The sequence below is a fragment of the Camellia sinensis genome, chromosome 8 (genome assembly GCF_055761805.1).
Source record: "Camellia sinensis isolate YWXY chromosome 8, ASM5576180v1, whole genome shotgun sequence".
Taxonomy (NCBI): Eukaryota; Viridiplantae; Streptophyta; class Magnoliopsida; order Ericales; family Theaceae; genus Camellia; species Camellia sinensis.
Window position 1 is genome coordinate 134841342 of NC_138968.1, and position 72089 is coordinate 134913430.

Consider the following 72089-nt stretch of genomic DNA (forward strand, 5'->3'; position numbering starts at 1 on the left):
CTGAAGAGATTTCATAGTTCCTGACTTCCGATTCACAAAAATGGGGAAAAAAAGTAACATCTCTCTTCACCTATTCATTATTTTTCATTCACATTTGTACATCATTCTTTCATATTTCTTATATACACATTTTACATACTTCCAAATGTATAAACCCTCTTTTAATATATATATATATAGTCCCCTGTTTTTCAACATTCTAAACACTGTTTTTACACATAAATCCCTGTTTTTACACATTCAACATCTTATTCTTATTCTTGTTGTTCAATATTGGCTTCTCTTATTCTTATTTTTGAATTTTTAATCTTCTTGTTGTTATTGTTGCTTTTTACAAAATACAATGGGCTGTTCCTATTGTTCATACTGTTTCCTTATAAAAACTGCAACATCATAGTGTTTCATTTCATCACTATACAAGTAACATATCTAAATTTATTCAAACTGCAAATGAAACTGCAAAATTACACAGTTTAACCACTACTCAAAACAAATAGCTAACTTATTATAAAGTGCAAATCAAACTGTCAAATTATACAGTTTCGTAACTGTTACCAACAAAATACATATAACTTCATATTAAACTGCATATAAAACTTCAAAATTATACAGTTTTGTCACTATATTACTCATACCCTGCTGTCACTTTCATTTTTTCAGAAATAGCTGTTGGAAGATATTGGAAGAAACAAACCCGTATGCCCACAAATCCAATCAGGGATTTAACCATCTCCCCTTTTGAAAGTCCATCTCCTGTATCCACTAAAATGCCACCACCATCTCCCCATCCACAAAAAACCAAGCCACCACACCCAAAAACAACCAAACCCAACAGACCCCACCAAAAAACCCACAAAACAACCACACCACCTACAAGAAAAAGCCCAAGAACTATACCACAGACCCCACCCACCCAACAAACACCAACCACACCTCCAACCACAACAAAAACAAACAAAAGAAAGCCAACAAAAACCAAGAAGCTCCTCCAACCAAAAAAAGAAAGCTCCAAGAAAGCCAATCAACTCCCAAAACAAAAACTAAGGCATCAAAAGAAAAAAAAGCAGCAGTCCCTGCAAAGAGAGTCCAACAATTTAATTATCGTTCCAACATCGGAACGGTAATCAAACTGTTGAAGGGGGTCAAATTCACAAAAGCCCAACAGACAGAGCTGCAAAAAACCCCATTTTGGCCCCTTATAAATGCTCTCTCCTCAACACAACTGAAGGCCTCTTGGTGCAGATGCTACAATTCCATTGTAGCAGAAATGACAACACTCTACAACAAAAGAAAAAGATCATTTGTACTTGGCAAAAAGGAAATGAAACTCAGAAGCAGTGATGTCAAGCTCATTTTTGGTATCGACTGTGGAGAAGACAGCATCACCACCAAATCCTATGCAAGACCAAAGGATTTTGAGCTTCCATTTTACAAACGAAGATGCAAATCAGTCAAGAGATTGGATGGCAAGTCTTTGACCAAAATGTTTCAACAAACAAAAAAAGGAAAATCAACCAATGATCGTCAAGATCTTGCAAGGGTAATCACCCTTTACTTGTGCTTGAAACTTCTCATGCCCACAACAGGCCATACACTCAGTTGGAGTTTCCTCAACTATGTTGACAATCTCAACAACATCAAGAAATATAATTGGGTTGAGGCAATAAAAGACACACTGATGAATTCAATAGCAAATGCAAACAACAACCCAAGGCATGTCACTGGATGCGTCATGTTACTCTTGGTAAACACATTACTCAACTACTTCCCACAAAAATATCAGACATCCACCTTGGCAAAATGTACTCCAAGTGGAAACACATCAGCCTTGCTCACTTTGAAAATGTATTCAAACTCTTCTATACTATCCTAGCACAAATCTATTCAACACTCCTTTCATATCCATTGTAGTACAAATCATATTATGAAACTGTGAAAATTTTCAGTTTCAAAGCACACACTTCTTTAACATCACTCATGTTATGAAACTGTAACATTTTTCAGTTTCATAAAACATATTTCGACACTTAACCCACATTACTCACAGTACAACTCATCTTATGTAACTGACCAAATTTACAGTATTATTGATATATGCCACATTGTTCCAATGCAGGTTAACCAAAGTGCTTTAACCCCAACTGAACAAGAAATACAGTTATTGCATATCAATCAAAGCACATCAACAGACTCTTCAGCAAAGAAACAAGACCACAAAAAGGACAATAAGCAAAAAAAGAAAACAAAAGCAACAAAAAAAAAGAACACTTCTAGACAGTGATGAGGATGACTTTCTCGAAGAAGAACATCATTCAGAATCAGAATCACAATCAGAACAAGAAGAACAACAAAAAAAAAAGAAAAGAAAGCAAAAAACACAAGAAGAACCAGAAAGTGATGAACAAGAAGAAAAGAGTGATGATGAAAAAAATCAAGTGACTGATGAAGAAAAAACTGATGAAGAAGAAACTCAAGAAGAAGAAGAAACTGAAACTGAAGAAGAAACTGAAGAAGAAGAAGAAGAAGAAGAAGAACAAGAAGAAGAAGAAGAAGACTTGATGAAGAACAAGACCAACAAGACCAACAAGAAGAACAAGAAGAACAACAAACAAACCAACACGAAGAAGTCAATGAACAAGAACTGACAAACCAACAAGAAGAACTGCAAGAGAAATCTGGCATATTTCATGCACAAGGTAAACTATTGTCTAATACTAAAGCATACTGCAAAATTTCATTAAACTAACCAAAACACAATCCAACATTTTTATAGGTCATGACCAACCACAAACACCAACCAAAGAGGACGACAAGGACAAGCTCATATCAGCCCTGAGAGCACAAATGCAAGAAATGGAACAAAAATTCATGGCTGAATTGCATAAAAAAGAAGATCAATTGAAGGAAATGTCCACCAAAAAAACTGGCAGTCCCCAACAAAGATCCATGGTCAAGAGAATCAAACAAAAATCAAGAAAAAAAGCACATGACCCAGATTTTGAATACCAACCAATGACCAAACCCAAAGAAGATGCAAGAAACAAAACACAAACTGCTGCTGATGTACCCAAACCAACACAGGGTACCGATGACGAAAAAGAGAAGAAAAATGACAACAAAAAAGAGGGTGCTCATGAAGCAGTTGCTGCTGAAACAAACCCAACAGAGCATGCCAATCAAAAGAAGACAAAACTTCAGGTATTGGAAACTGATGATGATTTCCAGGAAGAATCAATCCCAAACAAGCCACTCGCCATTTCATGTCGCAAAACAAACAAGGTTTGGCATAGCCTATCCAAAAAAGACCAAGACCAAATTCAACTCATCAACAACACACAATCAAGTGCTTGTGTCTGGTCTGGCAGCGAAGATGAAAACTGCGTATACTTTTCAGATATATGCAGATTGACCAACAGGGAACCCTTATATGGGAATGTAGGTCTCCAACTGCACAATTTTACAGTTTCTGTACATATTCAATAACCTATTCCACAAACCTAACACATTCTCATATATAACATGTTTCAGGTCATTGATACCTTCTCAGAAAAGCAATTGGCACTCCAACCAACCATTGAAGAATTTGAGAAAAACGATCTAGTCTTTGCAAGCAATCCATACGCAGGAAGATCTTACGTTTTCTCAACACTCATCAATGTAAACAAAACTTAAACATACCTTACAACTGCAAAATTTTCTACTTTCTCAACATGTATTACTACATAGTTTTATAACATATTTCAAACATATATATAACTTACAGACTCCACTACAAAACCAAGATCAAGCACTGAGAGAAAAACTGATGGACAACCATTTTCCAGAAGCAATGAAAAACAGATATATCCATTTCCCAATCAACCACGACAACCATTGGACAATTGTGGTCTTTGACAATGCTGATGGAATATGGAGACACTATGACTCTTTGAGACCAGCAAAAGATTGCCACAACAAGCACTTTGAAATTGCAAAGCAAATTGTAAGTTAAAATAAAATTTCATACTTAGTTCCATTCCTTTACAAACATCTCAACTCATCACTATAACTAACAAAAACACCCACTAACTATTTTGTAGCAACAACATCAACTGAGATGGAATAAAGCATTACTCAGCAAACAGGGAAACATGTTTTCATCTCAAGAGTGCGAGACAGAAATTGCATCAATTGAGGAATGCCCACAACAAACCCCACACTCGTAAGATACAAAATCCATAAATTAATCTTCCAATATGCTAAATTTTGCAGTTTCACCTAACTAATTAACTTCATCTCAAACACTGCAGGAATGATTGTGCAATTGCCGTCTGCAATGTTATCAACCAATATCTCAACTGGCAACCTGTGCAGAAAAAACTTCGTCCAACTGAGTGGGTCAAATTTTGAGCACAAATCATCAATCAATTCCTCAATGATGAGAACCGATCATGGAAACTCAAGCACTACCAAATGTTGACAAAACATACCAAACCATAGAAACAATGAACAAACTTCTTGACAATACAAATATTCAAGGGAACATATCTTTAAACCTTTTTTTTTATTTTTTCTTTTTTAACACATGTGACAAGTACTTTATATACTTTTGGGAATGATCTTTTTCTGGTTATTATGGTTATGGTGAAAATGATTGATGTTGTTGCTCTTCTTCTTCTTATTATTATTGTGGTTCTTCTTCTGATTGTTTGTCTACTTGTTTGTGGTTGCATATATTTTCATATAGTAAAGGTTGTTTCTAATAATTCTTCAAACTGTAAAATTTTGCAGTTTCATCAGCTTGTTTCTAATAATTTTTAAAACTGCAAAATTATGCGGTTTCATAAGGTTGTTTCTAATAATTCTTAAAACTGCAAAATTATACAGTTTTCTCGCTATGAAACTGCATTTCCATATTATACTGTTTCAATAAGAAATTTTCAACAACCTTCTCTGCATTCCATAAAAATAAAAAAGAAAACCAGACTGTTACAAAACAACTTCAATAAGTAAAAAACACATCAACAAACAAAAAACAATTCAACCAACTTTATTCATTACTTCCATAATACCAAGTATCACATTTTTTATTATCATAATTCCTCAAATTCAAATACAAATCCAAAAGAATAGATTGTGGCCTCAAATAGCAGCCTTGCACGTCTTCTTATTGTGATTCCCATATTTCAAGCACCTCCCACACTTGATTTGCTTCACATTCTCACCCCTAGAAGGTATCCTCTTCTTCTTGTTCCGCCCGGGCTGCTTCTTCGTTATAGGAGGTTTGATAACCGAACTACTGGCACCATCAAAGTCAAATCTCTCACTTGAAGGCACTAGATAAACAGATTCCTTGTATGACTCTCTAAAACAATCTACATGAAAAAAAGGATCAATGAAACCATACACATCTCTACCACTACTACGCAAAGCATGCACAGCATGACAACAAGGAAAACCATTCAATTGCCATTCATGGCAAGAACAAGTCTGTCTACCAATATCAACATAAAAAGAAATAGAAGAATGAACCTCAAGCACAATATCACTAGCAACAATCGCATCCCAAGACTTAGCTAGCTCCAAAGAGTCCACCAACTTCTTTTCCATAACTGGACACAATTTCGTAGTCCATCTTCTAGATTCAGCTCTTCTATCCGACAATTGAGTCATGATTTGAACCTTAATCATATCAACCATACAAGTAATAGGCAACTCACGGGCCCCACCAATCCAATTATTGTAAGACTCGGCAGCATTAGATGACATCTCACCATATCGTTTCCCTCTAAAAAATGCATTGGCCCACTTATCATTTTGCAAACCATCCAACATACTATCAACTCTACCATTCCCAGCAATATGCCTCAATTTCTCCATATAATGTTGGAAAGAAGCAACCGTTGGCGCATAAGCACATTTAACTAATATTTTCATCAAACACAGCTTATAGTTAGTATGAAGTCCCACCAATTTGTCAATCAAATTTCTCTTTAAATGATTCAAGCAATAAGCATGATGTGCATTGGGGAAAACCATTGAAAGAGCGTCTAGCAATCCATGTTGACGGTCCGACACAAAAGTCAATCTCCGGCCTGAACCAACAGCCTTCAACAACTGACTTAAGAACCACATCCAATTATCTTGATTTTCAGCGTCAACAATCGCAAAAGCCAAAGGAAGCAAACCTGCAAACAAAACCACATGAAACTGCAAAAATTAGCAGACTCACAATACAATAACACACTGACAAACTAAACCAATACTAACTGCAAATAAATACATACCTTGATTACCATCCTTTGATGTTGCTGCAAGCAAATGCCCCTTGTAACGCCCCTTCAAAAATGTACCATCAACAAACAACAACGGACGACAAAATTGAAAGCCATACAAACATCCATGAAATGCCACAAACAACCTCCGAAAACACCCACTACTTTCATCCACATCTAATTCAAACACACTTCCCAGATTCGTTCTCATAGTCGTCTCAAGGTACCATCGAAGCTGGTCAAAAGAAGTTGCAAAATCACCAAACAACCCACCTCTTGCCTTATCAACTCCTAACCATGCAACCCGATAAGAAACATCTATACCATATTGCTTCTTCAACTTTTTTTTAACTTCAATAGGACGAGGCAACGGATTATCACTAATATCATTTTGCACAATATCAGACACAAGTCTAGAACCAACCATTTTGCTACAAGATCTACGAGCAACAACCCCACAAGTATGCACATTATCCAACTTCATTATAAAAAAAACACCAGAATCCATCAACACCCTTCCATGCACAAACCATTTACAACCCGTAGACGACTTCATCACACATTCAGCGGTTACTCTTGTTGCATCGTTCTTCAAATAATTCACTGCAAAACCACACTGAACTGCATACTTAGCCAATGCAATGCGGAACCCCGGCACTCCACCTTCAAATTCTTGACCAACACTATGTATAATCCCCTTCCAACTAGCAGACAACAAAACTCTCTCTGGTTCTGGATAAAAACTACGCAACAAACCACCAACATCATCACAATCATTCACAAAAGAACTCTCACAAGTTACAGAATCAATCCTACAAGAATTACCATCATCAACCTCCACAACTCTCTTATCCCCCACAATAACATCAACAACATGACAACCACTACCACCTACCATTGACAGCATATTCCCCAAATCATCATCACATTCAAAAATACAATTAGAATATCCAGGAACAGAGAAAAACAAACAAAAGTTACCAACACTCAACTCCTTGAACTTCGTACATATTTTCTCTACAACTTCATCATAACTACATCCGTCACTAATCTTAATAGCAGCACAACAATTACTGTATTTGCACATTAACATGAAACACCGCTCCATACTACAAAATCACAAACGAACAAACAATTGTTCACAGATTCTAAACTGCAAAATTATGCAGTTACAACATATCCATACCAACAGTGCACAATTGACAATTCCAAACTGCAAAATTATACACTTACAACATATCAGTATCAAAACACCAGAATTCACAATTCCAAAATACAACTTCAAAACACATTACACTATATGACAAACAAAATCAACAAAATCAAAATCAAACAAACAAAATTCGCCAAACACAAACCACATATCACGCAAATTTGTTTATCTATATATACATACATATATATCGACAAATACAAACCACATACACACACAGACATATATATATATATATATACATATATATGTATATCTATGTATCGACAGATACATACATACACATACATATATCTATCACCAGAGAGAGAGAGACAACGTACGCAGATATCGCCTGTACACAGAGATTCAAATCGCACAACCAGATCCACCTCACAGCACAATGAGATCGACCACACATCACAATGAGATCGCCACAACGAAGAGAAATCAAGATCGCGAAGACAAAGATTTGATTTCCTTTTTTTCAACGGAGCAAAAATTTGATTTTTCACGTACATATAGATCTCAAAAGAAAGGGTAATACAGTCATTTAAAAATACGAAAATAAAAAACGGGACCTCTAGGTACAAAACTTAAAAAACTGTGGACCTGTAACAAGCCCGCGGGGGTTGGGGTCACTACAGCTCAGGACTCTCAAATTTGTCACGGTTCTAAATCTGAACCAAAGAGTCCAAATCCGGCAAATCGTTTTGAGAAAACAGATTTTGAAAGAAGTGCCAAACATGGACTGCTTTGCCAATACAGAGTCGCCACCTAAATGTTTTTTTAATGGGAAATTTAGGAAACCCTGACTCGGTGCCAAAGGCCACGTGTCCGTCATCACCAAAGTTGCCTCGGCTCGGGAACTTGGGTACGATTGGGGAAGGTCACTTCGTGAGCACCCCCGCTCGCCCGATCAAAGATCGGCCTCTACTAACCATGATATCTATTTTTAAAAACTTTGTATGTCCTTATTCCGGTTATTAGCCTAGGTTACTATGTGATGCGCACAGCATACAAGTATAGACTGAGTCGATTGAATTGGAGCAAAACATTTCGTGTTTGTTTTTGAAAGATGGTTTGCTACTCGCAAGTAGGCTTAAAATGCAGATTTTGCCACCCGCAGGTGGGCTTAAGAAAAGGGGGTTTTGCCACTATCTAGTGGGCTTAAAACAAACAATTGATGATTTATTCCAATCCAAGTAACCCAACCTTCACCCACAGGCATTCAGGCAGTTATATCACATAAGCATATTGCCTCATGGTAAGCATGCTATTCATGGTAGTCACTCACACGCATGCAAGGATGCTAAAGCATAGAACTTACCGAGTACTCCAAGCCAAAATAGAAACTACATTAGAAATCATGCATGATCCTAAGTATACAAAAATGCCTAATGCAACACATGCAAAATGCAAACTATAGCAGGCTCGGCTATTCTAAACATGGCATATGAAATGCTACAACTAACATGTATTCAATTTGGAATTGAAATACAAATGCAGTTAGTATGATGCGCCGAGCCCGGTGCATGCAAAACAAATGAATGAATGCAAACATGCTGTCATACTGTATGCTAATTGAAATATGCCCTAATCTAAACACCATAAGCGGATAAATAAAAGGGACAAAGACGTGGGGTTGGAAGACATACAACACACACACGCACACTTATTACAATCATGCCCTCGCACAGAGGGTCCGAATAAATAATACAGTCCCGAATAAAAGAATATTACAGTCCAAATATCACAGTCCAAATAATATACAAATTCCTAATTAATTAATGAATTAACTAAGAAAGCTGTAAAACTGGTCATGCAAGCCAGGGACTGCCTTGCTTCTGATGAATGATGCATGTCTGGGCTGCCTTGCGCGGAAATCCACCGGGATGCCCCAATTAGCCTCTGTTTAGCAGTTATTCTTGAAACGCGTGCCAAGTCCCGAAAAGTTGCTGATTCTTCATTTTGTTGCAACAGAGAGCAAGAAAGGGGCATAGCAATGTATTTTCACAAATATATGCATGCCTCGATCCTCGTGCCACCAATCACGCATACCAAGGCATGATGGCCGAGGAGTCGAATTGCACAATTAAATATAGGATGAATGCACATGAAAACACAATAAAACCTAAATCCATCATGGATGATCCGGAGTGTCGGTGACTGGGGAATTGAGACACATTCCGTCACTCGGAGTACAGAATGTACCTCGTTTCCCGTGCCCGGGCTAACTCCTATCCCGAACACGATGCAATATGCATGACATGCATGAAATGCGACTAAGATACAATCCTAACATACACAATGCTATGAAAATGAGATGTCTCGAAATGCGTACACACGGGCACGCAAACCGAGGCAATGGCATATGCAATGCAATGGCATGGAAAATGACATATAGAATGGAAAATGGACTTATACTAACATGAGAGAGCCTCAGCCGCACTCACATAAGAGGTCGATGGATGAAAATGAAGTGCCTTGAAATGCGTGCACACGGGCACGCAAACCGAGGCAACGGCATAAGCAATGCAAATGACATGGAAAATGCAATATGGACTTATACTAACATGAGAGAGCCTCAGCCACACTCACATGAGAGGCCGATGGATGAAAATGAAGTGCCTCGAAATGCGTGCACACGGGCACGCAAACCGAGGCAATGGCATAAGCAATGCAAATGACATGGAAAATGCAACATGGACTTATACTAACATGAGAGAGCCTCAGCCACACTCACATTAGAGGCCGCTGGATGAAAATGAAGTGCCTCGAAATGCGTGCACACGGGCACGCAAACCGAGACAATGGCATAAGCAATGCAAATGACATGGAAAATGCAACATGGACTTATACTAACATGAGAGAGCCTCAGCCACACTCACATGAGAGGCCAATGGATGAAAATGAAGTGCCTCGAAATGCGTGCACACGGGCACGCAAATCGAGGCAATGGCATAAGCAATGCAAATGACATGGAAAATGCAACATGGACTTATACTAACATGAGAGAGCCTCAGCCACACTCACATGAGAGGCCGCTGGATGAAAATGAAGTGCCTCGAAGTGCGTGCACACGGGCACGCAAACCGAGGCAATGGCATAAGCAATGCAAATGACATGGAAAATGCAACATGGACTTATACTAACATGAGAGAGCCTCAGCCACACTCACATTAGAGGCCGCTGGATGAAAATGAAGTGCCTCGAAATGCGTGCACACGGGCACGCAAACCGAGGCAATGGTATATGCAATGCAAATGTGGCAAAAATGGTATGCAAGCATGCTAATGGATTTTCAGAAATGAAATATGGGGTAAAACAGCCCCGAAACGAGGCGAAAGTATACCCGATGCATGGAATAGTCCCGAAATATGAATTTTGGCACCCGAAATGGCCTATAGCTATACCAAACATGCACAATATGGACATGGAATGTAAAGACAGAAGCAAGGCAGCCCCAAAATTAGCATTTTACCAGTACAAAACATGGCCAAACAGAAAACCAAGATAGGGAAAAACTAGCATGCAAGAAATGGCCCTAAACATGAGATTAAAAAGAAACTCATAGCTTCTGGCCCAGAACAGGTTAGGGTCCTTCAACAATGTTGAAGAGGGACCCAAAATAGGACTATTTACAGTTTATGGAAGCCCCAAAAACAGTATACAAATATGCTAGAAATGCAATGCAAAAATGAGGCTCAAAAGTGGCTATAACATGAGGTATACAAAACATTCATCAAACAAGAAAAGACCCTTAATAAAACATGTTCAGGAAGTCAAAATAAAGCACTTTTAGTTCGGACCAAGGTCCAAAAACAGCAACATCAGGGGCTGCCAAGGCATACAAAAATGGGACCAAAAAGAGGATATAAAGGAAAGTACTACATGGAAGACTCAAACAGTGTTGAGCCCTTCTTCAATGTTGAAGAGGGGCTCAAAATAAGCCTACTTACAGTTTATAACATGCTCCAAAATAAATCACACACAAGCTAAAAATATCATGCAAGAAAATGACACTTTAGAAGGATAATGAAGCAAGTGCAAGATGGGGGGATCAAACAGGGTTGAGACCTTCATGAGACATGAAAATGAGCTCAAAAAAAGGGTACTTTCATTTTTGGTCGGAGCTCAAATGTATAAGAAGGAGAGGCTAAGAAATGTTGCAAGAAATAAGCTAAAAAAGAGGGAAATGGACTCACCCTTGAAGATCAATACTTTTGTTGCTTCTTGGACCAATTTTGATGACTCTAAGCTGCTGGAATTCTTCCCCTTGCTGCTGAAATGGAGTGGTGGTGGTAGAGCTTGGTGGTGATGAAGAAAACAAGGTGTAGGACTTAAGGATTTTTAGGAAAATGAGAAAGATGGAGGGAGATATGTGTATTGAGGCTTGAAGACAATTTTTTCTAACCCCTAAATGTGATATGGAATGCTGGTTATATGGACCAAAAAGGGGGTGTAAAGGTGGGGGAAAAGGAGGCCAACTTTCCCCCACAAAATATCCCCCGGATAAAGATATTTTCTGGGGGATAAAGCTATACAGCTGTAAAGTGAACAGAGTGAGGATCACGGCCGGCCAGGTATTTTTGCTGCAGGTGGCCGGCCGGCCACATCCCCTAGCCGGCCGGCTAGGGGTCAAAAGGGCCAAGCTGGTTTAGTGGCCGGCCACCACATGATGGTGTCCGCCCATGTGTGTACAACACAACCCTGTGGTTAAAAGTCCAAGAAAATGGCTCAAGGGTGTTCAACATTAGCTCGGAAAGAGGGGTTCAAAAGGGTCAAGAAACATTAGTGGCCGGCCACCAACTTTTAGGATCCTCCCAAGTGTGTACATCACAAATATGTGGTTCAAAGTTCAAGAAAGTGGGCCCAAGGTGTTCAACATTAGCCCGGAAGGAGGGGTTCAAAAGGGTCAGACAACATTAGTGGCCGGCCACTAACTTTTAGGATCCTCCCATGTGTGTACATCACAAGTATGTGGTTCAAAGTTCAAGAAAGTGGGCCCAAGGTGTTCAACATTAGCCCGGAAGTGCGAAAAATGGGCGTCGGAGGGCCTCGGAGGATATATAACTGGTTGCTGAGATAATTGCTGGCCTCCCACCCTCCAGTGACCTTCCCGGTGATAAAACAGAGGTACCTGCCAAAAATGAACGAAAACCGTTGCAAAACGAATGTTCGGGGGCCAAAACGAGCAGTTCGGGGTCCCGAAAATGGGCTGTTAAGCACCGAAAGTGGCATTCGGCCACGAAGTGGGTTTCTCAGACCCCAGTGTCCCTCAAAAGGGAGAAAATAATATGTATGCCAAAAATCAGAACAAATGGAGATGGTTAAGCGGTCCCGAACTGAGGCACATGGCCAACGGTCCCGAAAAACCGGAAACCGGACTCCGAAATGGGCAAAATGGCCTACGGCCACCAAATGTAGCCCACGGCCACTGAGAGATGGTCTACGGGGCTCTCCCTCCCCTCAGGAAAAGAAATAAAGAAAACCGAGCCTGGTTCGCAAACCGAGGCAAAGCACAAAAGAGGGTTCGGAAGTCCGGAGGCAGGGCTCACGGCCGCAACTCTGAAACTTCTGAACGAGCACATTATGCAACATCACCAAGCGCTCAATAGGTGACGTCTGAGTCTTAAGGTCGGTCAAAAATGGGGTGTCTACAGTTGCCCCTCTTTGACAGAACTCAGAAGTCACAAGTGACGGGAGTGAATGTGAAAGCCCAGAGACGACCCATTTTTGACAAGGCCGAAGACTTAGACAAACGTACAAGATAAACAGAGATGTGCCCGCAGGCAGGCCCGCAGGCAAGGGGGCAAAATGCAAAGCGATATGCAAGAAGCCGAACATAACTCAATGATTATGCAAAGAAAGCTGTAATGAAGCATACCATGCAACAATTTTAAGCAAGTGAATACAAATCTAACTACATTTCATGCAGAAGGATGTAAGAAAATCGTGCAATTCTCACTGCGTCTCACGCGGAGAAGGCTAAAATCGACTACCGAGAATACCCGGAGTCTTACACACAACATCTCTCTGCGTATCACACATAGGAGAGGAAGAAGGTAAACCTCTCAGCGTATCACACGCAAAAGAGGGAAGGTAAACTTCTCAGCGTATCACACGCAAGAGAAGAAAGGCAAATTCCTCAGCGTATCACACGCAAGAGAAAACCTCTCAGCATATCACATGCAAGAGAGAAAAGGGAGATTTCTCAGCGTATCACACGCAAGAGAAAACCTCTCAGCATATCACATGCAAGGGAGGAAAGATAAATTTCTCAGCGTATCACACGCAAGAGAAAACCTCTCAGCATATCACATGCAAGGGAGGAAAGATAAATTTCTCAACGTATCACACGTAAGAGAAAACCTCTCAGCATATCACATGCAAGGGAGAAAAGATAAATTTCTCAGCGTATCACACGCAAGAGAAAACCTCTCAGCATATCACATGCAAGGGAGGAAAGATAAATTTCTCAGCGTATCACACGTAAGAGAAAAGCTCTCAGCATATCACATGCAAGGGAGAAAAGATAAATTTCTCAGCGTATCACACGCAAGAGAAAACCTCTCAGCATATCACATGCAAGAGAGAAAAGATAAATTTCTCAGCGTATCACACGCAAGAGAGAAAAGGGATGAATGAACACCGGAACTCATCCGAATGTTTGAAACCAAAGATGCCCTAACGCATCGCATGCGAGAGGAGAAAAGACGACAATTGTAAGTGAAAAGGTGCATAACGATGCAGGTGAAGTGTAGATAACAATGCAAGTAATGAGCATAACAATGCTAGATAGACGTGCATAACAATGCAAGTAATGAGCATAACAATGCTAGATAAATGTGCATAACAATGCAACGAATGAGCATAACAATGCTAGATAAATGTGCATAACAATGCAACGAATGAGCATAACAATGCTAGATAGATGTGCATAACAATGCAACGAATGAGCATAACAATGCTAGATAAATGTGCATAACAATGCAACGGATGAGCATAACAATGCTAGATAGATGTGCATAACAATGCAACGAATGAGCATAACAATGCGGGTGGAAGGATGCATAACAATGCAAGTGGAGTGTGCGTGACAACGCATATTTGAAACAAAATGCCGAACAAGGGAATACAAGCCTTAAGTAGACCAATTTCCAAACGCAACCTCCGATTTACCTCTCGGAGGGGTCATGATACATTCCAAAAAGGATACACCTCGTGCATACCGACCGACGATGAGCTACACATCGAAGTCATGAGTTGAAAATTCTGCAGAAACCTTTTGAGTTGAAAAGAGTAGGTTCTTCTTGCACTTTCTTGATTTGTACTTCCAAACCACAGTTACTACCTTTCCTTCCTGGTCATGTTCACAACTTTCCCGATTCTCCAACGGGGTGACAGACTAGGTTGATTCAGTATCCAGAATTGAGGCGCATTCACATGCTATCTCAATCTATGGGGCTGCCATACAGATTTCAAGCCGAGGATAGACCCCTGGGTATTTAAACCAGACTTTAGTCTCGGAAATTCCGAACCTTTGCGTTCTAGGCAATAGCCGTCTGAACTCTAGTTTCCACCGTCGCAGTTGGTCTCCTAGGAACTCATTGCAAACACAGCCAAGATGCATCTGGCAGGGGCTGGTTTTCTGAGGGAGTACTTCGATTGCCATTTTGGCTTGAAGCAGACTTGATCTTGAGCTTGGGAGTAGAAGCACACTCATACGTCGGAGCATTGACAAGGCCTGAAGAGGTACATCTGGAGTATAAAATCGGAGAGTATAATCACGGAAACTGAAACAAACTCAAATGTTCCAATTTTCCCTCTTTTCTTTTGCTTCGCAGCCCGGAACCTATATAGCTTCAGATAGATCCTGATTTTACTGTTCTCACATGACTTGGGTTGAATCCTGCGATTTTATGAAAGAACAAACTCTGTTTTGTATAAATATGGAGAATGGCACGGCACTCGGAGCACAAAACGATTTTATTTTTGAAATTCAGAGATGAGCTTTCGACCAAGTATTGAGCCTATGACTGAACACAGCAAAACGACTCAACAAGGAAATAAAAGGCACACAACCTAGACACATCGAGTAACACTCGAAACGACTCAAAACAAGAATCGAGATAAAACAAAAAGACACGACACTCAGACGTGCACAGGGAGCCTGTTTCACCGGGTAGTGTTTCCCACCCTCTTCTCATTTGTGATTCTCACATCACTCGGCCCTCAGGCTCTGTTTTTCTGGAAAAGCCCTTTTCTCACTTTTTCTCTCAGCGCACATCTCTCTATTCTTCAATCTCTCATTTTTATATCCCTCCCCTGGGTGGTTGATAGGTAAACAGCAAGTTGTGGGCTCGTGCCCCTAGCATTCTGCTAGATTCTTCTTCTTCTGCACGCAGCTAGTAAGTTTCTCCCACGGAAAGGTTGCGCTACAACTGGGTGTGTAGCAAATCTGCAGCTAACATTAGTTAATGATGCTTTGTTAGGGAGTTTGGACGTGATAAGATCTGTCCAGATGATGGAGTGGAATATCTTGCCCCATTCTAGTTCGTGCTTCGCACTTTGCTTGATACCTCGTTGCTTGGAGGATGTGAGAGCTTTCTGCCCTTAGTTGTGCCCTTTTCTGGCAGGTAGAGTGCCCTCCTTGGCAAGTATGTTGACAATGGGAAAGACAGGAAGCCTGACTCAACTGTGCCCTTATTTCATCATTTTGACCATTTTTTATTTTGGTTTTAAAACAATTTTGACCAACATGAAAGTTAGATTAACATGCTTGTTCAATTTTCTGATTTGAAAATCATGCAAGTCAGGCTATGAGCACTGAAAATTTTCCTTTTTTGGTCCAAAAAATGGTCCAGTTTTTGGAAAAGATGAAACAATTTTCGAGAAAATTAGTCAACCTTAGTAAAAATTCTCAAAGACTATTTTCGCAAACGGCCGATGCTTAACAAGCGCGGAACTTACTCTTGAGACGTACAACCTCGGATCTGGATGAAAATTGCCCCCTTGCTCGAAGAGAGCTGCATGGCAACGGAAAGTTGCCCCTTGTTTGAACGGCACCGTGACGCGTTGAATGGCAACGAAAAGTTGCCCCTTGTTTGAACGGCACCGTGACGCGTTGAATGGCAACGGAAAGTTGCCCCTTGTTTGGATGGCACCGTGACGCGTTGAATGGCAACGGAAAGTTGCCCCTTGTTTGGATGGCACCGCAGCGCTTTGTGGACAGTCCTCAGAGCGACGAACGCAACCAGAGTCTCAAATACAAAGAAGACAAAGATGACCAAAACCAATGCATGGACACAATCGAATTGTTTTACGGCTGGACTTCAGAATGAAGTTGCCTACGTATCCCAAAGATAGGAATCAAGCCTTACGTAGTTCGGGGTTAAGGTACACTCGGGTATTAACCTCTCTTTTTTAGGCTCTAACTTTTGCCAAGGCACCCGTTGCGGGTTTTCGACCTTGCGAGCTTTGTTTTTCTTTTCTTTTCAATTTTTGTGTTCTTTTCTTTTCTTTTCTTTTGTTCTTTTCTTTGCATCTTTTTTTTTTTGTTCTCTTTTTTTCTTTTCGCATTTTTTGCTTCTTTTTTTTGTATTTTTCTCTTGTTCTAACTTTTGCCTGGGTCGCCCTTCCGGGTTTTCGACCCAGCGAGCCTCTCAAAGGGTAAAAGTGTGACAAGTCCATGCCAAATGGTTTTAGGATCTCGAAGCCATCCGTATCCAAGAGAGTGGCTGTTGATTTGCAAGATGACTCATCTTCAGCTCTTCGAGCACATCGGACATTTTCGCCCCTAGTTCAAGGGGTGTTTCTGTTCTAGCTTCGCAAGCTTCTTCTGATGAGGTCTGATCTTCTTGATATGACTTTGGTGCCTCTCGTTCGAGGGCTGCTTTGAATCTGGCCATACAGGCCTCACATTGTAGTTAACCGTTGAACGTTCTGAATGGGTCCAAGGTTTGAAAGCAAGGGCTCGAGTCTCGAGGCTGAGAGCAATCCTAAGCTGCACAATCTCAAGAGCGATTCCACACAAGTCTTCGCAGGACTGCGCAAAACATTTTGTTTTTGAAAATTTTTAAGAGAGCGACAAATCGCTCGCGCTGAAGATAGTGTAGAACCAATCTGGATCAAGCCAAGATCCTTCCCAGTACTCACGCTAACAAGCATGATCTCAATCATTAAGGGCTTAGCATGCCTCTCTTTCTCTCTATTGATCAAAGTTTTGCAAATCCTGAGGAATTCCTTCCTCCTCATTTTCATCGCAGTGTTTAAAAAAAGTTTTGAAAAACTTAGGTCAATGCAATGATTTTGGGGTGCAGAAGAGTAGGCGAAAAGTACTGCCGTTTCATTCAAACTTTCTAGCACAACTGGCACAAAGCAGAAGCAAGCACAAAGCATGAAAAACCACTGCTGTTTCATTCAAATCTTTTGGTACAACTGGCTCCCTGGCAGAAACAGACTCAAAACAAAACGAAAAGACAAACATAAAACAAAGTGGTGACGCCCGAGGTAACACCCCCCGGAATCACCCGACTCCTATACAACAGGACTGACTCGATACAACGGGGCAGACCCCAAAATAAAAAAAAGAGACTGACTCAAAACAAAAAGACAGACTCAAAACAAAACAACCAGACTGACCCAATACCCGAGTCAGAAACCGGCATTCGCAAATGCTCAAAACAGTGCATGCCATCCACCATATCTGGAGTAAATTGAGCGCTGCCCGCAGGTGGTTCATCCCTCCAATCACATCACATTATCCCCCAAGTTCACTGATCAAGTGCCGATAGACTTTGCAGGACTTGGTGCGGGGATGACCCCATTGTCAAATAGATCCTGCACTTCGTGGCGAAGACGGAAGCAAGCATTGGTAGTATGGCCAGTTTGTTGATGGTACGCGCAGTACTGGGTAGTATCATGTGTAGCCGGAAGAGGGTTCGGGAGAGGCCGAGGCTCAAGGGGTTTGAGATGGCCTTGTCCAGCAAGGATTTGAAGAGCTTTGGACAAAGGCATATAGAGGGCACGGAAGACCCTCCGACCTCGGGGTTGGTACCTCAAGGCTTGTGGATTTTTATTGGGCGCACCAGCAAAGGGATTGGCAGGTACTGGCCTAGTTTGCTGATCTCTTCCGAGTGGAGGATTAGAGATAATAGGATCGTCTCTGGCACAACGGCCCTTCTCCCGGCTGGCCCCTTGATTCGAACTACCCCCAACTTGAGTGGCGAAAGTGTCATCCACAGTTTTTGCAACCACTGTAAGCACTTGCTGTTTGTTTAATCCTTCGGCCCTCAAAGCCTCAACGGCCAACATAAGATGTTCGTGGGGACCAATGCCTGCCCCTACCTTGTTCTTACCGTCTGCCTCCACTTTGCCAAGGGATTGGCATTCCTCAAATGCAGCCCGTTCCAAGACTGGGGAGCCTTTTGACATGAACTTCCTGGTATGTGATGCGGTTGATGACGGAGCCAATGTCCCAGAGGCCAAATCTGTCACAGTTCTTTGAAGATCATCGATCATTCTCTTTAGCTCAAAAGTAGTGGGCTCAAGGGTTTGAGGTGATTGGGGTTCAGATGTACCCATCATGCATAAGTCCATGCTTTCTAGGATAAACACCTCAGGCTTGGGTAGATGGGCTGGGGTGATGTATATGCTGGGGTCATAGGTGGATGGCAGTATGTGGATGAGATTGAGGTAGGTAGGAGATGTTTGGTCATTGGGGTCTGAAGGTGGAGTTATCGTCCGGTTGTCGATGAGATTTTGGACCTCATGACGAAGGCGGTAGCAACGGTCGGTGCCATGTCCGCGCTGCTGATGGTACACACAGTACTTGGAGGGGTTATGTCTGGCTGGGAGTGGGTTGGGAAGAGGTTGAGGATCGAGGGGTTTGAGATGCCCTTTTTCCATCAAGGCTTTTAGTGTGCTAGTCAGGCTCATATAGAGGGGGGTGAAAGTTCTACCCTGAGCTCGGACCGGGCCGGTTGTTTCTATGCTTGGTTTGGCAAAAGGGTTGGCTGTGGTGACTGTATTGATTTCAGTGGGTTCGGGAATAGTGCTACTTCTGGCATTGGTACTCCCTGCAATCGCCCTCCTTGTCGGTTCACTTGTTCTGGGAATGATCCCGCTGTTGAACGCATTCTCGACCTGAACCCCCAGTTCATGCAAACTTTTGAAAGTGAATAGTGGAGCGACTATCAACTTTTGCAACATATCATGCTCGAGGTTTCGTACTATCATCTGCACTTGATCCCTCTCAGAAGGGCGACGATCTGTCATTTGTGCTGCCTTTGCTCTCCACCTCGCAACGAATTCCACAAAAGGCTCTGTTGGGTTCTGACGAGTTGCTTCAAGCTCTTGGATGGTCATTTCAACTCAGGTATTGTAGGAATACTGATCGACAAAGGCCTCAGCCAGTTCTTCCCAATTTTGCTTCACTGTATCCTCCAATTTGGTATACCAAGTGGCTGCTATACCCGACAGGGTTCTTCCATACAGAGAGAGTTTCTGTGGCTTAGTCAGACCCATCGGCTTCAGGACATCTAAGAAAAGTCGGATATGCACCATTGGATCTCCAGACCCGTCGAAACGGTCGATATATGGCATTTTGAATCTGTCCGGGAGCCGCACGGCAGACTCGGTGTACCCGTCCTCAATGTCGGGAATAGAATTAAGGCCCTGTGCCTTTTTGAACTGCTTCTCAAGGTTTGCAATTTTCACTGTAGTCAGATTGAACTCATCAACATGAAAGGGTTGAGTTCTCTCATTAGGCTGCACTAGGGATCTGAGCATTTGAGCTTGAGCCAACCCTTCTCGAGGATTTGGATCCTGCAAATCTTCAACTGGAGGAATTGGGTCAAAGTTCGGCTGGGGTCCCAAAGCTGGATGTGAGGCAGATGCCCCAGATGGGCGCTGCGTTTCAATACTGGTCTCAGCCTGCATGGCAATTCCCTGATTTAGCGCTGCTGTCACGGTCGCAAATTCTTCCGAACCTTTTGCCATCACGGTCTGCTGAGTCTGAACAAAGGTGATGTGACTGGCGACTGACGGACTAGATGAACAGATGAGCCCTGACCGGCTTTTCTTTACCTTGCCTCAGCGAAAGAACACTGGTTGCCCTTGAATTGAATTTCTGACCTAACAAAGTCTATCAGCACTAGTCCAATGTACCCGGGGGATATCGAAGCCTTCTGAAGCTATGGTTCCCAGACTACCCCTAACAAAAGAGAAAACAGACAGCATCTCAGCCTGATTCCATCTGAACAGATACGAGCATAATTGAATGAGTGTGCCCTCTACTGAATTCTGCCCCAAAATTTGGCCTGTAAACCGTTACCCTCAGGTAAACTAAATCCCAAAATACTGCACTGGGGCCCGCAGGCCTGATGCCCAAATTTGCAAACTGGTGCCCGCAGGCCTGATGCCCAAACTCATTCACTGATACATGCATTCCTGTAGAGACGCACTCTGAAGCACATAACAGATAAGTGAGAGCCAAAACACCCCTATGAAGGGGTAGGGTTTCCCTGTCCTATTTTGTCAGGAGCTAGGGTTTCACTACGCACGCAGCGGTTTCAAACAACCTATAAACGGGTAAGCAACCTGTCCTAGTTTGGAATGGTCACTATGGATCCGAATATGCACTAGGTCGAATGGTCAAAGAGGGTGCCCCGGTAAAACCGGGGTTTGCGTTCCCATACTGGCAGAGCCCACAACCGGTCAGCCTTATGGTCATGCCTTGACAAGACAAGCCTCCGGCAAACCGTTCAGGAATAGCAGATGGCAAACACGGTGTCCTAGGCGCACCAATGCAAATGCAGTGCAAAGAATCACACAAATGTAGTCAAAAACAGATATCATGAGTTCGAGTCAAGTTCTCTAAATCCCCAGCAGAGTCGCCAGAAACTGTAACAAGCCCGCGGGGGTTGGGGTCACTACAGCTCAAGACTCTCAAATTTGTCACGGTTCTAAATCTGAACCAAAGAGTCCAAATCCGGCAAATCGTTTTGAGAAAACAGATTTTGAAAGAAGTGCCAAACATGGACTGCTTTGCCAGATACAGAGTCGCCACCTAAATGTTTTTTTAATGGGAAATTTAGGAAACCCTGACTCGGTGCCAAAGGCCACGTGTCCGTCATCACCAAAGTTGCCTCGGCTCGGGAACTTGGGTACGATTGGGGAAGGTCACTTCGTGAGCACCCCCGCTCGCCCGATCAAAGATCGGCCTCTACTAACCATGATATCTATTTTTGAAAACTTTGTATGTCCTTATTCCGGTTATTAGCCTAGGTTACTATGTGATGCGCACAACATACAAGTATAGACTGAGTCGATTGAATTGGAGCAAAACATTTCGTGTTTGTTTTTGAAAGATGGTTTGCTACTCGCAAGTAGGCTTAAAATGCAGATTTTGCCACCCGCAGGTGGGCTTAAGAAAAGGGGGTTTTGCCACTATCTAGTGGGCTTAAAACAAACAATTGATGATTTATTCCAATCCAACTAACCCAACCTTCACCCACAGGCATTCAGGCAGTTATATCACATAAGCATATTGCCTCATGGTAAGCATGCTATTCATGGTAGTCACTCACACGCATGCAAGGATGCTAAAGCATAGAACTTACCGAGTACTCCAAGCCAAAATAGAAACTACATTAGAAATCATGCATGATCCTAAGTATACAAAAATGCCTAATGCAACACATGCAAAATGCAAACTATAGCAGGCTCGGCTATTCTAAACATGGCATATGAAATGCTACAACTAATATGTATTCAATTTGGAATTGAAATACAAATGCAGTTAGTATGATGCGCCGAGCCCGGTGCATGCATAACAAATGAATGAATGCAAACATGCTGTCATACTGTATGCTAATTGAAATATGCCCTAATCTAAACACCATAAGCGGATAAATAAAAGGGACAAAGACGTGGGGTTGGAAGACATACAACACACACACGCACACTTATTACAATCATGCCCTCGCACAGAGGGTCCGAATAAATAATACAGTCCCGAATAAAAGAATATTACAGTCCAAATATCACAGTCCAAATAATATACAAATTCCTAATTAATTAATGAATTAACTAAGAAAGCTGTAAAACTGGTCATGCAAGCCAGGGACTGCCTTGCTTCTGATGAATGATGCATGTCTGGGCTGCCTTGCGCGGAAATCCACCGGGATGCCCCAATTAGCCTCTGTTTAGCAGTTATTCTTGAAACGCGTGCCAAGTCCCGAAAAGTTGCTGATTCTTCATTTTGTTGCAACAGAGAGCAGGAAAGGGGCATAGCAATGTATTTTTACAAATATATGCATGCCTCGATCCTCGTGCCACCAATCACGCATACCGAGGCATGATGGCCGAGGAGTCGAATTGCACAATTCAATATAGGATGAATGCACATGAAAACACAATAACACCTAACTCTATCATGGATGATCCGGAGTGTCGGTGGCTGGGGAATTGAGACACATTCCGTCACTCGGAGTACGGAATGTACCTCGTTTCCCGTGCCCGGGCTAACTCCTATCCCGAACACGATGCAATATGCATGACATGCATGAAATGCGACTAAGATACAATCCTAACATACACAATGCTATGAAAATGAGATGTCTCGAAATGCGTACACACGGGCACGCAAACCGAGGCAATGGCATATGCAATGCAATGGCATGGAAAATGACATATAGAATGCAAAATGGACTTATACTAACATGAGAGAGCCTCAGCCACACTCACATAAGAGGCCGATGGATGAAAATGAAGTGCCTCGAAATGCGTGCACAGGGGCACGCAAATCGAGGAACGGGCATAAGCAATGCAAATGACATGGAAAATGCAACATGGACTTATACTAACATGAGAGAGCCTCAGCCACACTCACATGAGAGGCCGATGGATGAAAATGAAGTGCCTCAAAATGCGTGCACACGGGCACGCAAACCGAGGCAATGGTATACGCAATGCAAATGACATGGAAAATGCAACATGGACTTATACTAACATGAGAGAGCCTCAGCCACACTCACATGAGAGGCCGATGGATGAAAATGAAGTGCCTCGAAATGCGTGCACACGGGCACGCAAACCGAGGCAATGACATAAGCAATGCAAATGACATGGAAAATGCAACATGGACTTATACTAACATGAGAGAGCCTCAGCCACACTCACATGAGAGGCCGCTGGATGAAAATGAAGTGCCTCGAAATGCGTGCACACGGGCACGCAAACCGAGGCAATGGTATATGCAATACAAATGTGGCAAAAATGGTATGCAAGCATGCTAATGGATTTTCAGCAATGAAATATGGGGTAAAACATCCCCGAAACGAGGCGAAAGTACACCCGATGCATGGAATAGTCCCGAAATATGAATTTTGGCACCCGAAATGGCCTATAGCTATACCAAACATGCACAATATGGACATGGAATGTAAAGACAGAAGCAAGGCAGCCCCAAAATTAGCATTTTACCAGTACAAAACATGGCCAAACAGAAAACCAAGATAGGGCAAAACTAGCATGCAAGAAATGGCCCTAAACATGAGATTAAAAAGAAACTCATAGCTTCTGGCCCCGAACAGGTTAGGGTAATTCAACAATGTTGAAGAGGGACCCAAAATAGGACTATTTACAGTTTATGGAAGCCCCAAAAACAGTATACAAATATGCTAGAAATGCAATGCAAAAATGAGGCTCAAAAGTGGCTATAACATGAGGTATACAAAACATTCATCAAACAAGAAAAGACCCTTAATAAAACATGTTCAGGAGGTCAAAATAAAGCCACTTTTAGTTCGGACCAAGGTCCAAAAACAGAAACATCAGGGGCTGCCAAGGCATACAAAAATGGGACCAAAAAGAGGATATAAAGGGAAGTACAATATGGAAGTCTCAAACAGTGTTGAGCCCTTCTTCAATGTTGAAGAGGGGCTCAAAATAATCCTACTTACAGTTTATAACATGCTCCAAAATAAATCACACACAAGCTAAAAATATCATGCAAGAAAATGACACTTTAGAAGGATAATGAAGCAAGTGCAAGATGGGGGGCTCAAACAGGGTTGAGCCCTTCATGAGACATGAAAATGAGCTCAAAAAAAGGGTACTTTCAGTTTTGGTCGGAGCTCAAATGTATAAGAAGGAGAGGCTAAGAAATGTTGCAAGAAATAAGCTAAAAAAAAGGGAAATGGACTCACCCTTGAAGATCAATACTTTTGTTGCTTCTTGGACCAATTTTGATGACTCTAAGCTGCTGGAATTCTTCCCCTTGCTGCTGAAATGGAGTGGTGGTGGTAGAGCTTGGTGGTGATGAAGAAAACAAGGTGTAGGACTTAAGGATTTTTAGGAAAATGAGAAAGATGGAGGGAGATATGTGTATTGAGGCTTGAAGACAATTTTTTCTAACCCCTAAATGTGATATGGAATGCTGGTTATATGGACCAAAAAGGGGGTGTAAAGGTGGGGGAAAAGGAGGCCAACTTTCCCCCACAAAATATCCCCCGGATAAAGATATTTTCTGGGGGATAAAGCTATACAGCTGTAAAGTGAACAGTGTGAGGATTACGGCCGGCCGGGTATTTTTGCTGCAGGTGGCCGGCCGGCCACATCCCCTAGCCGGCCGGCTAGGGGTCAAAAGGGCCAAGCTGGTTTAGTGGCCGGCCACCATATGATGGTGTCCGCCCATGTGTGTACAACACAACCCTGTGGTTAAAAGTCCAAGAAAATGGCTCAAGGGTGTTCAACATTAGCTCGGAAAGAGGGGTTCAAAAGGGTCAAGAAACATTAGTGGCCGGCCACCAACTTTTAGGATCCTCCCAAGTGTGTACATCACAAATATGTGGTTCAAAGTTCAAGAAAGTGGGCCCAAGGTGTTCAACATTAGCCCGGAAGGAGGGGTTCAAAAGGGTCAGGCAACATTAGTGGCCGGCCACCAACTTTTAGGATCCTCCCATGTGTGTACATCACAAGTATGTGGTTCAAAGTTCAAGAAAGTGGGCCCAAGGTGTTCAACATTAGCCCGGAAGTGCGAAAAACGGGCGTCGGAGGGCGTCGGAGGATATATAACTGGTTGCTGAGATAATTGCTGGCCTCCCACCCTCCAGTGACCTTCCCGGTGATAAAACAGAGGTACCTGCCAAAAATGAACGAAAACCGTTGCAAAACGAATGTTCGGGGGCCAAAACGCGCAGTTCGGGGTCCCGAAAATGGGCTGTTAAGCACCGAAAGTGGCATTCGGCCACGAAGTGGGTTTCTCAGACCCCAGTGTCCCTCAAAAGGGAGAAAATAAGATGTATGCCAAAAATCAGAACAAATGGAGATGGTTAAGCGGTCCCGAACCGAGGCACACGGCCAACGGTCCCAAAAAACCGGAAACCGGACTCCGAAATGGGCAAAATGGCCTACGGCCACCAAATGTAGCCCATGGCCACTGAGAGATGGTCTACGGGGCTTCTCCCTCCCCTCAGGAAAAGAAATAAAGAAAACCGAGCCTAGTTCGCAAACCGAGGCAAAGCACAAAAGAGGGTTCGGAAGTCCGGAGGCAGGGCTCACGGCCGCAACTCTGAAACTTCTGAACGAGCACATTATGCAACATCACCAAGCGCTCAATAGGTGACGTCTGAGTCTTAAGGTCGGTCAAAAATGGGGTGTCTACAGGACCTATTGATCTATTAAAAATAAATTGGGATTAAAAGGGAAATAGATCCCCTACATAGGACTACATGGTAATTTTCCCTTTTAAAATGGCCTAAATTAATTAAACAAAATTGGGCCATTTTGAATTTTTGATATAGTACAAGATAATGAATTTTGGGGCCTAATTTTTGGGGCCCTAGGCACAGGCCTCACTAGCCTTAGCCCAGGGTCGGCCCTGCATGGTGTGTGGCAATTATGGCATCTGTTCTTAAAATAGACAATGCAGTTGTCTTAAAGAAGCCATCTACAACAACACCTTCTAGCAAAAAAATTCTTGGCAACCCAGCCTTGGATGTTCCCTTGTTACACCCATTTCTTGTGACCATTCTCAATATCACACCTTTTTGAAGCTTAAGAATACTAGCTTCTTTTACTCTAACTTCCACGAATAGTTCCCCTCAAACTTTTACTTGGATGAAAAATTAGCATTAGAAGATTGCAAGAAGAGTTGCTTGAAAAACTATTCATGCAAAGTAGCTCTTTTGCACATAATTTGGGCTATTTTTCAAAGTAAGGTTGCTTATTATTGTCTAAAGTCTTTTCTCTTATAAGTAATGAGGGAACAATGTATGAGAACGTTGTTGTATTTCTTAAAATGCAGAAATCTCCAACTAGACAGAATCTTATTCCTTTATCAACAAATTCTCCTCAAAAGAAATCAGGGCAAGTCAAGATCATACTAGGTTCCAGTCTCAGAGATTTTTTTGTTGTATGTTTTTTGGTTGCCTCTTGCATTTTCTTTTTCAAAAAGAAACAAAAGTCCGAAGATTTTGATGAGTTCTTTGTTAATCAAGTACCAGCGATGCCTACCAGATTTTCTTACGAAGAATTGAGAGCCACGACAAGCAATTTCAATGATAAGCTCGGGGAAGGAGGATTTAGGTCAGTGTTTCAAGGGACATTAAGCGATGGCAACAAAGTATCGGTGAAGCATCTCAATGGTTTTGATTAGGTTAAGGAGTCATTTTCAGCTGAAGTTGAAACAATAGGCAGCATTCACCAGGTCAATTTGGTGAGATTAATTGGATTTTGTGCTGAAAAACCATATAGGCTTCTAGTTTACGAGTACATGTCCAATGGATCATTGGATACATGGATCTTCCAAAGGCACCAAGAGCAAACTCTTGTGTGGCAATCCAGAAAGAAGATCATTATGGATATAACCAAGGGACTAACCTATCTTCATGAGGAATATAGGCAAAAGATACTTCACTTGGCTATCAAACCCCAAAACATCCTTTTAGATGAAGACTTCAATGCAAAAATTTCTGATTTTGGATTGTCAAAACTAATTGATAAGGACCAAAACCAAGTTGTAAGAATGATGAGGGGAACACCAGGCTATTTGGCACCCGAATGATTGAGCTCAATTATCACCGAGAAACTATAGATGTTTATAGCTTTGGTGTCGTGGTCTTGGAAATGTTGTATAGGCGCAAAAATTTGGATAGGTCTCAGCCTGAGGAAGATATGCATCTGTTAGATCTATTTAAAAGGAAGGCAGAAGAGGAACGACTTCTGGATATCGTTGACAAATACAATGATGACATGCAAACACATAGAGCAAAAGTTGTGGAGATGATGAGGGTTGCTGTGTGGTGTCTACAAAGTGATTTTTCCAAGAGGCCTTCCATGTCGGTGTTGGTTAAGGTCTTGGAGGGTTCTACAGATGTTCAAAGCAATTAGGATTATAACTTCACAACTCCTGTGGCACCAAGACCAATTACAGTTGCTGGTCACCAAGGGGATGCCATTGGCGCTACTACTCCATTATTTGCATTAGCTTTATCAAGACTAAGGTAAATAAAGTAAACTCTAACAAGCAAATTACAACTGGTTGTTTACAGTTTTTGTATTCCATTTCATATGTAGTGAACTATAATCAAAGATTTTTATTTGTGCAAATCACAATCCATGATACCAGGATTAATGGTGTTTTAGGTAGAGTTGACAAAATTTCAACTCTCTCAATAATATTTGCCCCTTTTATTTCTTCAAGTTCTTCCATCATCATTTCCATAGTACATACAAAACTACATGAACATAGTGAGCTAGATTTCCCATAGTTTTAATTCAAACATTTTCAAGTTCTATAGTGAAGGCAAAGTACATAGATATTTTGTGAGAGTATGAGAGTTTCTCATGATTCAAGTAAAAGAAGAGAACATCAAATTAGTGGGTTACAATTCAAACTTTATTCTCCAAAAGATGTGTCAATGAATAGTAAATTAAGTTTCAAGAAGGAATAAAGCCGGCTTATATTTTGGACAAATTTAGAGCCATTTTATGATTAATTAATTTGGTTAAAGGGTTATATTCTTGAATTGCTGGGAAAGAAAACATTTTGTACATCAGTTAGTCTGTAGAATGTGCAATTTTTTTCTCACTTTAAGCTTGACTGGGAAAACAAAAAGTGTGACGTGATGAACAAAAAATTCTACTGCCATGTTTTTCCCCCTCTGCTTTCCCGAAACCTGCTGTTCTATAACAGGAAATTGATAAACTAAAATCTGATTTGCAATATTTTTCTTGTATCATTTTTTTACATCGATTATGCGCATTAGATCAATGCCCAAGTTGTTGTGTGTTCAATGGCTAAACTGTGCACTACATGGATCGAACCTATTTGAATGAAGGCAAAAAATATAATTGGGGCCCTTTGTAATAATTTTTTTATGATTTTTATTTAAAATTCTTAACAATTCCTAACCTTTACAATCAAAATAATTTTGATAAAAAGGCCTTTTATTTTTTTTTACTTGACTAGATAATTGAAGAGGTGTAATGTAAATGTCCTCCAGTAAGAGAGGTTGTTTTCTCTCTTTATGATTTGATTGATAGTCTAAGATAACTCATGAAGTGTTATTCTTGTTTGATAATTTAAGATTTAATAATTTTTATTTATTTACTGAGAGATTTTTTGCCACTTTTTTTTTTTTTTTTTTTTTTTTGAGAATTATTTTGAGTAGAAGTTTTTTTTATGTATATATATAAATATATTGTGTAGTGAATATATAGTAAGTAGGGCCCTCCTAAATAGAGCGCCTACTCCTTAAGCCACCACTAGTTTGCAGTAGATATGGTACGATAGCGTGGCAAGTTTGGACCGCAGTTACTCAGAAGTGGCTAATAGCAATACAAGTAAGGTAGTTTAAACAGATAAATAAACGATAAGCATCATAATCTTGAATGTTCTGAAATTATTCCTTTGCGCTGCGAAGCTTCAAAACATTACAAGCTCATAGAGCTAAAGAATGTTACCTACCTCATTGTTGAGGCTGACATGTCAAATGCTATGAATACATAGACATGAAGAGTAGTTGAAAGCAAGCCTATTTAAGTAGTTGCTACCATAGAGCTGCTCTGTTTTGTTCAAGTGATGTTTCCAATACAAATTCAAGTGGAAAATGCTCTATATATACTAACAGAGATCATCTCAATGAAGGTCAATATAAAGTGCAATCAATAATCAATTTGTAATCAAACTGGTATCCAGACTTGGATCGTTTTTCCGGTCTCTTTATTATAATTTTCATCTTTGTTTTCCTTTTCAAGGTAGAAAAGAGGAACTAATGAAACTGTGGAGGATTATTTAGATCAAGTGCCGGGAATGCCCATGAGCAAGGTTTCGAAAAGCGATTGCGGTTACAGTCGCTGTAATAGCTGCGGTGGCACGGTTGTGGTTGCATGATATAAAGACCGTAGCGTAACGGTTGTGGTAACCAGAATCTTGATTTTTTTTTTATTTTTCGCACAATTTAAAGAAAAGTTATCGATGCGCATTTTACATTCTATTTCAATAGTTAATGACTTCAAAAATAATTGATTTTCAATATTTACAAATTATTTTTGACCAATACCTGAACTAACTGAATAAAATATATTCACAATTATTAAACGAAATGATTATAAAATAAAAATTGTGCCATAAACAAAAATTATTTTTGAGGAATTTTTTTAGACAACACTTTACAACTAACTAAATAAAATTATTTACAATTAAGTATTAAATAAAATGATTATAAAAAAAAATTGTGCCATAAACAAAAAAAATTTTGAGTTTTTTGAAGACATTTTTTAGACAACACATAACAGCAACAAAATAAAATAAAAAAATATTTACAATTAAATATTAAATAAAATGATTATAAAAAAATATATAACCACTGTTTATATATTTTTTATTTTACATGCTAATGTAATGAAATAAAAATTTAAAAAAAATTATAAACAAAATAAATTCATATAAGATCTTTTCTTTAGGCTTGAATCACTTTAGTATTTGTTCTTTTTTTATAAGTTTTTTTTTTTCGAGAAAGGAAGCTATTCAAAATATTATGAAAGACGTAACAGTGTGTAATTGACTGTTACGGCTGTTATGGTATCGCTACGGCTATTACGTAATACCGAAATGGCCATTACACATGTGAATTTCCATCACACTGCTATAGCGGCCGTAACGAGTAGCAGTAACCACCACAAGCATTACGTAATGGTTGCGACCGCTTTTTAAAACATTGCCATGAGATTCTCTTATAGAATTGAGCTCAAAGTCACTGACTGATATAATTTCAAAAGGAAACTTGCAAGGATGATATGTATATTGGTCTTTGAAGGCACTCTTCTAAGCAACGGCAAAATCAAAGTTGCAGCGAAGCATCTTGATGACTTAGGCCATGTCAAGAAGTCTTTTTCTTAGGTGAATAAGTCAAAATAATAGGCAGCACTCACCATCTAAACTTGGCGAGATTGATGGAACATTGTGTTGAGAAATCACAGACTTTTAGTTTATGAATATGGGATTGTTTAGTGCAACCTATGTAGCTGTTTATAGCTTTCTCTTTGTTATATATGTGTAAAATTATTTAGTGCAGCTTCTATTTACCACTTATGAGACAAAAATAGTTTTTCAAAAAAAAAAAAAAAAAAAACTTGCTATTAAAAAGCAAGGGGAAGGTGTCATGGTATTGGCAGTCCTTTGTGTATGGAAAAATTTAGATGGCGTACTTCTTGTCAATTCCACCAGTACCAAGCTGTTGGCTACTTGCTCTCTCTGCTACTCACTCCGTTGCAGTCATCTACTTTGTTACAAGATGTTGGGAGAAATTTTATACAATAAACCATCAATATTACTATAAAAAATCAATAAATATATTGTAATTATGTAAATAAAATGTAAAGTAAATAATTCTTAGATTCTAATTACGAGAGATGTAATCGCATTTTCAAAAATGTTATTGCCTACCCACGTGATCATATTAACGAATAATGGATTACTCCAAAATGCAACTCATATTCCTGTTAGTCTTTATGACATTTGCGCATGTTGAAAACGGTTTAATAAACCGTTTATAATTAAAAAAATATATATATGAAAAATCTAGAAATCCCCTAGATGTTGATTTGTGATTATATATCAATTTTAAGTAGTGAACAACAATCCCAATCAAACAATCAAGACAAATCGACACAACGATTTTACGTGAAAAAACCACAATTGGACACCTTCAATTGTGATAAAAAAAAACCACGGCAACAGCCACAAAACAATCTACTAAGAAGATACAAAGGAATTACACAAGTATATTCTCAATTACCTAGCGAATCCACGCCCGAATTGAACCAACCTCTATGTGTCTCTTCCAACCCCGTCTTCACCTCGGAATTGTTTTGACGATGAGCCACTCCGGAATCCACCAAAGCTTCAGGCTCGAATTCTTCAGAATCCACCGAAGAACAACTCTCTCTTTTGTGTAGAATAAACAAAAAACCTTTGATGTATGCTTCTTAAACCATGAGTTGAATACTCAATGAAAACATCAAAGAAAACTAGCAAAATATCCTCAGATATAAACCTTAGAACCCAAAAAGAAGATCTGGAAGAGTTGTCCAAGTTTTGAGAGAAAACCAATTACTTATAGAAAACCAAAGTAATCCTAGTTTTGGAAGAAAACCAATTCCTTATAGAAATTCAAGAATCTGTGTTCGCGCGGTCCGCTCGAGCGTGGCAATTCCCGCTCGAGCGAAGGCTTCAAAATTGTGTGATTCATATAGGCTTCACGCTCGAGCGGAAGTTTCCACGCTCGAGCTCCGAATCACACCATCCAGTACTTTTTCAGGCGACGCAGAGATGCTGTGAGCTTGCAAACCCCGCTCGAGCGTCACTTTCCCGCTCGAGCGGGACGACCAAAATTGGAAAATCTGGAAAACTAGATCTTGTTACAACCTCGGTTTTGATCCATGGAAATTGACAAAGGCATGATTCGGGTTGGATTCGCATCTAATAAACTCATAGTCTCACTGAAATAAAAGGTGCGAAAACAAATACAACTGAAAGGAGTTTTGTTAAACGGGGTTGCCAAGAATAAAACCTAGCAATCTCCCCCTTTGGCAATGTCGTGACAAAACACACCTAACAAATAAAATTCTAAACACCCCAACCCATTACAGCCAACAAAAACAAACTTCTTTCTCAAGGTCATGATCTGCAAAACAGTTATTAGTGCCACAATCTCCAAAACAACTATTAGTCCCACAAGAGTATAGGAAAAAGCAATAAACATATGACACGAGTATCTTGAAACATGAGATGGAAAACATGAATAGATGAAACTTGGAGATTTTAAGAACATGTAGCATGGATAGATGGATAGATGAAAACTAAGACATATGCACCCAACTCATGACATGAATACATGAAATCCTAAGACACATGAAAAACAACTCTCAAACAACAAAAGCAAGATCATAAACCAACCCAAGCAATGATATGACGATGTAAATACCAGGAACATGCAAGAAGGAAATAATTAGCAAACAGAGCATAGAAACATGCAAAACAACTATAGTCGATCTCCCTTACCAAACAAACCAAAGTGTTCTTGCTAACAAACTCTTGCAATGATAAACCAAACTCTCCCTCACTAAAAGCAGCCACAAACACTGAAAATAGTAAACAAGAAGAAAAAGACAAAAAATAATATGGTGGAGCAAGCAAGAAATCTCAGATTTGTACCTTAAAACACACAAGATTATCCAAGAAGCACAATTACTAGTAAACACAATGTGCACAGTCTGTAGAAGATTCCTCATGAAAGAAAGTGATGCATTATGTGAAAAGCATAGATCCCATGAGAAAAGTGTGTGTGTGTGACTCTTGGAGTTCGATAAACACTAGATTCAATCGTAGTAGTGATTAGAAAGTTGGACCTCTGACAAGAGAATCTAAGCACAACAAAGGAAAGTCAAACCACTAGGAATCAAGGGGTATTTGGTGAGTAAAGGCGGAGGCTCCCCCTTAATCAATGACCCTTTTCTTTTTTTTTCTTTCTTTCTTTTGCACATTTTTTTCTTTCTTTTGCATATTTTTTCTTCTTCTCTTTCTTTTGCTTTTTCTTTTTCTTTTTCTTTTTCTTTTCTTTTGCACACTCATTGGCGGTTGACACGCTCAAGAGTATGGAAACCGAACCAGAGAAGCATGGATATAATAAGGATGGCCTGGTTAGTGACTCTGAGGTAGCCTTTTCCTCATGGCTGGACTACAAAGAATAGAAGGGAAAGCCATGGAGATGCAAAAAGATGGAAGATGGTTAAGAGACTCAACATCACCCATGATATGGTAGTATAGGTCAATTCCTCTAGAAATGCAAAAGATCAATGACAGAAGTTCATAGAGAAAAAATAATCACTAAGGTGGAAGACTCCGATATTCGCTAATCCAAGAGTGTGTACAGAATAAGGCATACTAATCAAAGAACACAGACTCCAAAATGAGTAATGACCACAGAAAGCACACATATATTAACATGTAATGGATATTCTCATCGATTCCAATATGCACAAAGGACCACTCAAAAATTTCAAGCTTGCAAAACCATACTAAGAAAATCTTTTTGGGTTTTTTTTTTTAATTTTTTTTCTTAACAAAAGCAAGACAAAAAACGAACAAGCACACATTTTTTTTTTTTACATTAAAACCAACACACAAAAACTCAAAAGCTAAAACAAATAAAACAAATTAGCACAAGTCAAGTTTTCTCACCCAAACCGCTTTAGTATAAACAAAGTTGTGAGCATTGCGGTTCTGGGGTGGTGTCTTGACGTTGTGGTTCCCTTTTCTTTCAATGGGAACCCGTCTTGACTTGGTTTCCAACATCCTATTTTTAGGTCTAGGCAAATACACTCTCCCATGCAACTTATAACAATAAGGGCGAATATGACCATGCATACCACAATGATGACAAATAAAAAGAGGGTGTACAGGGTGTACCTTCTTTTCTTTTATCTTACCAACTCTTGGAAGTTTGAGAAGTACATCCTCATGTTGAATTTTTTGTTCTCCCGTTCCTTGAGTTCTTGCATCATGAGATATGGATGCACTCTGTTTTTGCTCTTTCTTACCACCAAAGCCAAAGCCAAAGCCAAAGCCAAAGCCAATGCCACTCTTGTTAGAACAAATTTGTTGAGACCCAATGATATTGTCCAAAGTCTTTGATTCTCTATTCCAAAGACCAATGGTAGCCATAGCACACTTGAGTTCTTCCTCTTTCTTGATCATTAGTTCTTCCAAAGCAACTTGAGACATCTCGAGAGTTTCAATTTTTTCTTCATATGTTGCATGGATTTGCTGAAGCTCATTCCTCTCTGTCTCACAAGTCAAGAGTTTTGCACAAAGAGCTTGTTGATCATTAGCTATCTTGATGGCATCAATCCTAGCCTCGAAAATCTCCTCCTTTAGTTTGACATTCTCATTTTCACATGCTTTGAGTTTCATAGTGAGTTTGTCATTCAATTTGGATAACTTAAGAGATTCCTTATACAACTTTTCATAAGCTTGCTCAAGCTCTTCATCATCATTTCCCGAGGATTCATCATCAGTGGTATTCTCAACCAGGCACTTTGGATACTCTGTTCGTCCTTCAGTTTCGGAAGCCACCATGAAAGCAAGGAATTGTTTATGTTCCTCTTCGCCTTGATCTTCATTGTCACTTTCATCTTCATCAGATTCTGATTCATCATCCCAAGTGATGGCGAGGGTTTTCTTCTTCTTCTTCAAACGAGTGGGGCATTCTGAAGAAAAGTGACCATATCCTTGGGATTCATAGCATTGGACTCTTTCAGAGTTCCCTTGTATCTTTCCTTTCTTCTTCTTGGCTATAGAATTAATTTCGAGTTTATCTTTGCCTTTAGATTTATAAGTATGAGTAGAGTCCAAAAGATTAGGATTCTTTTTCAAAAAAGATTTTTTTAATTGTTTAACAAAAGCAGCCGTAATCTAGGAATCTATCTTATAATCCTCATCAGAATCCTCTCCAACTCTATGAGCACTACTAAAAGCAATATCTTTTTGTTTCTTTTGAAATTCCTATGTGCTTCATAAGTTTGGAGATTTCCAACCAACTGATCCAGCTTGAGGTTGTCAACATCTTGAGCCTCCTCCTCAATATCTTTTTGATTCATCAAAGGTCTCACTTTCTTTCATTGAAAGGTTTTCGAAACTAGACGTGAGCCTTTGAAGTTTTGAGCGTTTAACAGAAGGAGTGCCCTCATAAATAGTTTGTAAGATATCCCAAGCCTCTTTTGCGACTTCACAATTGCAAATATGACTAAACTCTTCAGGTGTGACAGCGCAAAAAAGAGAATTGATAGCTTTACTATTTCAGCTACTATTTTGGTAATCAGTTATGTCCCACTTTTCAATTGGTTTGGGGAAAGTTACTCCATCAACGGTAATTGTTGGTTCAGTTCACCCATTCATGACAGATTGCCAAACTTTTTCATCTATAGATTTCAAAAACGACCTCATCCGAGCTTTCCATAAAGAATAATTGGATCCGTCAAGTAGGGGTGGTCGAACCATAGAATTTCCCTCACGAATTGAATCCATTATCACAAATCAAACAAAATCTCGTTCTAAAAGAATATTTTAAAAAAAAAAATAGAACGACCTGCTTTGATACCAATTGAAAAATCAAAAAATCCCCTAGATGTTGATTTGTGATTATGTATCAATTTTAAGTAGTAAACAACAATCCCAATCAAACAATCAAGACAAATCAACACAATGATTTTACGTGGAAAAACCACAATTGGACACCTCCAATTGTGATAAAAAAAACCACGGGCAATAGCAACAAAACAATCCACTAAGAAGATATAAAGGAATTACACATGTATACTCTCAATTACCTAGTGAATCCACGCTCGAATTGAACCAATCTCTATGTGACTCTTCCAACCCCGTCTTCACCTCGGAATTGTCTTGATGATGAGCCACTCCAGAATCCACCAAAGCTTCAGGCTCTAATTCTTTAGAATCCACTGAAGAACAACTCTCTCTTTTGTGTAGAATAAACAAACAAACCTTTGATGTATGCTTCTTAAACCATGAGTTGAATACTCAATGAAAACATTAAAGAAAACCAGCAAAATATCCCCAGATATAAACCTTAGAACCCAAAAAGAAGATCTGGAGGAGTTGTCCAAGTTTTGAGAGAAAACCAACTACTTATAGAAAACCAAAGTAATCCTAGTTTTGGAAGAAAACCAATTCCTTATAGAAATCCAAGAATCTGTGTTCGTGCGGTCCGCTCGAGCGTGGCAATTCCCGCTCGAGCGGAGGCTTCAAAATTGTGTGATTCATATAGGCTTCATGCTCGAGCTCTGAATCACACCATCCAGTACTTTTTCAGGCGAAACAGAGATGCTGTGAGCTTGTAAACCCTGCTCGAGCGTTACTTTCCCCGCTTGAGCGGGACGACCAAAATTGGAAAATCTGGAAAACTGGATCCCGTTACAACCTCGGTTTTGATCCATGGCAATTGACAAAGGCATGATTTGGGTTGGATTCACATCTAATAAACTCATAGCCTCACTGAAATAAAAGGTGCAAAAACAAATACAACTGAAAGGAGTTTTGTCAAACGGTGTTGCCAAGAATAAAACCTAACAATATATAATAATAAATAAACAAATCCAAATTAACAATTTGAAAATTAAAGAGCTTTAATGTCATATATAGACATTGTAGTGTGTTTTTATTAAGGACACATCCCTTAGTTTTAAAAAGAACACAATTATTCGTTTAAATTTGAAGCTCTTTAAATATTTTCTACAAAAGAAACTTAAAATTTTAGAAACAATTACTTGAACTTTACCATTGAAATAAATTGATGATGATTAATTTTGAATGGCGACTCCTTACTTAATTAACCTTAAAAAAAATTAAAGAAAAGACTGCTATTAGCACCTATCTTTTTACTTTGGTCCGCTAATTCTTTGAATCACCACCTAGCAAAATGAGTCCTCACCATTTTCTCTTTGAACCCCCACCTTAATACCAACTATACCCTTAACTCCATACCCAAACCCAAACCCTAGCCCCTATTCTTAACTACCACCTTCGGCACCACTGCAGTTGCCTCCGACAACCAATCCACAACTCACCTTCGACCCGTCTTCTTCTTCTTTTTCTTCTTCCATCTTTTTCACCCTTTCTGTCTTAGCTTCGACAAACCACCATTGCACCACTGCAATTTGAATCCACTAGTCACTTCCATAACCACCCACTCATCTACCTCCTCTCTTCTTCTTCTTCTTCTTCTTCAGATCGTGACCCAGTCATTACCAGTCCTTCTATTCCTACACCTCCAGCCTCTCATTCTCTTTCCTATCAGCTCCTCCTTTGACCTCTTCTTCTTCTTCTTCTTCTTCTTCTTTCCTCGAAACCCTAGATTTGAAAATGGAAATCAGGCCGCGATGGTGGTGTGCTGTGACGGTGGTAACAGTGATAACGAGGTAGATCGCAATGGCTTGTAGATGTAAGGGTTGAGATGGCGATGGTGTGATACCCTTATTCCGTGGTATGCTAATTGGTCATTAATTTGAGTATGATTATGTGATTAATATGATTGTGTGCACCATTATGTGAAAATATGCGATTTTGAATTTCTATCTGTTCACCGTAGGAATATCTGTTTGATTATCTGCCTTGGAAATTAAATTGAAGGCCTTATCGGCCACAGAACCCGAAATTGATTGCGCCATTATGATTAGTGTAATTTTCAGAGCCTACGGTGAAATTTAATTGAAAATTGATTCAAGTCAGATTAAATTGATTTAATTAATTGTTTAGTGCCCAATTATTTGATATTTATATTTTGGCTAGTGGGACTTATTTTAAATGGGCATTCTACACTCAATTCCCTTTTTATATTCATTTGGGCTGATTTCAACTCTAAGATAAGAGAGTGGAGGGTCGGCTATAAAAGGAAAAAGGGGAGAGTTGTGCAATTTTGGTTCAAGGCTTGAATCTCTTGAAGATCTAGCTCTAGATTTGGCTAGAGCTTGAGTGTTGAAGCTCTTAGGTGAGTGGATTCATAGACTCTTGTTTGTAATTTGTAAGTTCAAAGTTGAAAAATGTTAAAGAACATGAATTGAGTTGGTTTTGTTAAATTTGAAGCCTTAGAACACATGCATGTAGGAAATTGTTACGAATTTCCATATTTGAACACAGTGTGTGTGTAATTGCTTTGAATATTGCATGTTTGAGCTCAAAAGGGTGAAATCCATGTAAATTAGTAGTTGAAGCTCATATATAAACACCGTTGGTATCATCTAAGTTGAGAATGGGAGCTAGACATCACATGCATAAATGTGTATGTTAGAATTGAGTTTAGTGTCAATTTGAGCCATGCATGTGTTAAATCTTTGAAATTGAGCTCCATGATGATGTGTTTTGGTGTTTATACCATGTTAGTACAAGTATGTGTGGAATTGGAGCTATAAAATGCATGAATTGTTAGTTGAAAGTCGAAATGAAACTCAAGAACACAATCTGGGAAACCCAGAATTTTGATGTTCGCTCGAGCGGGGTAATGGCCGCTCGAGCGGGAAATACGTGCTCCCAGTACTTTTTGCAGACTTGATGTCCGCTTGAGCGGGATATTTCACGTTCGAGCGTGGAGCTTTGTAGACAGGCTTTCTGCTTGAGCGCCCTATTTCACACTTGAGCTTATTTTTCATGCAACCAGTACTTTTGCAGGCCTTAAAGGTCCGCTCGAGCGGGGTAGTCCACGCTCGAGCGAGGACCCTGTCTTCTGAGATTTTGTTTTCGCATTCTGTGTTTCGTTTTCCATTCTCTTTCACTTGCAAGCACTCTTAGGCATGTGTTAAACATTGTAATTGAGTTAAAGAGATAAGAATAAAGCCTAAAGAGGAAAATGTGAATTTAGAACGGATTGGATTGTTAGTGACCCTTTTGTGTTCATGGAATGTGTAAGGTCAAGCTCTAGGGAAAATCCACAAACCGATCACTGTGAGTAATATCTGAAATATGTTATTGTCCAATTGCTTACTTCTACGTAAGTTTTGTAAAGTTCATTAATGCTGAATGGTGGACAAAGTTTGCTATGACAAGTTTGAAAGGCTTAAATGCCAGTTTGAAATGAAAGTCTGAAAGGCTTAAATGCCAGTTTGATATGACAAGTCTGAAAGGCTTAAATGCCAATTTGATATGACAAGTCTGAAAGGCTTAAACGCCGGTTGAAATGAAAGTCTGAAAGGCTTAAATACCAATTTAATATGACAAGTTTAAAAGGCTTAAACGCCAGTTTGATATGACAAGTTTGGAAGGGCCGAAAGGCCAGTCTGATATGAAAGTTTGATAAGGCCAAGAGGCCAGTCTGATATGAACGTTCAAAAAGGCCAAAGGCCAGTTTGACATGAATGAATTGGGCCCGAGGCCGTCTGATGCATAATGTTCCAATGTATTTACTTTATTTGATATTATTCATTGGGCTTTCGCTCACGCTCATTCATGTGTTTCTAGGTGAGCCAAGAGAGGTCCAGACCCAGCCCCAGTGAAGTCCGTATGGAACAACCGAGTTTTGGAAAGTCAGCCTATGTGTCTCACGCATGAGACTCTCCTTCGCCTTTTGCCATTTTGTTCCAAGTTTTTATGTTGGCGAAATATTTGTATATGTCTGTATATAGTTTACATGGATTGACTTAATTCTGGATGACCCTGTCTGTACAAAACTTTATGGTACTGTGTATCCATTGTGAGTTATTAATGTATATGTGTATGGTTTGTTTTAATGTGCCATGTAAGCACAGCTCTAAGGACAAAGTTTTAAGTTGCTTCCGTTTGGCCCCCATTAACTCTGTTAAAATACGTTGTTTTGGTTTGAGGCCGTAGGTAATCTTATGATTACTGGCCGGTTATGTCCTTAACCCACGGGGGTGGGTTTGGGTCATGACAGATGGTCAACGATCTCTCTCTCTCTCTCTCTCACACACACGCACACACACACACACACACACACACACATACACACATACACACACACATACTCTCCGATAGATGATGGCAGCAATAACAGTGACGCTGGAGGTGGAGTGGTAACCAAAACTCAATATGAAGCTTACAGGCGTCGACAATGATGGTTGGTAACAACGCCGCCGATGGAATTAGGGTTAGGATTTGGGAAATTTGGGTTAAAGAGTTAGGAATGAGGGTAGAAATGAAATTTTATGTTTGAACAAAATTGGAATTAAAAAAAAAAAGGAAGAGATGGGGGTCCTAAGAAAATAGATAGATGCTAATAGCAATCCAAAAAAAAAAATCAAGTTCCAATAAATTACACTGATCTCCTTGAGAGATTTAGAAGAAAAAAAAATATGGCAAGTTTAATATTTTTGGTATAATTACACTGACTTCCATTTGAATTTGGGTAAAGTGACCGAAATAATGCAAACGATATAAAGACCAAAAGATAAATGAAATAAAATTTGTATTTAGCGTAAAAGATATGACAATACTATTTTTTTGGACAAATTACCAACACCCTCCTCAAGATTTGACCAAAATATAGACTCCCCCTGAGGTTAGGGAAAGTACAAATTGCCTCCTGAGACTTATATTTGCATAAAAAATGAGGGGACAATTTGTTATACAAATATAAACCTCAGGGGGCAATTTGTTATGCAAATATAAATCTCAAGGGGCGGGATATAATTTCTCAAACCTTAGGGGGGAATTCGTATTTTAGTCAAACCTCGAGGAGGGTGTTGGTAATTTGCCCTATTTTTTTTTTTTTCTATTCATATGATTAATGTATTATTGACAATATGAATTAAAATTTTAGAAGTGTCCAATATAATCAACAATGATTCAGAGAACTAAAAAAAAAAAAAAACAAACAAACAAACAAACCAAGACCAAAATATCCCATCACAGTAGAATTAGAGCTGGTTTTAGAGCTCAAATTTTAGAGCTCCAAACCATTTTTCCAATACAATTATGTCAAATTTATATGATTTATTATATTATTTTCAAATATCACGAGAGATCCATGTATTGACAATTGGCTAAAATAGAAAAAAAAAATCAAAAAAATTAATACAAAAATTTAACTTATTCTTTTTTTATATATCTTTTCATAATAAATCAAAAAAAATTATTAAAAAAATCAGTTCCCAAATAAATTCTTACCAAAAAAAAATCAAATTTGAAACAAAAATCGTGTATAACAGGGGTAGAAAATTAGTACGGGCAAGTAGACAATAGGCATTATCATAGAAAGTGCATAGTCGGAAAAAGTTTTGCTACCATGGCTTGTTAATCGGTGGGTCAACATATAAAGAAGAATTAATTTGTGGCGTGCATATGTGCATCATGCATGGTCGACTTGTGACTTACTCTGATTTTTTGTGGGGTTTAGTTTTTTTTTTAAAAAAAATTATCATTTAAAAAAAGGACAATTTTTAATTGCATGGTAACTTTTCATATTTAACTTAAAATTCAATTTTTAACTTAGTAAAATATCAACAATGAGTGAAATCTTACATCATGCAATGCTTGAAAGGTGTAAAATTCAGAGGTGACTTGACCATTAGATCAATTAAACTGTCGACTAAGATTCATAAGAAAATTTTCAAAAAAAATTTAGTGTTGGAGACTCTAATTTTTTAAAGACTTATTTAGATAAAATTTTATTTTGATATTCAGTTTAAGAAATCTAATAATCTTGAGTCGCTAGTGTTAATATCATAAAATTTCTCAAATTAGTATTTACAAAGATAGGATAATTTTTACAAGTGTGGAATGATTTTTATCATGTGGCGGGTCAAACTCAAAAGAAAATAATGATAAGAAAGTTTAAATGCTATGTCTGTGCAAGTGCAGTGGACCATAGAAATTCTAGAGTTGAAAAAAAAAAAAAAAAATAATAATAATAATAATAATAATTATTAATGCCACATGACTTTTATAACTTTGTTCACACGCACGTTTTATTGGTGGAATAATACACAAAATATAATTAGTATAAAAATTTAAACTTCATATTTAAAGCAATGTAATGATTTTATCTTACTCTCCGTTTATTTGAGTGAAAAATATTTTTAAATGGTGGTGAAATGAAGAAAATATTTTTTTAAAATATTTTTTTTTTTATATTTAGTAATGGTGGTGAAAGGAAAATGGAGGTGGAGGTGGAGGTGGAGGTGGAGGTGGAGGTTGTGGCATGGTGGCTGGACGGTGGCGGCGGTTAAGTGGCCATGATGATGGTGGTGTGGTGTGGTGTGGTGTGGTAGTGGAGGTGAGAGTGTCAGTGGAATGTGATGACATTAGTAAGATTTTTGTTCGAAAAATGTTTTTAAAAGTAAAAAACATTTTTTTGCCTATATAAACTTATTTTGTGTTGACCACAAAAAATGTTTTCCATTGACTTTTATTTTTCATTGTATCAAATATCAAAAAATATTTTTTTATCCACATAAACGGACAGTAAAATGACAAATCTTTACTAGTTTATACCAAAAAGTGTGTACTGTTAACATATACTCATACGGTGAACAAGTTCAGCTCTTTATAATGTGGTGGGTCAATTTGGATGTAACATGTCATTTTGTTTTAAGCGTAATTCAGACTCATTAAAAGTAACTAATCAACAATTTAAAATTGATTAAAATTTTGATTTGCAGTCTTATTTTTCAAAATGTGTGATCTATTTTGATTTTAAAATTTTTTACATTATTATATATTGAATTGTCTAAAATATTATATTATATTTAAATATTTTTAGATTTTAATTCTTTATACATTAGAAGATATATTTAAAAAATATATGTTTTGTAAAGGAAGACATTTATAGAACAATTTTACTCACTATAAGAAATTAAGGTTTTAAAGACAAATTTTTAGGAACAAAAATAATTTATCAGCAAAAATTATACTTTTAAGGACAAAATGAAAGAATTTAAAAATATATATATTTAATCATGTTATTACATTTTCTAGACAAATTTATTTGATTGTAAAAGGATCAGTCACTTTTACCTACAATTTTAGTTGGTCCCTAATAAACCCAATTCATATAATATTTTATTTTATATATTAATTTTTGAACTCAATAGTTGAGACTATCCAAAAAAAAAAAAAAAAAGCATCCAGGTTTCATCACTCACTCACTCTCTCTCTCTCTCTCTCTCTCTCTCTCTCAAAATCCCTAATTTCTTTTTCTCTCGCAAATGCAATGGTTCTTCTCTACGGATCTCGTTGATTGCTTCTGATCTCAGCAACAATTTCATCCCCGAGGAGTCTCGTGGCATCTCTCTCCAGGGCTGGATCACTCCGTTGCCGCCTCATCTCTCCTCGATTCTTCGATTTCCTGGTGACTCTCCGGTAGCGATTCCGATCAAGTACCATATATATATATGTATATACATACATGTATGTATCTATACAATCGATTTGATATGTTAGCCCTCAATTTCGTACAAGGTTTTGTATACATGTATAGATTCATGTGTTTGTTCAATCAATCTATTTCAGTGAGATGTTTATAGTAATCGTCAACAATTAAGCATTTTTCGTTTTTGGAGTTTTTATGTGCACTAGGGCCGAGCTAGGCCAAGGCGTGGTAATGGGCCGTTCTGTGGGCCGCGGTAAAAAGGGCAGAGTGAAAGGACATTGTAATTAGCTTGGTCCAAGAAGGATTGTAGTCACTACGGTTGGAGTGGTGATAATTAGCTCAGTCTTGGAATTTGGAGCCGAGGTATCGTGGCTTCTTATGGTGGACCTCGCTCTGGTTAGCGCGGTCAAAGCTTGCTGTAAGTTAGCTCGGTCTCAACAGACAAAATCGAGGTACAAGTGAAAGGGGAGCCAAGCTATGTGTTGCATATGAAGGCGTTGGATTAAGTATGACAAAGGGTCAGTGTTAACTCGGTCGTATTGTCATCCAACAGAGGTAAAACCATCTCACTTGGTTTAAGCAGTGAGGGGGGTGTTGAAGGATAAGCATTATCTTTCAGGAGTGTGATTCCTAGAAGGACTCTATATGGAGGAATAAGAGTCCTACTAGGATTATGCCATGCAGAACCTATAAAAGCTCACAACATAACCTATGTAGAAGTAACACAACTTTGATTCTCGGAATACACAGAGCTTTTTGTCTATTTGTCTATTTTGCTGACTTAAGCATCGGAGAGGTATCCAACACACACTCGCCGGCTAGCTCATGTTTGTGTTTTCAAGGGGCAAAGCGACGACATACGGAGGAGCGCAGACTTGATCAACAAGATTATACGAGAACATTATTTCGTGCTCATACAATTGGCGTCGTCTGTGGGAATTCCAGAAAGAACGAAACCTCTTGGTCGAGTTTTCCTCTCTAGTTAGAAACAATGACGCACAATGAAGACTTGCCGCAATCAGCCATTGATGGGCAGACCCCTGAGGGGGGTGGGAGGCGCGAAGGTTTGCGCTCTATCCCTCCCATGGCGAATCTAGAACCCCAGTGACAGAACCCCCTGAGGGATGTAAGGGGGAGGCGGGCTGTTAGCCCCCGTCGCTCTCAAAGTCCTGAAAGACAGAGGCGGAGGATCGACCCTCAAGTTCTGGAGGATCACGTGAAGGAGCAAGACGAATTAATAAGAAGGATGGCGCCAGACATGGAGTCGATGAAGCGCCAGATAAAAGGAAAATGGGTGGCAACAGGAGAGGGGCGCAAAGGCAACACGCCCCCTCACCACTCGGAGGATCGTGATAGGCGTGCCACACCATCGCAAGCAGAGAGTAGGAGCCTTAGAACAGGCAACACTCAATCAAGAACTTCCAGGACTCGTTACTCCAGGTCTGAAAGAATGAGAACTGAGAGGTCATATACTGAGGGAAGCACCTATCGGCCCTCGTGCATGCACCAGACGTCATCTAGGCAGACGGAGTTGCCTAGATCGTCCGACTTGCGAACTGTGCTTGAAGAAAGGGCCCGATGGAAGGAGGATACCAGGGCACGTAACCTGCGCAGAGTTTCAGTCCTTCGGCGGTTAGCCCCTCGGACGCATGGGAGCGTCGAGGTAGGAATGCCAATGCCGCGCCTTGCTTACGAACCAGCAGACAAAGTCTTAGTAAGGCTACAAAGTTTGCCGTTCGTTCCGAAAATTGAGAACGCGCCATTACCTTCAGGCTTCCACCAGCCTAAGTTCACGACTTACGAGGGAAAGACAGACCCCTACATGCACCTAAGTCACTTTCGCCAGGTTATGGTAGTATACCGACGGAACGAGGCCTTGACGTGTATCCTGTTCCCATCCAGCCTTGGTGACCTAGGTTTAACCTGGTTCGAAAGACTACCAAAAGGCAGCATTGCCTCCTGAGCGCAATTTGCAGAGGCGTTCGTGACTAGGTTCAGAACGAACTCAAAAACACCAGTGGAGATTGATCAGCTACTCTCCATTGACATGGGTGATTGTAGACACCCTATTTTCGACCGACCTTAAGACTCAGACGTCATCGATTGAGCGCTCAATGATGACACATGTTGTGCTCGTTCTAAGGTTACAAAGCCTCGGCTGAGAGCCTTACCTCCGGACCTCGGGACTCTTTTGTGCTTTACCTCGGTTTGCAAACCAGGTTCTGTTTTCTCTTTCCGAAGGGAAGGAGAGGTCTCATAGACCATCTCTCAGTGTCCGTAGGCTACTTTTTGTGGTCGTAGACCACTGTTTCTGTTTGGAGACCAGTTTCTGGTTTTCGGAGCCGTCGACCGTGCGCCTCGGTTCGGGACCGCTTAACTTTCTCCGTTTGGCACGGTTTTTGGAGAGCTTGAACATTTTGAACCTTCATTTTAGCTTCTTAAGGAAGCTCGAACCTTTTGAACCCTTGTTTTAGCTTCTTGAGGAAGCTTGAACCTTTTGAACCCTTATTTTAGCTTTTTGAGGAAGCTTGAACCTTTTGAACCTTCGTTTTAGCTTCTTAAGGAAGCTTGAACCTTTTGAACCTTTATTTTAGCTTCTTGAAGAAGCTTGAACCTTTTGAACCCTTGTTTTCGCTTTTTGAGAAAGTTTGAACCTCTTGAACCTTTGCTCTAGCTTCTCCAAGAAGCTTGAACCCTCTTGTTTCTCTATAAGAGAGGGCCTCCATCTCCGTTAGAGAGGTTGAAAAAAATTTGTCTAAGGAAAAGCACATATATCTCTCTATATCTCTACATTCTAGGCTTAGAAAGGGTGTTTGTTCTTGGCCTTTGACACCACACCTCATAGCCACACACCTCACCCATTGATCTAAGGTTCTTAGAGGGTCTTGAGAGGCCTCAAAGAGCTAGTTTTTGGTCCAAGAAGCTACTGGTTTTGCTGAAGCTACAAGGGTAACACACTATTCCCTCTTTTAAGTTTTATTTTGCTCCATCTTTAGTCATACTTTCAAGCATATTTGAGCTTTGGTGTAAACTGAAAAAAGTCTTATTTTGAGGCCCTTAACATGTTTGTTTAAGATCATTTTTCCGTTGGGGGTCATCTACCCCCTTGCATGCTTCATTTTACCTTATTTTGAGCCACGCCTTAGAGCATTTGTGTTGGCCTTTGTTTGGCCTTTTAGCCACTAAAATCCAGTGGATTTTCAGTGGCTAGCATGCTATTTTGAGTGCCAAAATCAGAGAGGGGTGACCCTCTCTCTCCTTGTTTTGTTTTTTAGTAGTTTTGGCCTTACAAAGGAGCCCTTATTTGCATGCTTCCAGGCCATGTTTCAGGCCATTTTCAGTGAGTTTTAGGACCTGCATAGGCTCTGCCCAGAGCTTGTTTTGCCATATTGGGTGTCCATCTTACATGTGTAGAGTAACCCTCTTCATAGCCTATCAAAGGAGCATGTCATTCTTGCATGCATTGACCATGTTTTAGTAGGTTTTTGGGCTTTATTTGGCATGTCATACCTCTGTCTTATGCTAGTTTAGTGGCCTCTTGAATGCTTCACATGCTTGTAGTGTAAATCCTCTTCACTAGCTTATAATGCATGTTGTTTTGGCCTTTGATTCTAGCATATTTTGGCCATGTTCTAAACTGATTTTGTGCATGTTTTGAACTGCCTTAGCTCTGTTTTTAGGCCTCATGGTCGAATGATGTTTGCTATGCATGGTTGTAGTGCAATACCCTTGCCTAGCTTTGAGTTTTGAAGCCTATTGCATGCTTATCTTGAGGTGTTTGCATGTTTTGGGGTCATTGTGCATGATATTTCAGAGCATGTAAGGTTGCCATCTTCCCATGTTTATCACTCTTTAAGCGCATTTGAGAGTTGTGCTTGTATGCTCCATTTATGAGCCATTGCATGAGCTTCATTTTTGCGCACTTCAAGACATCATCTTAGTCCATTTTGCCACTGTTTTGGACCTGCATAAGGACTGTTTGGGGCTGGTTTGGTCATTTGTGCATTGCTTTGCATACCTCTAGTATAATGTGCTTCACTAGTTTCGGTATTTGAGCCATCCAACATGCATTGTGTGAGTTGTTTTCATGATTCGGGACCATCTTGTATGCCATTTCAGAGCTGGAACTTGTGCTATTGTTTGCCATATTTCATCCTTCCAATGCTCTTGTAGAGTTGTGCTTTGTGCCCTAAACTCGGAGCCATTGCACCTTGCATGTTTGTGCGTGTGTTGTTGCCTCATTTTCATCATGATTGGCCACTAATTTGGGTGTGGCTGAGGCCCATTCATTTTGGTTTAAGTCCATTTTTGCATTGAGTATGCCATTGTATTCCATAGCATTGAGTATGCCACATTGTCGCATGATTGATCATTGCATTGTGCATGCCTTGTCCATGTCATTGTGTATGTTAGTTCTTAGGTGCATTGAGTATGCTAAGTACCACGTGCATTGAGTATGCTAAGTACCACGTGCATTGAGTATGCCATTGTTAGTTCATAGCATTGTGTATGCTAGTTGCATGTTTGCATGTCATCCTTTGCATGTTTACATCACTTAGTTGCATAGCATTTAGGTTGCATACTTAAAGTCGTATTGTGCATGCCTTTGTTTGTTGCATTGTGTTTGGAATAGGAGTTAGTCCGAACATGGGAAACGAGGGACGTTTTGTACTCAAAGCGACGAAACGTGTCTCGATTCCTGGTCGCTGACACTTTTGACTACCCATGACGGAGTTGTTGGCTCTAGTTGTTTATATGTGCATTCATGTCCCATTGAATCGTGCAATCCGACTCCTCGGCCATCATGCATCGAGATATGTGATTGGTGCATGAGGATCGAGGACTACACTCCCTGGAGCTTGTGCAATGATAGGGAGAGTGGTCATGCACACATATGTTGAAAATACTTTGCCGTGCCCCATTCTCGCTCTCTGTTGCAGCAAACCGGAAACCAGCAGCAAAAATTGGTCAGCAACCTTCTGGAGTTTTGTACAGTGTTCTGGGACCAGCTGCAAATAGAGGCAAATCGGGACATCACGATGGATTTCCCGACAAGGTGACTTGAGCATGCATGCATCTATATCATTCGGAACAGAGCTGAGGTAATCCATTTTGTTTAATTTGCATGCTAGTTTCCTTCCTTACTTAGTTAATTCGTTAATTAATTAATGTTGTGTAATAATTAGTTTAATTAGCTTAGATTAGCTAGTTTATTCTGTACTATTCATTCGGACCCTCCGAGGAGGGCAATGTTGTAATAAGTATGCGTGTGTGTGTGATGCATGCCTTCCAACCCCACGTCTTTCTCCCTTTTTTTACCAGCTTATGATGGTTAGTTTAGGGCATGTTTCAATTAGCATCCTTATGCTCGCATGTTTGCATCCATTTCATCTGTCTTCCATGCACCGGGCTCGGCGCATCATTCTAACTGCATTGTATTTCAGTTCCAAGTTGAATACATGTTATCTGTTGCATTTCATATACCATGTTTAGAATAGCCGAGCCTATCTTAGTTGCATTTTTGCATGTGTTGCATTAGGCATCTTAGCATAGTTAGGATTCATGCATGTTTTCTAATTAGCTTCTTTCTTTGGCTCGGAGTACTCGGTAAGTGTTAATGCTTTAGCATCCTTGCAAGCGTGTGAGTGACTGCTATAATAGCATGCTTACCATGAGGCTATGTGCTTATGTGATATAACTGTCTGAATGCCTATGGGTGAAGGTTGGATTGCTTGAATTGGAATAATTCGTCGAAACCCGTGTTTTAGCCTACTTACGAGTAGCAAACTTCAATCCATTTTCAAAACAAATGGATATGTGATGCTTTGTTCCAACTTAGGCAATCTAGTCTATACTTGTATGTTGTGCGCATCACATAGTAATTCTAGGTTAATAACCGGAATAAGAGCACATGCGTTTTCAAAAACAAGATATCATGCTTAGTAGTGGCTGATCTTTGATCGGGCGAGCGGGGGTGCTCATGAAATGACCTTCCCCAATCGTACCCAAGTTCCCGAGCCGAAGCAACTTTGGTGATGATGGACACGTGGCCTTAGGCACGAGTTAGGGATTCCTAAATTCTCCCAAAATAAAATATTTAGGTGGCGACTCTGTATCTGGCAAAGCAGTCCATGTTTGGCACTTCTTTCTAAAAATCAGGTTTTCAAAACGATTTGCCGGATTTGGACTCTTTGATGATTCATCGATCTTGCATTGCACTCTGTGAGATTAGATACAGGACCGTGACATTGAGTCCTGAACTGTAGTAAGCCCGAATGAGCAAAACGGGATTTCTCTCTGGACGTTCGGGGACGTCTACAGCGACAAGGAGACGTTGAGATCCTACAACAGTCGTTACTGGGAAACCTTCAACCAGATTATGGATTGCCTTACAAACCTCGCCATTGCACAATACAAACGGGCGTCCCAGTCGGCAACAAATTGAGGGACTCGATTATTGTGACGCCCCCTCTCACGATGGAGGCCTTAATGGAGAGAATGCATCAACATATTCGCATGGAGGAAGATAGCGCCCGTACTAAGACCAAACCCGGCACAACAGTAATACCAGATAAAAAGACTACAGCAAAAGTCAACACGGTAGAACGATCAAGCAGGAATGGACGAGGTAGGCAGGCCAATAGAGAGGACCCAAACAAAAGGTGGTTAAGAGTTCGCACTGCCATTACCATGGTGGTTAAAAAACCGATCTACCAAATTCTTAGTGAAATACGCAATGAACCTTTCGTCAGATGGCCAGCAAAATTGGGAGAGGCACGAAAAGACTATGATGAGAGGTCCCGGTGCACCTTTCATGATGAAAAGGGGCACTGTACTAAAAATTGCACGCCGTTAAGGCAGCATTTGGAGGAGTTAGTGGCAGCTGGGCACCTAGACCAGCACATAGAAGGAGGAACACAGCTTGCCCCCCAGAACCATAATAACCCAAACAGGATGCCGATCGACGCTCCACCTCAAGGCGTAATAAATGTAATACATGGGATATTCGAACCTGAGCGGGTATGTGAGCTTAGGGGAATGATAAAAAAGGCTAAGCACTTAAGGGAGATATTAAGTGCACAACCTGCCATCAAAAAGGGGAGAACGGAGGCCACGAATGTCATATCTTTCTCAGATAAAGACTTAGCAAAGATATACTGCCCTTACAATGACGCACTGGTTGTCACTTTATGCATCAAGAATTACGACATCAAGCAGATTTTGATTGACCAAGGGAGCTCATGTGAGATAATGTATTACGAAACCTTCAAACAACTGAAACTGGAGGACAAAGACTTGGCACCTGCAACATCTCCCCTGATCGGATTCAACTCAATGCCAAAGTGGCCAGTGGGCAAGATAATCCTCCTAGTCAGAGCAGGAAGCATGACGAAATAGGTGGAATTCTAGATATTGAAAGTCCCTTCCACTTACAATATAATCTTGGGAAGAACATGGTTGCACGTCATGCGATCGGTAGCGTCAACCTACCATCAAGTATTATGGTTCCCCAACGAAACCGGAGTAATTGAAGAGGTCTTTGGAGACCAAATTTTGTCCAAACAATGCTTCGTCACAGTAAATGGCAGCCGCGCTGCCAAAGAGTATGTACAGATGGTGGAAGAACCTGAGAGCAATGAACTGTTCGCGGATGTTGGCAAGGCCACTGAATAGAAAACAGTGGAAGACTTGGTACAGGTAAGGATAGATAAAAAAGACCTAGAAAAGATCTTTTTGCTCGGCTCATCTTTGTCCAACACTGAGAGAACAGAGATTATGGAATTCTTAACCTCTAACATCGAAGTGTTTGCTTGGACGCCATATGACATGCCTGGCATTGACCCAAACTTCGTCTGTGGAATGAAGAATGCGACCGCGCCCTAGAAAGCTTGAAAGAATACATGTCCTCTCCACCATTACTAGTAACCCCAATACCTGGAGAAGAGCTCTTTTTGTACCTGGCAGTTTCACAGCATGCAGTCAGCGCAGTGTTGGTCCGAGCGGAAGGAATCCAACACCTGCCCATCTTTTATGTCAGCAAGACCTTGCTAGGCGCAGAAACCAGGTACTTACCATTGGAAAAATTGGCCTTAGCCTTGATGATGGCCTCTATAAAGCTGTTGCATTACTTCCATGCCCACACCATAATCATCCTAACATCTTTCCCATTAAAAGCTTTGTTTGAGAGGGCGAACGTTTCTGGGCGAATCTTGAAGTGGGCGGTGGAATTGGGATAGTTTGATATCAAGTTTCAACCTAGAACTGCAATAAAAGCCCAAGCTTTGGCAGACTTTGTGGCAGAATTCACACCAGGAAGTCATAACATCTGCCCAATCGACTTGACTGATACAACTGAAATGGGGACAGAAAGTGTCACAGTAAATGCGCAACCCCTAATACAAGATACTCAGCCACGTTGCGAACCACACAGGCTTGAAGATAAGCAGGAAGAGGAAGACCATGCTACACCAGGCAATGACTCATCAACAAACAATAACTTGGTACAATCAGATAGTAAGGGGCAAACAGTAGGTGTGGACTTTGAAGAAAACATCGGCAACTCGCATGACCCCAGGACATCATCCGACCCCTCCACTTGCTGGAAGCTATTCGTTGGAGAGATGTGGAAGCTCTTTGTGGATGGAGCATCCAATAGGCACGGTGCAGGACTTGGCATAGTCCTCGTCTCACCAGATGGCCTAGTAGTGGAACAAACAGTCAACCTTGGCTTCCCAGCATCAAACAACGAGGCGGAGTATGAAGCACTCTTAGCAGGCTTAAAATTAGCACTTTTTATGAAGGCAACCGAGCTAATAGTTTACAGTGACTCCCAGCTGGTAGTGAACCAGATTTCAGGCGACTACGAGGCAAAAGATAAGAGGATGTCTAAGTACCAAGAGTTAGTAAGAAGAGAGATCATGAAATTCAAAGTAGTGTGGATAGAACAGATCGGTCGAAAAGAAAACAGTAGAGTAGACGAACTAGCAGGCTTTACGTCGATGGCGGATACATCCGTCCCACATCCATTACTGATCGACTACCTACCAAGACCAAGCATTGAAGAACCTGAAGCAACTGAAGTATGTTGCGCTGAACTAGGCCCTTTATGGATGGATCCCATTATAGTATTCTTAAGAGTCGGCGTCTTACCCGAAGAGAAGAAAGAGGCCAACAAAATAAGAGCAAAGTCACAGCGATTTTGGCTCTCCCCATCTATGGCCTTGTATAAGAAATCCTTCACAGGACCTTACCTAAAATGTGTTCATCCTAGCAAAGTCGAAGCATTCTTGTTCGAGATACATGAAGGCATATGCGGAAGCCACCAAGAAGGAAGATCATTGGCCTACAGAGCAATTTCACAAGGATATTGGTGGCCATACATGCAAGCAGATTCAGAGAAGTATGTCAAGAAGTGCGAGAAGTGTCAATAGTTCGCACACCAAATACACCAACCAGCCAGAGAACTTTACCTTTAACTAGCACATGGCTCTTCGCAATGCAGGGCTTGGACATAGTAGGACCACTTCAAGCAACACTCGGCAACAGAAAGTTCTTTTTTGCAGCAACAGACTACTTTACAAAATGGGTAGAAACAAAAGCTCTCGCCTCAATAAAAGAGAAAGATGTGAAGAAGTTCATCTGGGAAAATATCATCACTCGGTTCGGCATACCCAAGGCTCTAATATTTGACAACGGCACTCAGTTCGATGGCAAAATTTTTAGAGGCTTTTGTGAGGAGTACAAAATAGAATTCTACAACTCTACACCGGCGTACCCCTAAGCAAACGGCCAGGTGGAAGCATCAAATAAAGTCGTCTTGGATGGATTGAAGAAAAGGTTAGAGAAAGCAAAAGGCAAGTGGATTGAGGAGCTTCCTCATGTTTTATGGGCTTACCGTACCACTCCTCGGTGGTCAACTAGAGAAATGCCATTCTCCTTAGCCTACGGCATGGAGGCAATAATCCCACTGGAAGTCGGCCTCCCTACAATTAGAAGTGAAAATTTTGACCCAGACTTAAATGGAGAAGCCATAGCCTTGGAACTCGACCTTGTGGAAGAAAGAAGAGAAAGAGCACTGGTTCACATTGCCTCATACCAACAAGAGTTATCCAGAAAATATACCAAGACTGTACATCCAAGGCAATTCAAGATTGGAGATTGGGTGCTGCGCAAAGTAATGGGAAATACTCAGGTACCCGAAGATGGCAAGTTAGGGCCTAATTGGGAAGGACCTTACAAAGTGGTTGGATTAGCAGGAAAATGGGCATACCACTTGGAGGATGGAGACGACAAGGCCATTCCTAGGCCATGGAACACTGCCAATCTCAAACTATTTTATTTGTAGCTTTTCTTTAAAGTACTTGTAATTTTTCCTTTTCAATAAAACAAGTAGTTTCCTTTTTAGCATAATCGTTTTCTTTTGAAAAAGTTATTTTAGTAAGCTAGGGGCATTGAAAGCAGAGTTGACCGGAATAACCAACTTTGAGTTCTCTTCAAGCCAAGATCAGGATCTGGGCTAAAGAGGTTGGCTGGAAAAACCAACACTTACTTCTCCTAAGCCGAGATAAGGATCTAGGCTGCAGGAAGTTTGGCAGGAATAACCAAACACTTCACTCTAGGTTGGCAGGAATAACCAACTTTGAGCTATCTTCAAGCTAAGATCAAGATCTAAGTTGAAGAGGTTGGCTGGAAAAACCAACACTTACTTCCCCTAAGTCGAGATAAGGATCTAGGCTGCAGGAAGTTGGCAGGTATGACCAACACTTCACTCTAGGTTAGCAGGAATAACCAAACTTTGAGCTCTCTTCAAGCCAAGATCAGGATCTAGGCTGAAGAGGTTGGCTGGAAAAACCAACGCTTACTTCTCCTAAGCCGAGATAAGGATCTAGGCTACAGGAAGTTGGCAGGTATGACCAACACTTATTTCTCTTCAATCGAAATAAGGATCTAGGTTGAAGAGTGGTTGGCTGGAATAACCAACTTTGAGTGCTCCTCAGCCGAGATAAGAATCTATGCTGAAGAGTGGTTGGCTGGAATAACCAACTCTGAGTACTCTTCAGCCAAGATTAGGATCTAGGCTAAAGAGGTTTGCAGGTATAACCAAACAGATTACAAGGTCAAGATCGAGATAGGTATCTCGGCCAGAAAATGTTATACGTCATGCATTTATGGTAAGAAAATAAGCGCAAGCATAGAGTTAACCGAACAAACAGTTCAACAAAAGAAGATTTCATTGAAAATTCAAATCAAAGGTACAAAAGATGGGGCCTCAGCCCGGTTACACATTCTTTCCAAAGAAGTAAAAGGAATAAAATATGGGATCAAGCAAAAAGGTCGTCAAGATCCGCATCCAGATCAAATCGAAGCCCAGTTTCAGTAGGTAGCTCGGCCACATTTTCAACCAAGTCTTCCACCAGTGGCTCCACCCGAGCTGACTGAACAGCGGGATCATTGGCGATGACCAGGGCATTGTTGGGCTCTAATGTCTCTTCTTCATCCTCACCTTGAAGAAACTTTTTCTGAATGGCATTTGCATAATCTACCATATAGCTCGGTATAAAATGTGGAGGAGGGTTCAGGAAGACCTCGGTCTCTTGGCTATGACCGAGCTGCGCCACGGCTACCTTCCACCCACATTTGAAAAATATATCCTTAGCAGCTTCGCACTGCAGGATATAGGTGGCTTCACCTTCTTTGTAACTGCAGTCTTCCGTATCTTCCACCTTCTTCTCCAGCTTGGTTATCTCAGCATTCTTCTTCTTCTCGACTTTAGCAAGCTCAAGCAGATAACGGTCTTTCAACTCGGTCAAGGCCTTTTGTTTGTCCGCCTCTGCCGAATTTACTAGCCCGGTGAGTCGGGCAACTTCTGATTGAAGCTCGGCCATTTTTTGTTTGACTTCATTTAGCTCGTCCGTCTTACTATCGACCTCAGCCACGGCAAGCCTTGTCGTCTTGCACAGCTCCAGCACACGCTTATGTGCAATATGGTTTTTCTGCATGGCCTGTATGAGGGCAGTAAGCAACTTTGAGTGAAAATCGAGCTAACAAATAGACAAAGGGAGAAAAAAAAAGAAAAAGTACTCACCAACACCATCGATTTGGTGGCCGAGCAGATGGCTTTAAGATCGGTGAGATGGTCATGATGTTCCATGTCAAGAGGCAAACACACACTCTTAGCCAGGTTGAAAGTGAGCATGTGGTCTTTATCTGCCACCATTGAATCTGTGTCTTTTATTGCTCAATTCCGATATGATAACTTCGGGGCCCACTCCGAAGAGCTAGCCCGATCAGAATGCTCAGGTTCTGGGCTTGGCAAAGTGATTTGTGGAAGCACGGTTTCATCCTCGTCAACAAGGCGTGGCTCGGTTATGGAAGTCCGAGCACGCTTGCTTGGCCGAGATGATGATGGCTGAGCGGTTGGAAGAGCTACCACGGCCTCTTGTGTTTGGCCGGCTTGTGGTACCTCGGTTTGATTTGTCTCAGTAATAAGGGCCCTTACTGCTCTCTTCTTGGCCATTTCTTGTTCTGCAGTTAATGGGATCAGGTTGATTTGAGGAAGTGTTTGATCTAGTTCTGGAGAGGGTTCCAGAAGGAAATCTGTCACTCTGGTTTTCCTTCTACTACTGTATCTGTATGTCGGCTCAAAGTTAAGTAGCTCGGCCTAACCTCGATCGTGATATCTTAGTGCGGCGCAGAGTGCATCAAGATTGGGGTAATTGTACTGCGACTTTAGATGGTTCAAGTCTGTATAAGGAAAAAAAGACAACGATTAGTACGGCTCAAAATGAGACCAATAGAGTAAAGAAAGCACAAAACTGAGCCGAGGTATTTATACCGGCTACTCCTTTATTCTAGTTAATCTGGTCTCCTAGTATTGGGGCTTCTTGGTCTTCGAAGTTGCCCGAGACCTAGAAAAAATCATCATCATTTACATCTTTGTCTGGGGTATTTTTGATTATTTTCTCTCGGCGACGTCTTATTCTTAAATAGTATACCCAGCCATCTTCATTCTGGTCGAGGGAGTACTGGTGAAAAAGCTCGGCTAAACCGAGGTTGAGGCCAAGCCAGCGGTTTAGCTCGGCGATGCCATTTATTATTCTGTATGAATTTATGGAAAGCTAGGTAGGGCAAAGTCTTGATTGTCTGAGGAATTCACAAAGAAAAGGCTGTACAGGGAATCGGAGTTTGGTTTCTACAATAGAAAGAAGGGTGAAGGGAACGAAGCCCAGTTTACCCCAGGGAGTAGTGTCTAGTTCGGCTAAACTAAGGTGAACATCATCGAGGATGTTGTAATCCCTTCGGAACTCGGCCATAGCCCCTGGAGAGTTTACCAAGAATCTATACTTCCCCATGTGGACTTAAATTACGTATAATTTAGCTCGGTGTTGAGATGACCCTTAGTATCTCGGCTGAGCATGCAATGGTGTGCCTGACCAACCTAGTCAGTCTGCAAAGTGAAAAGGAAAAGTGTTAAGCACAGATCGATGGACCGTGCCAAAAGAAACAAAGGCAAAATAAATGGATTCCTAGCTCGGCTACGTGCTATGATGTCTGTTCTTAGCTTGGTTGAGACGAAGGACTTCAGCACGGTTAAGTGGAACGAGAGGTTCCTAGCCCGGTTGAAGCTTAAGGTGTGGTATTCTTGGTTTAGTTTTGACTAAGTCAGAGAGCTGGATTGGTCCCAAGTGATGGCCAGGTCATTGGTTAAGGCTTTCTAGTTCGGTAGTACGCACACCTAATACAGTTCCTTAGTTCGGCTAAGTGAAACAGAAAGTAAGACCTATTGGAACTTAATCTAGTTCGGCTGGGTGCACACCTTAAGTACAAACAGGTTCCTAGCTCGGTGGGAATTTTATTTTGGATCAAACGCGTCATTCTTCAGATTGTTCGTGAATATAGTGGTTCTATTACGTAGTGTTTTCTCGGAAAAATGGAAGCAAAAATAGTATATGTGTTTTGAGAAGCGTACGAGTACTATGCTACATACTTCATAAACTATACAAACAAAAAGGAAGTGGGGTTGAGTTACTTACAGTTTGAAGACAAGAGGATGAAGATCGAGGTCGCAAAGAAAAGCCTCGCAGGCACTGAGTTTGGAAAAATGGAGGCTCAGAGAGAGAGAGAGAGAAGATGATGAATAGTAATAGTGGGTTCAAAACGTATGGTTTTGTGTAAAGAGAGTGAAAAATGCAGGACTGTTCAAAATTCGCAAGATACGAAGTCGGCATTGACAGTTGTACTTAACCAGTAAGGGCCTGCCACGTGTCTGTGGAATAGCAAGCGATTCAGATGACAGTGTGACTGAAGAGATGTTTTTTGACCAAACCAATCGGTAGCCTGGCAGCATTTAGCTCGGTTGAAAGGGTAAAATTTTTAGCTCTGCTGGTAACAGGTAATTCCAATCATGCTATGCAGATGGAATTAAGGGGCAATTAAGAGGGAGTTTTTATGTGCACTAGGGCCGAGCTAGGCCAAGGCATGGTAATGGGCCGTTCTGTGGGCCGCGGTAAAAAGGACAGAGTGAAAGGACATTGTAATTAGCTGGTCCAAGAAGGATTGTAGTCACTACGGTTGGAGCGGTGATAATTAGCTCGGTCTTGGAATTAGGAGCCGAGGTATCATGGCTTCTTATGGTGGATCTCGCTCTGGTTAGCGCGGTCAAAGCTTGTTGTAAGTTAGCTCGGTTTCAATAGAGAAAACCGAGGTACAAGTGAAAGGGGAGCCAAGCTCTGTGTTGCATATGAAGGCGTTGGATTAAGTATGACAAAGGGTCAGTGTTAGCTCGGTCGTATTGTCATCCAATCGAGGTAAAACCATCTCACTTGGTTTAAGCAGTGAGGGGGGTATTGAAGGATAAGCATTATCTTTCAGGAGTGTGATTCCTAGAAGGACTCTATATGGAGAAATAAAAGTCCTACTAGGATTATGCCATGCGGAACCCATAAAAGCTCACAACATAACCTTTGTAGAGGTAACACAACTTTGATTCTCGAAATACATAGAGCTTTTTGTCGATTTGTCTATTTTGCTGACTTAGGCATCGGAGAGGTATCTGGCACACACCCGCCGGCTAGCTCACGTTTGTGTTTTCCAGGGGCAAAGTGACGACGTACGGAGGAGCGCAGACTTGATCAACAGGATTATACGATAACATTATTTCATGCTCATACACATAGTATAAGAAAATCTCTGAATCGTTCATTTTTTGATCTTATCACATCATTATCAGTATTTTGTTATCATACATTGTTCAGTGATCTTTTTATAGTGAATGTTGTTGTTATTAGAAGCAATCGTAATTTGTATTAGTTGATTAGTTTTCACAATTTTTTAACAGGGTGATGATATTTCATAGATCCTTGAAGGTGCATTTGATTTCTTTTGTATGTTGTAGGTCTGTTTTAGAATCATATGTTGCAAAAATGAGATAAATTTATATAAAACTAACAAATGAAAAGAGTGGGTTTGAGATGTGGAGTATAAAGTTTTTTTTTTTTTAACCATGGACCACAGAATAATAGAGAAGAACATCTTTTGAATATAAGATCCAAACAAGGCATATATATATTCGGTGATACTCCACTAATTATTTTTTTAGGGTATCACTTATTTATAATTTATGCTTTATTTAATATTTTTATTGTAGAAAATTTGATATAGATGCATTTGTGGATATGAATCATGTAAGGATTTGTAATTCTAGTTAGATTTTCCATAGAAAAGAAGTAGATGATAGTACTACATGGTTTGGGTATTTGTGTAAGGAAGCAGGAAGTAGGAAGTAGCTTTTTAAGTTGACATTTGTATTCGGAAAAGCTATGTATGAAGAATTCATAGAATCTCTATATTGATGCTTAATCTGATGTTTCTTTTGCTTTGATGATATGGTCTGATCTAATCCTGATTTGTTTGATTGATTATATTTGTGTTATTTGGAAATGTAGATGCCAATTCAGTTGATTGCATTGTTAAATTTATTTTGATTCGCATGTTTTATTAGAGTAAAAAATTCTAGCATCATATTTCTTATTTTTAGTATATCCTATTTTTTAAGCTTTTACCTTCTTTTTTTTTTTTCCCCTCGTTCTTCTTTAGTTCTTTTGCACCATGGATAGGAGTTGCATGCAACTTCATAATAGAAGGTCACCTCAGTACATTGATGGGGTAAGGGAATTTATCTTATTTGCTCATGATCATATAAAACCAAGGGCAGATAAGATTTGGTGTCCATGTTATAGATGCAACAACCATATTCAAAAAACCATAGAGGAAGTTGAAATTCATTTGTATGCATATGGGGTGGTCACAAGTTACACTAGGTGGGTGTATCATAGGGAAGGTTTTGAGTTGAATGACAATGATGACTCACAAAATGAAAATGACGAATATCTCGACAATGTGACAGAAAAGTCAAATAACCCCAATACTGAGGTGCGAGAAGTTATTCATGACATACGAAGTGGAACAATCATATTTGGTTATGTGGGAGAAGCATCTAGTAGTTGTATTTACTTAGTAGTTGTGGTGGGGAAACAAATAAATTTGCAAGATTAATGAGGGATGTAGAGCAAGATTTGTATCCGAATTGCCAACGATTCTCCAAACTATCATTCATGGTCAAGTTGCTACATCTAAAGATATTTAATAGATGGAGCAACAAATCACTCATGATGTTGCTGGAATTGTTGAAGGAGGCACTTCCTATTGGTGAAACACTTCCATGCTCTTACAATGAGGCTAAACAAATAATGCAAGATTTGTGCCTCAAGTATATCAAAAAATACATGCATGCAAGAACGATTACGTACTTTTTTGGAAGGTGTATGAAAATAAAGATGAGTGTCCTACTTGCAAAGCACCAAAGGTTCTACGATACTTTCCTTTAAAACCAAGGCTACAAAGGCTATTCATATCAAGGAAGACGACTACTGATATGAAGTGGCACAAGGATAAATGCCTAGGTAGATATAACTTCAATTACAATCTATTCATTGAATAGTTGAATACTACAAACAATGCTTATGACACTAACCTTATAAATTGGAAATGATACTTTTGAAATCTCTGTTAGTTTATGATATACAATCAAGATATTACATACTAATGAATCATAGCATGGTATTTGTTTGTTATTGAAATATCTTTTGATTAAGCCTCTTTGAATGTGATGAGCATTTTTTTTTTTTTTTTTTTTTGGTGTAGTTGAATTTTAATTTGGAGATGAACACATGGTCTGGTGATGTGTTTGATATTTTATGTTTGGTTATTGAGAAATCAAGAAAGGAATATAAGTTGATGTTCAAACTAGTATTTTTAGAGTAATTGTTACAAAATCAAAAAGCCAAATAAATAAATAAATAAATAAATGATTATCAAACTTTTAGAGACCAATTTTAGTTGTCTCAAAAAAATTATAACCTTTACACATCACTTTCATTTGTCCTGAAAAGTAAAACTTTTAGAGACCACTTTCATTTGTCCCAAAAACTAAAACTTTTAAAGACCAATTTATGTTGTCTCAAAAATCAATTTTTTGGACTGTAATTAGACTTTTAGAGACAATTATCAAAATCAAAACTTTTTGTAACCACATATTTTTGTCTCTAAAAGTCTATTTATAGTAACAAATGCAAAATTTTGTCTCTAAAAGTCATTTTTTGACTTTTCCGGACAGGCCATTTGGGACAACTTCGCGACAGGAAAAATTAGTTGGCTAAAGTTTTTTCCAACAAATATTACACTTTTAGGGACGGAATAAATTTGTCCCTAAAAAGCTGATTTCTTGCAGTGACTCTTTTTTTTCTTTATTTATTTTCAAGGTAAAATTTTACAAATTTTTATAAAACCCGTTAAAATCTTGTGAATTATTTCTCCATACCAAATCAACAAAACCGAATGGTAGTATGTGGTGTATTTGAGTTTATTAACCAACAAAACCAAATGGTTGAATGGTTTGGTTCAATATTAATTTTTTTCTCTATTTGACCAAACTGAACCGCTTATGCCTTAATTCAAAGTTTAGATTTCAGATAGAATTAATTCAAATATATTAAGGTGATCTTGAAAAGCCAAAGATGTTGTATTTTGTGAGTTGGAAATTTTCTTTCTTTCTCAAGATTCATGTAATTTTTTCAATATATTTAGAACCTCTAGCTTCACTTATTTTTTTTAAGGGTATACCATATCTATATTTTATATCTATGTATACACTATGTAAAAGGGGATTTTTAAGGAGAAGTATTCTCATAGCCCTAATGTCTCAAATTAAAATTCTTAAATTTTTATTTTAAATAATAATAAAAAAAATCTATTCGCTAGCTCTCATTTAAGCATTAAAGAAAACTCAATATTCCTTGATTTATGGCTTTTAGAAAAGTAGTTTAATCTATTTCAAAATTCAAATTTAAGAGCTAATAAATATGACAAGTAACCTATTAATTTAAATTTAAAGTTAGCACAATATGAATTTAAAATTGTAATGATCTATGTCATTATTTATGAGTTTTATAATGAACTAGATTTTAAAAAATAATAATAATAAACAATAAGATAAGATAAGTGTGTCAACTCTAGAAAAAATTTATATCAAAACTTCAAATTCACATCAAGTATGCATATTTGATTATTAAAATTGTCAAAATTAATGATTTTATTGATAATAAAAAAGTTCATTATATTCTAAAATAGAATATATGTATTTGTTTATTGGTGTAGAAAAAAAAAATTTCTTCATTTTTTGTTTTATTTATTTTTAAATCTTATTAGTTTGCCCATCAACCAATAAAATTTATAATTTATAATTGCCAACTCTATCACATAATTTATGGTTTGTATTGTGATTTATTTATGGATAAATTACACTTTGTCCTTTTTATGTTTGGCCATTTTCTTACTTTGGCCCTTCATATTTTAATTTACTCCAAAAGCTAATTTATATCTAAAATTAGACAAAAAATGACACATTAACAATCACGTGACATAAGAAAATTTTATTACTCAAATCCTAATCTCTATATAATAATATATTTTTTATGTTATGTGGTAGTTAACGTGGTAGTTAGGAGTAAATTGGAAAAAAAACCTTGAAACATAAAAGGTCAACATGGGAAGAAATAAATTTCAACTGCTACAATAAAAAAAGGACAAAACATAAAGGGACAAAGTGTTACCCTTTATTTATTTAGAGCATTGCTATTAACCGCTACCTTTATTCTTTGAACCCCCACCTTCTTCATTTTTTTTTTTTTCAATTCCAGTTTTGTCTGATTCTAAAATTCCACTTTTACTCTCATTCCTAATCTTCTAATCCTAATTTTCCAAACTCTAACTCTAACTCTAATCACCTCCAGCAATACCATCATCTCCGACAACTCCTCATCGCCGCAACCACCATCATCTCCAACCACCCCTCACTTTTGCAACCACCACTCCCTCTGTCGCAATCAGCCACTGCCTCTAATGATAAGCACCTCTAGCCCTACTATAGATCTGAATTAGAGAAGAGAGATCGACCCATTCAGCACTGTGCTATATTGAACTAAAAGGATTCGTTCAGCACTGTGTTGCCAAATATTCAGGATTCGTTTAGCACCATGTTGTCGAACCCACTCCGCCATCGTGACCTTCCCATCTATTGGGAGAGTGAGCGAGCAAGAGAGAGAGAGAGAGAGAGAGATGAAAATCTAAGGTTTTCAAAAGAAAATAAAAAGAAAAGAGAGAAGAGGGAGAAGGAGAAGGGCAAGACATACGACCATGAAATCACTCGCCATAGCTTGTGACAGTGGTTTTAATAGGGGTGTACACGGTCCGGATTGGTTCGGTTCTGAGAAAATCCAAGAACCGAACCGATCCTAATGGTTTTGTGATTTTGAGAATTAGACCAGACCGTTACACTTGTAAAATCGGACCAGAACCAAACCGAAAAAACGGTTTGGTTTCGGTTTGGTTTACGATTCCAAAAATTTTTATTTATAAGAATAAATTGTTAATATTAGCAAAATAATTGCTCAAACTAATTACATTTAACTCATGATAATAACTAATAATATTAAGGCATTACTTAATATTACATATCTATACCATCCTAATATCATTAAAATTATAAAAAACCAATTAATAAAAATAAAACTTAATATTTTATATATATATATATTTTTTAAAATTCAGTTCGGTTCGGTTCGAACTGCGGTCTTTTCATAAAATCCATTAACCGAACCGTTTTTACGATTCTCATATTTCTTAATCCGAAACCAAACCAATTCTTAATAGAACCGAACCAAACCATATGATTCGGTCTGGTTCAGTCCGGATTACCAGTTTAAACAGATTTTTGAACAGCCCTAGGTTTTAATTGTGGCCATTGTTGATGGGTGTTTCCTCTTGCTCTGTTTCTTACTCATACTTGATTGGAATGCAAGAAAACAAAGAAAGAACATAGAGTTGGGATTTGGGTTTGAGTTTGGGTTTGGGTTTGGGGTTAGGGGTATAGTTGGTATTAAAGTGGGGGTTCAAAGAGAAAATGAAAGATTTCATTTTGCTGAGTGGGGGGTTCAAAAAAATGGGTGGGTCAAAATAATTAAGTGGGGGCAAATAGTAGCCCTCTTTATTTATATCTGTAAAATAGAAAAATCCAATATCTATCTATACCTATTTCACTATATGTAACTAATCTATGTCTCTATTTTTTTTCTCCGTTAGCCATCATCACTATCTGTAACTAATCAAACTATATTGAGGTGATGCTAATTTTTTAACAAAAATATAAAATAGATGAATCAATAGACAATATAGAAAGATTGGAAATGAAAGAATAGTGACTAAAGTGGAAGTTAGAATGGGCAAGATTCAGACACGAATTTATGAAATTTACATTATTATTTTACAGGTTTGAAACAAATTTCACACACGAATTTTATCCATTGTTATCTATTTCATGCTTTCTGTATTTTTATTTTTAACCTCTCTCATTTTCGTTTTACTCATAATACATGATATTGTTTGCAAAAATATACACAAACAAATTCAATAAATAAAAAAAGAAAAAAAATACAACCATATTTCACGTGAAGAAAGCAAAGATATTTTAAAAAAATTAAAAACAAATCTACATTTTGTTATTTGAGTTTACAATTTTTTTTAATTTTTATATTTAAAAAAAAATACACATAACAACTCAATTTATTTATTTTGAGGTTTTTAGTTTAAAGTTCCTGATATTAAGATTTTATAAAATCAAAGACATGCAAAATTTTCATAATAGTTGAGGTCCCTTAACATTTTCACAAAGAAATTTTAGTACAGAGAAATTTTGAGCATAGAGAACTTTCGATTCACAAACAAAATTCAAACAATTTTTTTGTGAAAAGAAATTTCACAGAGAAAAATCAGAGTGAATGAGAATTTTCTGTGTTATGATCACAGAAAAATTCAGAGAAATGTCACAGAAAAATTTCAAAAAATGAAGAATAGTGATAATGATAATAGCAAAAAATAGTAGATTTTTTTGTGTGCTTAGTTTGGCTTTTTTATTTATTTTTTAGATTCTTCTACACAAGGGGGAAAAAATTGACATAATTTTGAGAAAATATCACTAAAGACCAAAAAAAAAAGAGGTGTCTTATTTGGGATTTCCCATACAGCTGGCATTCTTTTCAACTATATAATTTAGGAGGGTCATTTTCATGAAATTCTAAAAAATTACTTAATTTTTTGAATTTATTCCATGAGATTACAAAGTACACGAAATTATATATATCCTGTTACATATTTTTTTAGCTATGTTGCGAATTTTTATAATAAACTTATCAAAAATAAAATTATACGTTTTCTAACAATATTGCATATTTTTATAGTAATCTTACCACTATAGGAAAAATAGGATATGGTGGCGTTTTTTTAACGACGTTTTTTTGAACGTCACTTTTATTAATATTTAACGGCGTTTTATAAACGCCACCTATTCTTTAAAATAAAACTACACCGTTTTATAATAGGAGTCGCTTTTAAATGCCTCCAAATCCGTTAGCCTCACGCGCCTCCTCTGTCCCTCTTTGTTGAAACCCTTATTTTGAATCTGAGATGTAATACGCACGCATCTCTCTCTCTTTCTCTCAACCCTCTCATTCTCACACCTTCAAATCTCGCCTCTCTCCTGCTCACCCCCAATTGCTTCTAAACCCTCGAGAGCGATTTTCTTTGAGATTCAGATTCATGCAGGTTCATTTTGAGATTCAGAGCGATTTCGATTTTGAAGATCTCTCTCTCGATTTCAAAGCTCCACCGTCTCTCTCTCTCTCTAGATCTGGCCGGTAATCATAGTTTTATGAGAGAAGAAGGAGGACAGGGACTGGGAGCTTGCGAAGAGAGAGGCAGTTCTTGATTTCTCAGAGATTCAGATCGGTCTCAGAGATCTCATCTCTGAGCGATTTCGATTTTGAAGTTCTCTCTCTCGATTTCGACGCTCCACCGCGACCACCATCTGCACCAACTAGGTATTGATTTCTGTCTCTCTCTCTCATGCTCTTCCTTCCCGTCTCTCTCGATTTGGTTATTGAAATTACAAACAAATTTAATCAGGATTTGCTGGCCTTGTGTGAAAGTGACCGGAAGAAGGAGCTTTTGCTGCTACTACAGATCATTGACATAAAGATTATTTCTCTAGGTCATCTACCAAATATTTTCAGATCCTTGGGGAGGCTTTTATTGGAGTCTTTTGTGAAGAAATTCATTTTGGAATTAAAAAGCTGTGGTATGTCCATGATTCTTTCATTTTTATGATTTATAAATATAGCAAAGACCGAGTGCTCATTTTCTCGATTATGAGTCCAGAAATTTGTCTGTCTCTGATTTTGCAGCAGTGCTATTTATACTTGGGTTCAGATTTTGAAGCGAATTAGCATCCTTAATGGAAGTATTAGTACCTTTTGTGTGTTCTGTAACAATTGGGTTGAGGAAAAATGGACCATGTTCTGTTGCTCTACCCGTTGAGTTGGTGTGTTTGGTCGAATATTTTAATTGGTGGGGAATCCAATGGGTCACGCCGGGTCCGGTGATAGAGTTGTTGCATTGGTGGGATGGGGTTTCTTTCAGAAAGATAGAAAAACAAATTTGGAAAGTAATCCCCATGGCAATTTTGCTGATCAAAAATAAATAAATAAAAATTGCCAACAGGGTGAAGCTTAACCTCAAGGGAGTTTTGTATTCTGTCAATGATTTTCTATATAACCTGCAGCATATTCGGTCATGTTATTAGACTTGTGGTTGGGATTGTTGTTAGATATTGGCTATGTTGTTTCTTGTTGGTTTTGCTTGGGCCTTCTCTATTGACATTTTAAAGGGTTGATTGTTTAGTTTCTATTAGGGGTATTCAAAATAGCCTGAGAACTGAAGAATCGAAGAATCGAATTAAACCGGTCTCTTTGGGTTAGCTTGATTTGGTTTTTTTAGTCCATTGGTTTGGTTCCGGATCTTCAATTTGTCAAATTGATAGGATTGAGTTGTTTCTTAATTTAGACCTTATTTAAACCTAATCAACTTGAGAATCAAACCTATATATGCATATATATATATATTTTTTCTTTTTTTAATATTGACGTGTCTTTATATTACCATGGTTTGTATGTGATTTCAAAATCATCTTTTCATGAAGCTTGTGCAATTGAACAAATTTTGAATTATTGGTCCAAGAGTGATAGATTCTACTTCATGTTAAATGATTTAGCCTACTAACAAGGTAAATGATTTAGTGTAGAGAATAAGAGAAATTATGAGCCGTATGTATGTGAATTATGAAATGTTAGACTCTATTTCAAGTTATTCTTTAAATAGCATGTGTCAAAGTTCAAATGAAATGGAAGTTAATAAGCTCATTGATGGTTGTTGTGGTGAACATGTGAAGTCTCTTCAATTTGAATTTTTGAAGCACTTGGAAGAAGAAGAAAATGTTGATGCAAAATCAGAGACAGACAAATTTCTGGACTCATAATTTTTGCTATATTTATAAGTAACTTTTTGTAGCAGTGCTATTTATACTTGAGTTCACTTTATCTCTGGACTTTTCAATTATAATAGTCTATCCTTGTATTTTTGATCAATTTACAATGTGACTTAACCGTTAATATGCTGATGGAAAATAATGGTGTAACAATCATGTGCACTTGTCACATTCTATTTTCTGTCAATAAAAAAGGAAGTCAATCTAATCTGATCAAAATCTGAACTCAATCTGATCTGATCTCTCTTGCATTTTGTTAAATCTGCTGATTAACAAGGTTTCAAGCAAGTCGTTTTTATTTTGTTTTTCATTAACAAGTGTTAATCGGTGTTTGATTTCTTTGTAGGTGGTGATGAAGTGTAGAGATCGGTTACATGAACTTGTAAAGGAAGAGATAGAGAATAAGGATTCGAGTACGGAGGAGTGGAAGATCGTGATGGAGAGAAGCTTCAAACGCATGGACAATGAGGTGATTGCATGGAACAACATTCAATTTTTTGTTCTGTCCAGATTTTTTTCTTTTCTTCCTCTTTTTCTTTGTTCTGTCCAGATTTATCTTCCTCTTCGATTCACTTTACTTTTTCAGGGCAGGTTAGTTTTTTTTTTTTTTTTTTGATGCACAAGATAGGGATTCATAGCCAAATGACAACTAATGTTGTACCCATTTGCTGGGCAAAGGCTACTACCTGTCTCTTGTACCCATTTGGGCATGTGTTGAGCTAGTCTTTATGGCCTAGCCCCTCTATCTATATATAGTAGTTCACCTCCTTTGTTTCAAAGCAGGCAAGCAAGCAACCACCTCCCTCAAACCCTTAGGCTTCATTTCTTCATTTCCAGACCTCTGGTGGTTCAACTCCATCTCAGAGCCTACCATACTTCCTGAATGGCTCCAACAATCAGTTTACACAATCTACCATCCACACCCTACTTCTGAAAATACCCTGACCTGAAAATCCAAACTCTAGAATCTAGACTGACAGAGGTTGGTCTGAAAGCCATCCCAACCTTTTCTCATCTGGCCGCACTTTGCTATTCATTTTGTAAATAAGTATAAGGAATTGGGGAAAGGGTTTTGTTTGACTTACAAAAAGAAAAATGAAAGAGAAGGAAAATAAATATGAAGGGAAAAGGGTTCTATAAATAAAAAGAAAAAAAGGAGGAAATGGCTTGGCACAAAGTATGTACTATATAATTTGTCGTACGATGCTTGATATGTCATATGATATTGGGGTATCTGTAAAAGGAAAAAGTATTGCCGTTGATGTCTTCTATGACAACCCTTATTTATCATTAAAAATAGAGAAATAACATTGGAAATGATCTATTTTGGGCTGAAGAAAAAACATAATTTAAAAAAATAGAGAAAAAAATGTCTTAGCTTCATGTTTAGTTATTTTTCAAGGGAAATATTACACTCATGAAGCTTATATTATCCCAGAATGGTGTATCCTCACAAGAGCCACCAAATGTGCACATTTTCTAAATTTTAAGTAACAAACTTACAAAACATGCATGATTGATTTCCTTGTGATATACAGATACCTATTAAAGCTCCTGGAAGTGCTCAAGGTGAGCTGGAAATTACTCATTTGGATTAAGAATTGTGGTGAGTTGATGTACTGGAAGTGCTAGATATTTTCTGCTGCTGCTGCTATTTTGTTTTTTTTTTGGGGGGGGGTGCAATTGGGATCTGGATGTTATTTATTTTTAGTTGGACAACGTTTCTTTTCTGTTCCTTTTAACCCACAATCAAAACAATGTGTAATGAGGTTGGCCAGTTCTTTGTCAAGTAGTGAAATATGAAATTGTTCCCCGTACAATAGTTTTTTCAATGCTGATAATCTAAGTATTAAGATATAATTTTTTACAAGCATGCGCAGTTAACATAGACTTTGTAAGACCATATTTTAAATTTGCATACACTTGATAAACACACACTAATCAATATTATATGATAAATTTATTTTTATTAAACTTTATGTTTGGGTGGTTTCAGGGGCTGGACAATATAACTGCTTGAAGTCTCGTGCACAAAATAGAAAAGCAATATGAATGCTAGGTGTACACACACTAGAACTTAGAGATAGCATGGATAAAGAAAACTAAATTGTTTTTTAAGGTTGTTGGCTGGATTCATACTCCACTTGTTGCATTGGATATATATATCAGGTATCATGTTATTACAATTACTGAGTACTTAAGGTTGGGTATTGGGTTTTTGGTGTTTAGGAATAACAGTTTTCACTAATCATATTTGGTACTCCACAGTTGTGTACTCCTAGGTTAATTTGGTTTTCTGTTGTGTTACTCGATGTTGAGAAGGGAATCAAACTGCAGATTTTTGGCTACAATGTCTTGTGACTTGAGAAGTGCAATTCGTACGACGTCCCTCATGTTCTGAATGAAATTACTAGTCTTGATATGATTGGCTCGTGCATCTGTAGTATTGTACCCAGGTTATACTTCTGATTTGTAATTTGTTAGTGCTGGAACAGACTCAGCTGTCAATTTGTGGATGGCTTCTCCTCCTAGCAGTGATGATTTATCGTCTGAAAGGTTACTTTCCTATTTTCAAAGGCTAGGACTTCATCATGTAGTTTTCCTTTGTTGATTTCTTCTGATGGTCTTGTTTAATTCTATGATTTTGCAGCTTGATGGAGTCACATACAAGATCGGTAGATCCATTGCTCTATTCGTACAGTGACTACGAAGACAGGGTCTATGGTGATTGCTGCAGTGTTCATTATTCTTCTTCTCTACATATGTATAAAGCTTAATGTCTGAATTTAGCCTGACTAGTTTTACCAAAATTGCTGGTCTTGCTTGGAGTTCCCGAGAGCCATGGATTTTTGCATCATTATCCTATGATGGGAGGGTAAGTGCAATTTTATTGTATAATGGATTGGAAACATGGGACAAGATTTAAAATTCTAGCTTTTGGTTATTGTTCTTTGTCGTCCATAAAAGGATAGAAAATTATTGTTCTTACTTTATGTGCCTAAGGCTGATTTTCGTGAAGCCACATGTAGGCAGTATGAAGAGAATGCCTGCAATCGTGGTGGGTATTGCAACTTTATGCATCTGAAAAGGATTGGCAGGTAAGCATCCTTGATGTGTTTGTTTTTGTCTCATCTATATTTTGCAAGGTATTACAGTTGAGCACAGCCTGATTTTGTTTCTAAAACGATTCATCTTACTGTTATGAACGATAGAGAGTTGAGACACCAATTGTTTGGGAGGTATCGCTCAAGGCATAGCCGCAGTCGGAGCAGAAGTTGAAGTCCTTATAGGCATCGCAGCTATGATGAGCGCCCTCATGGAGGTTGTGGGCACAGTAGAAGGATAGTGTAGGTGATGTGCAGGTTCACTGTTCAACAAAGTAGCTTACACCATTTTCCACTGTGCAGGTGATGTGCAGGTTCACTGTTCTATGATTGGATAATTTTTCCCCACCTTTTTTTATTGGTTTCATAATTGCTTTTGATGTGCTTGATTTGTGTGCCTTGCATGCATGGTGATATAAAACCTCCTAGATCGTTTCCCTTTCACATTCATCTGATCTCTTACTTTTTCCAATGTTTCTCATCATCACTGCTGGTCATCAACTTTTCAAATTTCTTTGTTTTAAAAGAGTCCTCCCCCCTCCCATTTCCAATAAACACTTACTGGCTGTTTTATATCTGTTAATTATTTTGTAAGTAAGCTGTCTGTCTATTCTGTTTCAATTTGTTAACATATCCTTTTGGGGCTGTGTTTGAATCTTAGATTTGTAGAAAATTATTAAAACAATTATATATTATGATTGGAAATAAGAATTTTTCAAGAGTTACTGGTGAGTTAACAATAAATTTTTCAAGAGTTTCTGAGAATTTTCTTCATGTTGTGTTAGAGATCTTAGAAATGTCTCAAATCTTTCTGAAGAGTTTCCTTTAAAATTCCTAAGTTTCATTTTAATTTCATGCTATTTCCTTATATTCTTATTTCTGATGGAGATTTTTGTGAATGATTGAAATGTGGTATGAGGTGTAGTCTTTTGATGTTTTTGTATTGATTGTGATACTGTTTTCATTCCACATAGTATCATTTCTGTGTTGTCCCTTTGAACTTATAAGTAGCGGCGAGCTTCTACTATTTTATGTCTTGTTTTAATAACAGTAAGGGAGTTGAAGCAGCAGTCCTGTATAGTTGTAAGTCACCAAACATATTTACAATGGCTTTCTGGTCTCCGTCAAGGAATGGTC

At 39.1% G+C, this 72089-nt stretch overlaps 3 protein-coding genes, 1 long non-coding RNA gene and 1 pseudogene across 5 annotated transcripts in view; 4 read left to right on the top strand and 1 right to left on the bottom strand.

Annotated features, from left to right (window-relative positions):
- The first annotated feature begins 3012 nt into the window (after positions 1-3012).
- LOC145789117 (uncharacterized) lies at positions 3013-4389 on the top strand. The gene is made up of 5 exons (XM_082885538.1): positions 3013-3279; positions 3529-3657; positions 3764-3982; positions 4080-4201; positions 4290-4389. The coding sequence occupies exons 1-5, from the start codon at positions 3013-3015 to the stop codon at positions 4387-4389; spliced, it is 837 nt and encodes a 278-aa protein (XP_082741664.1).
- A 732-nt stretch (positions 4390-5121) lies between these two features.
- Positions 5122-7362, bottom strand: LOC145798074 (uncharacterized). The gene is made up of 4 exons (XM_082885539.1): positions 6607-7362; positions 6378-6489; positions 5512-6167; positions 5122-5469 (listed from the first exon to the last, which is right to left on the bottom strand). Exons 1-4 carry the CDS (start codon positions 7360-7362, stop codon positions 5122-5124), a joined length of 1872 nt encoding a protein of 623 aa, XP_082741665.1.
- Positions 7363-26725: 19363 nt separating this feature from the next.
- Positions 26726-27520, top strand: LOC114317525 (G-type lectin S-receptor-like serine/threonine-protein kinase SD2-5 pseudogene; annotated as a pseudogene).
- Positions 27521-65716: 38196 nt separating this feature from the next.
- On the top strand, positions 65717-69665 carry LOC145789139 (uncharacterized). 2 transcript variants are annotated; one of them, XM_082883534.1, is made up of 4 exons: positions 66412-66603; positions 66710-66969; positions 68195-68317; positions 69387-69665. In XM_082883534.1, exons 2-4 carry the CDS (start codon positions 66760-66762, stop codon positions 69444-69446), a joined length of 393 nt encoding a protein of 130 aa, XP_082739660.1. In that variant the 5' UTR covers positions 66412-66603; positions 66710-66759; the 3' UTR covers positions 69447-69665. The 2 variants fall into 2 exon arrangements, 1 of the variants encoding a protein (XP_082739660.1); XR_014338258.1 differs by lacking the exon at positions 66710-66969 and having other exon boundaries at positions 65717-66603.
- Positions 69666-71048: 1383 nt separating this feature from the next.
- The window catches only part of LOC114314339 (uncharacterized), a 2066-nt gene continuing 1025 nt past the window's right edge, over positions 71049-72089 (top strand). The window contains exon 1 of the long non-coding RNA XR_014337170.1: positions 71049-71255. This is a non-coding gene — a long non-coding RNA (uncharacterized LOC114314339). The remainder of the gene's footprint in view (positions 71256-72089) is intronic.

Bases quoted from the DNA above. Each gene is read 5' to 3' on its own strand.
- LOC145789139 (XM_082883534.1), top strand. From the start codon at position 66,760: ATGGAAGTATTAGTACCTTTTGTGTGTTCTGTAACAATTGGGTTGAGG. The intron at 66,970-68,194 runs GTAATCCCCATG...ATTTCTTTGTAG, and splicing joins TAGAAAAACAAATTTGGAAA to GTGGTGATGAAGTGTAGAGA. The intron at 68,318-69,386 runs GTGATTGCATGG...TGTGATATACAG, and splicing joins TCAAACGCATGGACAATGAG to ATACCTATTAAAGCTCCTGG.
- LOC145789117 (XM_082885538.1), top strand. From the start codon at position 3,013: ATGACCAAACCCAAAGAAGATGCAAGAAACAAAACACAAACTGCTGCT. The intron at 3,658-3,763 runs GTAAACAAAACT...TATAACTTACAG, and splicing joins TTTTCTCAACACTCATCAAT to ACTCCACTACAAAACCAAGA. The intron at 4,202-4,289 runs GTAAGATACAAA...CAAACACTGCAG, and splicing joins CCACAACAAACCCCACACTC to GAATGATTGTGCAATTGCCG.
- LOC145798074 (XM_082885539.1), bottom strand. From the start codon at position 7,362: ATGGAGCGGTGTTTCATGTTAATGTGCAAATACAGTAATTGTTGTGCT. The intron at 6,490-6,606 runs GTTAAAAAAAAG...TCTTTTGACCAG, and splicing joins CGTTGCCTCGTCCTATTGAA to CTTCGATGGTACCTTGAGAC. The intron at 6,168-6,377 runs GTTTGTATGGCT...TTTTGTTTGCAG, and splicing joins GTTTGTGGCATTTCATGGAT to GTTTGCTTCCTTTGGCTTTT.